Source organism: Diabrotica virgifera, chromosome 7, assembly GCF_917563875.1.
Source record: "Diabrotica virgifera virgifera chromosome 7, PGI_DIABVI_V3a".
Lineage (NCBI taxonomy): Eukaryota > Metazoa > Arthropoda > Insecta > Coleoptera > Chrysomelidae > Diabrotica > Diabrotica virgifera.
In genome coordinates, this window is record NC_065449.1 from 234295499 (window position 1) to 234367587 (window position 72089).

The following is a 72089-nucleotide window of genomic DNA, read 5'->3' on the forward strand; positions in this document are numbered from 1 at the left end:
CAATTATTGAATTGCCATTTTCTTTCTATAGTGCAATCACTGAAGGTAAAAATCAACTATGACCTTAGATTTAGGTAAATCTCCATACATTTTCACGAATTGACAATAACAACTTGCGGTTTTAGCCTGTGGTATATGTCACCCCTTCTTGGGGGTGAAAATTACTTTATTAAAAATAACCCCACAAATCGAGAGAGGGACAAATAGTAAGCAAAATTTGTTATATAATGTCATTAAAATAAATTAATACTTTTTGAAAAAAACTCATACAGAAGTAAAAAATTTCGAGATATATTCTGGTATAAAATCGTTTATTTAAAAACTATCTAAAATGTCATGGATTGCAAAACGTTTTCGGTCTAATACAGAACATCTTCAGTGCATTCTGCCGAGTAGTTTGAAACTAGCACACTGTATATAGTGGTAACCCCATAATATATGGTTTACATAATATAATTTGGTAAACTTTTATGACTACAAGTCGATGATGTTGATAGATATAATGGAACACATGCTAAAAGGGCACTATGTTTCCCTGTTCGAAGATGCTAGGTACTTGCCAATTCAATGGGCACAGACCAACACAAAAATTAAAATATTTGATCTTTAATAACTCAAATAGTATTGATTTATTTTAATAACATTATATAACAAATTTTCCTTAGAATTTGTGCCTCTCTTGATTTGTGGGGTTATTTATAATAAATTAATTTTCAGCCCCGAGAAGGGGTGACATATACCCCCGGCTAAGTTATTATTGTTAATTTTCTTTCTTGAAGTATCCTCTACCCGCTCACCAATTTTCGTGAAAATGAATGGAGATTTACCGAAATCGAAGGTCATAGTTGATTTTTACCTTCAGTGACTGCACTATAGAAAGAAAATGGCAATTTAATAATTAAGATGCGTATATTTTGCGAGCTCATAAATTATTAAACGATATCTAGTCGCCAAATAATTAATTTAAATTATTTTAAGTACAACTCTCACTTAAGCCGGAAATATGGGATGGTTTTCTTGCGAAGGGGTTGTAGCTCAATAATCTAAAGGCGCGTGATTTAAGAATTTATTCTTATAAAATAAGCTATACGAATTAAACTAGTATTTACTTTTTTGTAAAAACTTACAGTTTTTCAGTGATTTACGAAAAACCGCTTCAAAACATGCATTTTTTTCACGAATAATTAAAATTTTTGGTCTTTAATAACTTAAAAAGTATTGACTTATTTTAATAACTTTATATAATAAATTTTGCTTATAATTTATTCTTTTATAGATTTGTGCAGTTATTTTCTATAAAATAATTTTCACCCCTGAGAAGGGGCGGTATCCACCCTCAAGGTAAAGGCGCAAGGTGGTACCATGTCACCTTTGTTTCTTGAATTATCCTCTAACCACTGACCAATTTTCGTGAAAATCGATGAAGGTTCACCGAAATTGAAGGTAATCGTTGATTTTTACCTTCAGTGACTGCACTATACAAAATAATTTCAATTTACTGATCTAAATGCGCGTAATTTGGTAGCTTATAAATTATTAAATGATATGTAGTCGCCAAATAATTAATTTAATGCATTTTAAGTACAACTTTTTCTTAAGCTGGGAAGATAGGGTGGTTTTCTTGCGAAGGGGTTGTAGCTCAATAATCGAAATGCACGTGATTTAATAGTTTATTCTTAGAGTATATAAGCCATAGGAATTATATCCGCAATACGATATATTTTAAGTTTTCTCAGCATTTTTCTCTTAAGTTAAATCAATTAAAGGGTTGTTTGGGGGTGAAGGGGATGAGCTCAAAAATCGAAACTATATAATTTCAAGAGATCATAAATAGCTCGTAATTCTGCCGCAAAAACCGATTCAATATTCCTATTTTTAAGTAGTGGGGGGGCTGACTCAGCCCCCCCCCCCCACACTAAGGTATTAAATTCCTGCTCAGTGGAACGAGCTCAAAATTTTTAGTACGCCGAATATGAAAGCTCATAAATAGCTCATAAATCAGGGCTATTTGTTTTTTAATTTTTGGAAGTGGGGGGGGGGGCAGCTCAACACGGGTAATCTAAACAAAGCCACCAAATTTGTCCAATGTATATACACTCACCGGCACAAAATTCCGCCCCCAAATTTTTTGATTAAGTTTGACAATTTATAACTTTATTATTTATTGTGCTCCGATTTTCAAGATTCTTGCAGCAGTTTATAGGTAGGTATATGTATTGATATCGTTTGGTATGATTCCAGTAACAAAAAAGAATGTGTGTGTACTTTGTACGCACGTAAGAAGTTATACTTCTATTATATGATTTAAACGAAATTAATATACTTTTTATTTATATTTTGTTTAAATATTAAACTAATATATCCTTACTACTTACTACAACAGTGCCAAAAATTAAAATAATAAAAGAATGAAACACACACAAACACATTAAACAAACCACAAATGATGTCTGAACATTAATTGTCGAAAATTTTTTTAACTAAATACGTATTTTCTGAAAATACAATTATATAATAAATATACTTACAATCATAAAATGTATTAAAAAAAAACAAAAAAGAAACTTTCTATTGGGACTCGAACCAGCGCTGATAAGAGCGATTGGTATTGGAATTCATTCGCCTTCTCCGCTTAGCCACGGACACTATGTGTGATTATTTACGAAGATCGACTAACTAAACGGATTGAACTTGTGATATTTTGATATTTTGAAAATTGATCAAATTATTTTAATTTTGAATTGAAATGATTTAGAATTGAAAAATACAACAAAACATAGAGTGAAAAACAATATATTAGGTGAATATTGATAGAAATTTTGATGGTAATCAAATTATATAAATAAAAGTATTACATACTATGTATTTTGGCAGATCAAATTGGTAGGTTTATACCCATGATACATTAACAATTATTACGTACCTGTTGCTTTTAAAAACTATTTAAAAGTCACTACAATATTATAAACTTTTTTGTTTCTGTCCTCACAACAATAAACTAATATATTATACATTTGTTTACCTTTACCTTTACCTCCAAACCACAGCTGCCATATCGGATAATTTTTGACATGTCATTTGAACATCCAATCAGAACAAAGTTATAATGCGCATGCGCCGGGCTGATAGGTTTTAACATATAAAAAAATCACCCTCTATCGCCGGTAAAGAAGTATAACTTCAAAAAATTTTGATTGCATGGCATTATACAGGGGTGAATGGATGCATTGTACCTATGTTCTCCCAAATTTAAAGAATTCTGTGGAAAAATGGAAGAGCTGATTTTGTTTCATAGTCCTGTCATACTATCCCGGAGGCATCACGAAAATTTTGTTTTTTGAATTATCCGAATATGTCTTTTGTTGTAAGAGCTGCTTTTGTAAACAAAAACACTGATTGACTCATAAAATACAGGTTGGATTGATAAGATTAGAATGGCCCGCAAGCAGCCCAGATCTCAATCCTATTGAGCATTTATGGGATAAATTAAAAAAGATATTCGCCGACATCCTAGGCCTTCAGAAAATTTAATACAGTAATGGCTCTCGTAGAGGAATATCGGGCTATTCCCCAGGAAAGGATAACACATTTTTATTCCATGCCAAACAGATTGCGAGCAGTCGTTGCTGCAAGAGGTGGACATACCCGCTATTTAATTGTTTTGTTTTTTTGTTAATTTTGTATTGTTTTGTTAATTTGAGTGGGCTTGATAATTTTAATGAAATAAACCTTCAAAGCAAGTTTTTATTTACAGCTCTTACAATAAAAGAGATATTTGGATAATTCAAAAAACAAAACTTTAGTGATACCTCCAGGATAACACAAAAGGAGTATGAAACAAAATCAGCCCTCCAATTTTTCCACAGAATTTTTTAAATTTAGGAGAAATTACGACGCTTCCATTAAACCCCTATAATGTCATCTAAGCAAAAATTTGTTGTTACCGGAATAATAATGAACGACACCAATACACGTATCTACAAACTCATGTAAGAACCTTTAAAATCGAAGTACAAATTATAAAGTTATAGATTGTCAAACTTAATCAAAAATTTTGGGTGGCGGAATTTTGTGCCGGTGAGTGTATTTTTATTTTATTGAATGGGTATTGGTAATATATGTATATTCAAACAAAATTTATAGGTAGTTCAGTTTACTAATACAGTCTAAAATATATATGGTAAATTTTTCTTTAAACAAATTTGAATGGTTGAAGAGTAATTAAATTTTTAGTGATCTATATTCTGGATCTATATTCTGGCCTACAAAGGGTTAATACATAAGTACAGTGGGCCGTAATGTGTAAATAGGTATAGGTAACAAAACAAAGTAGGGAGACAAAAAAAAAACAAAATTTATAATAAATACTGTATTTAAGACAATGTAGTATAATACTACTTTTTATAAGATTTATCTATTTAAATCCAGTTATTTCTTGCAGAATATTCGACAATAAAGTGAATTTTGTCTTTGACTACCTGAGGCAATCTCTTTCTAGCATCCTCTACACTTAAACTGTCACTAAATTTAATATCCTGAAAACTAGGTACTGTAGAATCATCACCTTTTTTTCCAAAAACCACAAAAGGGATAAAAGTTAGAACCCAAATCAACGATATGTATGTATGTTCTTCAAATTCTTTTAAAAATCTATCATAACCAAATGGTTCCAGATCGCATCCCAGCTCTTTTAAATTTTGTAAAAGGCTGCTATGATAGAATTTTAGAAAATCATCAATATTTTCTTTCAGGACGTTATTTTGAACGCTCGTAAACATGAAATATAGAAAATCTGCTACTGGGGAGGCGTATTCATATACCTGGAAATCTACAAATTTTAATTCAGTTGCTACACCGTTTGCATACTTGACCATAATATTATTAACCCAAGGATCACCATGACTGAATGTAGCGAATGGTTCCTTTGCTTCGTTGTCTTCTTCTTCATAGTAAAACTTGTGCCAGAGTTTTTGGATCTAAAAAATTTGTTGTTTTTTAATAAGTTGAAAACAAATACTGAAAACACATTGTGGTATATAGGGAGAAGCAACAAGAGGATTGGTAATCGCTGACAGCGAAATAAAAAAAATAAGAAAATTTTACCAGTGATGGAAAGGAAAATCTAGTCAGATATATAAAGGTCAATAGACTCAGATGGAAAGGGCATGTGATACGCAGTAACTACTTGGAGATGGACCACGCTCTGGTGTCAGAGTAATCGGAGTAGAAACTACAAAAATCATGCGACATACGTATGTTAAAACACCTTAGTACAAAAAGAAGGGCTCAACGCATGTTAAACGACCAAGTGGCCGCAATTATAGACGACTCTGACAAAACACAAAAGATCAAACATATTACAGGAGTACATCAGGGGTCGTATTTTCGAATTCAATCGAATATTTTCGCATACGAGTTAACTCAAATGAAAAATTTCGTATACGAACGTGAATGTGTATTTTTGAACGTCCTTCGAAATGTTATACGTATACGAGCAAAATTTGCACCGGCAACACTGCAAATTCGAATAACATTGAACTTATATTTGTCATCTGAAGAGTCGCAATGTTGCCATACTTTTTTTGTATATTTCTTGTATAATTTCAATCAATGGTATAATCGCAGTATTAAAAACAAAATGTTATATTTGTTATATATACTGGGGTATAATGTACAAGAATAATATTGTATAAGAACGTTTAATGTATAAACATAACGACTTATAGTCTGAACAAATTATAAAAAAATGCCATTTTTGGGAAAAGTTGTTTAGCAGTTATTTTAAGTGTAATCGAATCTTAAGATTGCATAGGTATATTAGTAATATCGATTTGCAAAGTCCGCAGAAAGTGTGCTATTTTGTTTAATATTATTTTTGTATCTAGTATTTACACTGATATTTTACTATTTACTTTTCAAAACTTTACTTCAAAGCGATTTTTGAAATGCACCTTTATGTAATGTGATAGTATGAAAAAATTGAGGATATGGCAACGGTGTCATATGTCAAGTTTGGAGCTTAGATCCAATGCTAAAATGCGTACTTAAAGTTAGGTTAGGTTATATTTTCAAGGTATAATCGTACAACATGTCCTTCCTTTCTATTAAAGAATTATTTAAACCAGCCATTGAAAATAAATTTCAATGTAAAAATATTGTAGACAACAACACAATTAACACTATCAGCTAAAACTATCATGACAGCTGAAATGACCTTGAAATGACAACAATAATTCGTATACGAGCATCACGATTCGAATGGTTCATACCCATTCGAGTCGTCGTATACGAAAAAATTCGTACACGAAGTATTCGAAAATACAAGACACCGGATTTCAAGCGAAATTCTTCTAATTTCGTATGCGAAATATGCTCGAATGAATTCAAAAATAGGACCCCAGAATGTAAAGGAAAACGCTTACCTACTGGAAAGGAAGATAAAATATGAGAAGAAAAATCAGAGAAGTAAAAGCAAAATAAGCAAAGAAAATATGCGAATTTTAAGTATGATTGCTACAATCTACAAAGGAAAGTTAAAGAAGTCACAGTAGGACTAAGATGGAGGCAGAGAGGAAATCTAATTGATTCTGATAGAAACATCATCTTGGACACAGAAAAACAAGAATGTGGAAAGAAGGCCTAGAGAATCTGTTTGAAAACCAAAGAAATAGTACCTTTGAGCTAAATGATGGCCTCAGAATGTTGCCACAGGAAGTTTATTCTCCATAATTTGAGTTGTAAAATTTAGTATGAATTACTTACCTTTGGTACTAGAGGTGCACATTTTTGAGACTCATTAAGTATTGCCTCGATTATAGGAAGAGCCATTTCAAAACCACCACTCCCATGAAGACCGTTATTTAAATGTGGTCTTATTTCTTGCTTAAACAATTCAGGATTTCTGATCTTAATTGCTAATGGTACAGCATGAAGCTGGGCCAAATATTTTAACAGTAGTTGGGTCTCTTCAAAATTAAAGCCAGTAAGTCTGTCAATATTTCTGAAACCTAAAGATTATTTGCTATATCATTTATTTCTGATCCCGTTTTTGTTACCATTTATTATCAAGTCTTGCATCAAATATATTCCCGATACTTGCTGATATAGAGACATTCATGAAGACACTTGATAGAGCAGGCTGAACGTGAACAATGCTATTCAGCAACATTTTTACATTTCTAGTTTAAGGCAATATTATTATTTAAAACATACAACAATTAGGTATATTTTGTCGTGCTTCACATTAACCTAGTGTATACTTAAAAGTGTCACTTGAAGTTGTCATGTAATTAGCATCAAATCTAAGCCTGAGCACTGTCTAGGCCTGCAAAAGGATATGGATTGATTTTTGGTCTGGAGTGTGTTTAGTGGAATGCAGTTGAATACCAGGGAAATGCAATGTCATGCGATTTTACATAAAGTTCATTATAGACTTCAGGCCCATGTCTAAAATGGATGGGTCATAGGAACCACAAGGTGACGTATATAGGACGATATAAGGGCATAAAATAATAAGATTCAGCGCTATGCCGTCACTTGTAAGCAGTCTAACTGAGTGCTGGTGAGAATTCAAAAGTGCAGGTAGAGTGGGTACATTTTGGTCATATATTTTTTTACGGCATTTTTACCATAGATAGATCCAAGAAAAATAATAAGAAAGCGCGCAGTGCCGTACAAAAATGGCTAGCCACAAAGTTGGTAAATTTTTTTGATTTTCTAACAATTTCCAGGTTAAATTTGGTCATTTGATTCTGTACGGCATCAGTTTCATACTGTTTCAATACAACTTCTAATCCATTATTCCGTAACGCCGTACAAAAATCACGCGACAAGGGGAAAAGATCGAGGGTGGCAATCCCCTCTCTTTCCGTGGTCCTGGGGGTGATTTGAAACAACATGAAATTAATTTATTTTGAAAGTATTTTATGCATAGATAACATTATTTTACATGCCGTACATTTTCGTTGGTCCAAAGGTTTGTAGGAAAAAAAAGCTCAAGGAAAAATCTACAGAATGAAATGTACGAAAAATCCATATAATGAAATGTATGAAATTTATGACGATATTTGTTTATGCAGCATTTAGATAGTTCATTTGTACTTAATGCAATAATTTATAAAAAGTTAACGCCGTACAAATCTGAAATTTCATATTGATAAAAAAGTAATAAAAATATTAAATAAATATAATTTACATATATTTATATCGCTTAAGGAGCAACATTATGTTACGACGTTTAGCACTTGTAGGCATATTGTCTACACCTGCCTATAATACTGTACTGTGTGCTAAGTAGTCGTTTTCTAGTAGTAATTTTTCTAAAAAATAGTAGTTGTTTTATTTATTCACATCATTAAAATGAAACAAATCAATTATATACATGTAACAATAATGCTTGAAGTATATATTAAACCAAAAAGTATACAAAACTGTTGATACTGGGATTTACAGTTTCAATTCTTGGATATTATATACCACCACGCCCTTTCACTTCATTTATACGTCATAATGATTTTATCATTTATTATCAATAATAATTGTTCTCTTCAAAATATGTTAATACCGTACAGTATCAAATGACCATAAAATACTATGTACCTTTACAATGGTAGCGTCATTATCATCAACCTAAAAAATATGGTATGCATTACAATGTACGGCATCATTTTTTTCCTAATTTATTAATCTTAATACTATTTAAAACAAAGGATAAATGTATAAAATTGCTATATTTTATTAATCTATGAATATTTCAACTGTGGCAATATTTTAAAAAATTTCTGTTTTTGTATTTCTTTATAATTTTTTTTTAGAACAGTTTCTTTTGATCGGCAATACTATATATAACAATTATATTTTACAATATAATGTTAAAGAAAAAGTTGCCGTACAGAGTCAAATGATTTTTTTAGCTTTATAAATCAAGTATACCATGAAATTAATATAAGTATTAATATACATACAAATGAACAATAATTTTTTGACGGCATTATTTTTAATAGTACTTTTGAGTGCTAACTAATGTTTTGGAACCGAAGCCGTACTTTTTCAAATCACCCCCCGGAGCACGGAAAGAGAGGGGATTGCAACCCTCGATTTTTCCCCTTGTCGCATGATTTTTGTACGGCGTTGCGGAATAATGGATTAGAAGTTGTATTAAAATAGTATGAAACTGATGCCGTACAGAATCAAATGACCAAATTTACCCTGGAAATTGTCAGAAAATCAAAAAAAATTTACCAACTTTGTGGATCGCCATTTTTGTACAGCAATCGCTGTACAAAAGATCTTGTAAAGATTTTGTACAGGATCGCTTTCTTATTATTTTTCATGGATCTATCTATGGTAAAAATGCCGTACAAAAATATATGACCAAAATGTACCCACTCTACCTGCACTTTTGAATTCTCACCAGCACTCAGTTGGACGGCTTACAAGTGACGGCATAGTGCTGAATCTTATTATTTTATGCTCTTATATCGTCCTATATACGTCACCTGGTGGTTCATATGACCCATCCATTTTGGACATGGGCCTGTAGTCTATTAGAACTACAACTGCAATTAGTCTGTGAGTGAAGGAGAAACATTTTTGGACCCCATGGTAAATAAATCTGTACGATGCTAGATTTTAAAGAAAAATTTTCAAAATTTCAACAATATTTCTTGCTAGTAGCCTCCTTGCATATACATATATGTACTAAACTTCATCGGTATGGAACCCTCAGTATATTATTCATATTTTGAGAATCGAGCGTATGCCACAGCAATTTTTGGGTTCTATTAATAATTTAAACATTTTCTGATATTTCGTAGAGTGTCGAGTTACTTCAATGTAGAATATAAAGAAAAGGAGTTATTGTAAATTTATTAAAGCGCTTTATTTGGAAGTTCTCATATCAGAATCTAGCGGACTCCCCTTGGCAAGGTCCAGACCAGAACTTTAAAAGCACTTAGGTATTTCAAATTACATGAAGTGTAACCTTATTAATTGTATAATAAAATAAAATAAAGGTTTTTATTGACAATCTGCGAAAATTTTAACTCTATTTATTACTATTCATTATAAGCAAAATAGATTTTTCAAAACAAATTTCAATTTTAAAATAAAAAGAATTTGGCTTTTATTAGTCGCAGAAGGTTCAGATTTTCGTTAAAATGTATGTTTTAAGCAGATTTGTAGTCGATCTAATTAGAAAAATGTACCAACGAAAAATAATAAAAAAAATACAATACTATTATATTTATTTGTAACCACATATTAGGGTGTTCCTAAAAGATTGGTCATAAATTATACCACAGACTCTGGGGTCAAAAATAGGTTGATTGAATCTCATTTACCTATATACAATAGTGCATACAAAAATAGTTAGTTACAGCCCTTTGAAGTTACAAGAGAAAATCAATTTTTTTTCACATATCAAAAACTCTTAGAGATTTTTTATTGAAAATGGACATGTGGCATTCTTATGGCAGCAGCATCTTAGATAAAAATTAAAGTGAAATTTGTGTACCCCCTAAAAAAAATAAGGGGGTCTTGTTCCCTTAAATCCCCCCCCCCAAACTTTTGTGTACGTTCCAATTCTGGGGTCAAAAATAGGTTCATTGAACCTCACTTACCTATATACAATAGCGCACACAAAAAAGTTACAGCCCTTTGAAGTTACAAAATGAAAATCAACTTTTTTTCATATATGGAAAACTCTTAATTTTTCATTGAAAATGGACATGTGGCATTATTATGGCAGCAGCATCTTAAATAAAAATTAAAGTTAAATTTGTGTGCGCCATAAAAAAATTATGGGGGTTTTGTTCCCTTAAACCCCCACAAACTTTTGTGTACGTTCCAATTATATATTAGTGTGGCACCATTAGTTAAACACACTGTTTTCAAAACATTTTTGCCTCTTAGTACTTTTTCGACAAGCCAGTGTTTATCGAGATATTTTGAATACTTATCGAATCCACCACATATCTGTATATGTATGGTAACTACGATTATACTCGTAGAGACCTGTTAATACATAATCTAAAAATGTATTTGTAATTTACATTTTTAGGTAGGTATATTTTGTAAAAGAAGCCACATCTCGATAAAAGGTGACTTATCAAAAAAAGACTAAGAGGCAAAAAAGTTTTAAAAACACTGTGTTTAACTAATGGTACCACAATAATAGTTAAATTGGAACGTACACAAACATTTGGGGGTTTAAAGGAACAAAACTCCCATAAAATTTTTATGTAAATATATTAAAAAAGAAGCGGCATCTCGATAAAAACTCGCTTATCGAAAAAATAACACGAGCAAAAAGTTTTAAAAACGTTGTGTTCAACTAATGGTACCACAATAATGAATTAATTGAAACGTACACAAAAGTTTGGGGGGGTTTAATCGATCAAAACTCCCATAACATGTTGATGGGGTGGACAAATTTCACTATAATTTTGTTTTAAGATGTTCCAGCCATAAGAATGATACATGTCCATTTTCAATAAAAAATCTTTAATAGTTTTCGATATATTGAAAAAAATTGATTTTCATTTTGTAACTTCAAAGGGCTGTAACTTTTTATGAGCAAAATTTTACTAAGGTAAGTTATGTTCAACCGAACTATTTTTGACCCCAGACTGTGTAGTATAATTTATGACCAATCTTTTTGGGACACCCTGTATAACGGCTTATTTAGACATATTATTAATTTGCAAAAGTATCTAATTGTTTTTCTCACTCTTCTTTTACACTTTTAATGATTATGAATCTATTGCTGTTTGCTAAATTACTGTAGAAGCATACCGTGGTGGACAGCAATAAGTTTTTAATCTTCTGATAACACTGGTCAACATGGAAAAATGAACAGACACTCTGATGGGTGTTCTTAACTAATTTTGGGTCGCTGAACTCGAATATGACCTCCGTTTTTTTCCATCACCCTCCATTTTTCCGCTCCCCCCTATTCTTGCCAAAATAGTGGTGAAATAGGTAAATTTCGTTTAATTTGCTCATTTCGCCGCGATAAATGCCAACTTATAGATTAAAATTTCAGTAAAATAATGATTAAGATTATGCCCAACGATAAACATAACTGGGGATCCGAGGGGGCGAAAAAAGGGGAAGAAAGGGGTATTTTTCTGAAAAAAACGTAAAAAATCAGCATTTTTCAGTATTTTTTTTGGAAAAAAAGCGACATTACAGGCCTTTTGCCATTTTTTACACCTTCCCACTACCCCTTTGCACCATCCTATCTCTCTTTTTCACCCCCCCCCCTTCTCTCTTTTACACTACTTGAATTCGCAAGCAAGCACCTGTCAGTTGCAGTGAGCGTGTTGTTCGAGACAGACTGTCTCGAAGTTTTTAAAAGTGAGGTGTTTGCGTTTAGCACACGTGTTTTTTTTCTGTGCTTCAAGTACATTTCTTTGTAAAGTTTTTGGAGTTACAATGCCGCGTTTTTGTAAGAATGATGTGAATTCTTTCTGTTATATTTGTGGAGAAGTAACTTTTAAGAATCAAAGGAGACCTTTAAATAAGATGGTTCGAAAAGCTTATGAGCATTATTTCGGTTGCAAAGTCGGGGATCAAGACAAGCCATGGGCCCCAAAATTATGTTGCAATAGTTGTTACACTAATTTAAGTTCGTGGTTACGTGGGAAATCACGTCCGATGTCCTTCGCTGTATCAATGGTCTGGCGTGAGCCCACTTCTCATGCCGAGGACTGTTATTTTTGTATGACGAAAATATCTGGATTTTCGCGAAAATCGAAACGTACCATCACTTATCCGAATATCCCTTCGGCAATTAGACCCGTGGAACATAGTAATATGCTGCCTGTTCCCATACCACCCGTAAACTACACCCTAGATAATGAAGAATCAGCAACTGAACAGAATGCGTCACCACTGGAAGAGGAGACCTCACATGGGAGCCAAGATGGAGACTACACGCCTAACGGTTCGAACGAACCACAACTTTTTACTCAGCAGGAATTGAACGACTTAGTTCGCGATTTAGACCTGCCTAAAATAAAAGCTGAGCTTCTTGGTTCACGACTTCAGCAGAAAAATCTCCTGCAGAAAGATGTCAATATTACGTTTTTCAGAAAAAGAAATTCCGCCTTCATTTCCTTTTTCTCGCGAGATGATGATGATGAAGATTTAATTAGCTGTAACAACATTGCAGGACTAATGACTGAGCTAAAAATACCATACGTATCTGAAAACTGGAGACTTTTCATTGATTCCTCAAAAACTAGTTTAAAAGCGGTTTTACTTAATAATGGAAATGATCTACTATCGGTCCCTGTTGCCTATGCAACCAGTATGAAGGAAACATATGACAATCTAAGAAAAATTTTGGAAAAAATTAGTTACGATCATCATCAATGGAATGTTTGTGCTGACCTCAAAGTAGTGGCAATATTAACTGGATTGCAAGCTGGATACACTAAATTTTGTTGCTTTCTTTGTGAATGGGACAGCCGTGCTAAAGATCAACATTATGTGCGAAAAGACTGGCCCTTGCGCGTGAATGATATTCCCGGTTGTAAAAACATCGCTTTTGGTGCCTTAGTAGACAAAAAAAAATCATTATACCTCCACTTCACATTAAGCTGGGCCTTTTTAAACAATTCGTTAAGGCTCTAAATAGGGATGGTAAAGGATTCTTATACCTGAAGCAAAAATTTCCGCATATAAGTGATGCCAAAATCAAAGAAGGCGTATTTGTGGTACCCCAGATTAAACAGTTATTTGATGACGATGCTTTCTCCAACAGTTTGTCAAGAAAAGAGAAAAGAGCCTGGGAATCTTTTGTTTTTGTTTGTCGCAATTTTCTTGGAAACAAAAGGTCAGATGACTATCAACAACGAATTGATGAGCTACTTAAATCTTACAAGGCTTTAGGTTGCAATATGTCATTGAAAGTCCATTTTCTCCACTCCCACCTGAGTTTTTTCCCGGAAAATTGTGGAGCCGTTTCGGACGAGCATGGTGAAAGATTTCATCAGCAGATTGCCCAAATGGAGAAGAGATACGCTGGAAAATGGAACCCTACTATGTTGGCGGACTACTGTTGGACTCAAATTCGAGAAACACCGGAGGACGCTTACAAAAGGAGAAAAATTTCCAAGTAGATGCAGGTATGTTTTTTTTCAGACTTTTTGATTGCTTAGCCTTATGATTAATTTCAATACTTTTTCTCCCCCTCCACCTTGTCTAATCATATTTTTGTCATAATTCTCAGATACAATCAAAACCACATAAGAGTTTGTTTCAAATAAATAGGTAACTTCTTTTTTTTTTGTACATCCATATTTATGTTTTTTTTTTCTTGTTAAGAACGAGGGGGCTTTAAGGGGGGGAGGGTGAAAAAGAGAGATATGATGATGCAAGGCGGTTCAAGGGGGGTATTGGGAAGGTGTAAAAAATGGCAAAAGGCCTGTAATGTCGCTTTTTTTCCAAAAAAAAATACTGAAAAATGCTGATTTTTTACGTTTTTTTCAGAAGAATACCCCTTTCTTCCCCTTTTTTCGCCCCCTCGGATCCCCAATTATGTTTATCGTTGGGCATAATCTTAATCATTATTTTACTGTAATTTTAATCTATAAGTTGGCATTTATCGCGGCGAAATGAGCAAATTAAACGAAATTTACCTATTTCACCACTATTTTGGCAAGAATAGGGGGCAGCGGAAAAATGGAGGGTGATGGAAAAAAACGGAGGTCATATTCGAGTTCAGCGACCCAAAATTAGTAAAGAACACCCATCAGAGTGTCTGTTCATTTTTTTTCAATTTTTTTTGTTGGCCAGTGTAATGTTTAACATCGATGGCGCAAAATTTCTTGGCAATTATTTTTAAATTACCTACCTGGCAATTATTAGATTAATTAGAAAATTAACAGTAATTCTTAATTTCCAATATTTCATTGAGAAGAAACTTTTTGTTTATTCTAAAGTACTTTGGGCCTTCGGTAATAATATAATCTTCCATTCTGCATTTAAATTTTTCAAAACTATTAATTAGTTTTTTCATGATTTAAAAAAAAATAATGCATTTAAAAAACATTTACCCGAAATTTTGCACCTACTCTTTTAACAACAATAATTATTAACGAAATTCGATAATTAACAAACCGAGTGGAAATTTTGCACGCTTATACATTTACTTAAACACCTACTTAATTCATTTACTATCAAGGTTTTTTACATTTTACATTTTTTTAATATTGCCTCAGAGTAAATATTGAAGAGGAGTGTGAAAAGATTCACCACTTTTGAATACCTCTTTTGTTTTTCACACTTCACTTTTAATAAGCTTTTTGTCTTTTAGCTCTTGCTGTTTAACCATAGCATAGGTTTGCCATAATCCAGAGATCCTTGTCGTCAAGAATCGCCTTTCGCAGAATATCAATTAGGTTTCATGATCAACATTGTTAAATGCTTTCCCGTCCGATCCTTAAGTACGACTCTATAGGGTTTGATCCACAGATATCATGATCAAGTGACAATGACACGTGATCTCAATGTCAACAATGAAGTGAAATTATATACATAATTTGTTTCAATAACACTCTTTCAATCAATTTTGAATAACACTAGTCATAGAAACTACTTGTGCCGTTTATTAAAACAATACATCATTTATATTAATATCATGAAGAAATTGGTCATATTATGATTGTTTAGCATTTTACAACAATTATCTTACTAACCTGCAATACTCAAATTTTCAAAAACTATAGCAGCATCCAAATCAACTTCTTCTGATCCATTCAAATTCAATCTGCTGCCATAAAATTTTGCAAAACAATCCAAAACATCCTGTACATTATTTTCTCTCTGGAAATTTTGAAACAGCGGTACAAGTTTCTCGTAGAAATTAATCTCAGCTCTAAAAGTATGTTGGATATTAAATATTTCCTGATATATTTCCGAGGGAGGAATTTTTTTCACCACTACATGTATTTCTTCGCTCTGATTGCTGTTTTCGTCCTGGACCACCAGATTCAATTTTACCATTTCTCCCCCATAGTTTTCTCCTTCTGGTACTAAACTACTCGTATCAGTTTTAATAATCTTTTTATTGTATCCAACTCTTTGAGAACAAAGAGATTCAATGTTATTCACGGACATTGTACTATCTTTCACAAAATAAAAAAAAATTAATTTATTTACTACTAGTTTCGAAACATCTTTATTTTTAAAAGGATTTGTTATCGAAACCTTCAATTGGTACGCATTTGTTGTGTAATAAACTGATAACAACAAGAAGAGATACTTAATTCAAAGTGGCGAATTATCAGTAGACTAAATGCAAAAAGATAATTTTTTATGTATAATAGGAAATCTGTAAGTATGTTTTCCAGGGTCGGAGTTTGGAGAACGTGAGTAAGGGAGGGAATAAAATCTAATAAGTCTACATTTGTTGATCTCCAACAAAATGTTTGTCGCTCGATATCTAATTGATTTACATCACAAACTTTTTACATTAATAACTAGGGAGCGGATTTTATGCTAAATGCAAAATGCATATTGCATGCATATTTCCCATATTTGAGAACTTTACTAAATTTTGCATATTTTTTAAAAAACGTGCATATTTTGTGCCTATTTAAAAACATTTAATTAAAAAAAAATATTTTTTAATTCGGCACAAAATATTTACCCGCATAGGCTGTCCTATCTATTAATTCGAGAACTACCTGAAGAGAGACAGCTCATTCACTGCCTTTTCATTTTTTCTTAGAAAATACCCGATCTTTACACAAAGTAATAGTGCTTACAGTACGCCGTTATAAAATTATTGTAGGATGTTAAAATGATGAAGGATGGTTTACCGGGAAATCCGAATTTTATTTACTTTTATTATATTTTTTCTACGAGCATGCAAAAATGTCTACTTTCGCGCACGCATTTTACATATACCTACTATCGAAGACATGTGCCGGATGAAAGTACTCTGCGAAAAAATATGTTAATTGCATTTACAATAAAACCAGAAAAAAAGTAAAAACGCTAGTAGGAAACAATTACATCTGGTTTGCTGTGGACGAGACTACGTATATTTGTGGAAGATAAGTCGCTAATTTAGTCATAGGCGTACTTCACGAAGAAATCTTGACGAAGGGTTATTTAGTGTGCACAAAAGAACTAGAAGCAACAAATAACAACACAGTTCCAAGATTCGTAAATGACGCTTTTACAAATTTTTATCTTCCCGAGGCTGTGCCCACCAACAAAATAGTATTAAAGCTTTCCGACGCTGCACCATATATGATCAAAACAGCATCGAATCTTAAAGTGTTTTATCCAAATCTAATTCACTGTACGTGTCTAGCACACGGCCTGAATCGCGTTGCTGATTTGACGGCTGCAATTTCCACTTGTTAATAAGTTGATACAAACTGAGAAAAATTTTCATTAAAGCTCCTTTAAGGGTTCAACTGTTTAAAGAAAGATTCCTAACACTCCATTAACACCGGAACCAGTGTTAACTCGGTGGGGTAGATGGTTAGATGCAGTTTTATACTACGCCGAGTATAAAAGCTTCGTATTGGAATTTAAACAGACTGCTAGCAAATCGATAAAATATTTTGTTAGGATGTTTTAGGTGAAACAGAATTACAAAACAATCTTGCTTTTATCAAAAGCAACTTTTGTTCTGTGAGTGAAACAATAAAATATTTGTAGAAACAGCAAAAATATCGTAAGTCGAGTCGATCCAAAAAATAAACAGTTTAAAAAAAAGATCGAAGGTATTCCTGGAAAAATTGGTAAGATAGTGTTAACAACATTTTCAGTTTTAAATTGAGAACACCTTGAAGTAATAGTAATAGTACAAATCCGATCATTGCATCTGAAATTTTACACCTTCTTGAAATTTACATAAATCAAGACTATTTTGAATTCAATAATCAAATTTACACAAACAACAGTGCAGGACTTATTATGGGTAATCCTCTAAGCCCATTACTATCAGATATATTTATGAACCAACTTGAAACAACAATTTCTAAACACCCCTTATTTAAACAGTTCTTATATTGGTGGATATACGTGGATGACATACTAGTCTGCTTTACAGGAACTAACAGACAACTTGACCAATTTCTATCATACATTAATTCACTTCATAGTAATATTGAGTTCACAATAGAAACAGAACAGAATAATTCAATAAACTTTCTAGATGTAACGATTACCAGACTACACAACAAACATGAGTTCTCCGTATATCATAAACCTACCCATACTGACACAACTATACACAATTCATCATCCCATCCTACACAACACAAATTAGCAGCCTACCATAGCATGATACATAGGCTGACAGAAATTCCTATGACAAAAAATAACTTCGAGACAGAACTAAATATCATTAGACAAATAGTAAACAATGGCTATAACGAACAAACAGTTAACAACATTTTAAACCAAAAACTCCATAAGAAAGCCTTGAAATTATTGTATCCACCACCACAGAAAAAACCCAGTACCTTCTGCTCTCTCACATATACTGGCAAAATAACAACAAAAATAGCCAGATACATAAAAAAGAAAGGAATAACACCAGCTTTCAGAACTAACAACAACTTAAGCAAACATATTAAAAACAATAAAAGCCGAAAAAGAAAGCAACTACAGAGTGGTGTGTACAAACTAACTTGTGGTGACTGTCCGAAAACTTACATCGGTCAAACTGGCAGAACTTTTGACAAACGGATAGCAGAACACAAAAGGGCTTTCAACAATAGAAAAACAGACACTTCTACATACGCACTTCACCTTCTAGATCATAATCATTCTTTCAATGAAGAGTTTCAAATTCTACATATTCAAAATAAAGGCCTTAAGCTATCACTTTTAGAATCAATGGAAATTAATAAATTGAAAAATACAGATATAATTCTGAATGACCAACTCGAGACCAACAGCTCCCCACTCCTCAACCTCTTCAGTTAAAGACTTAAAAAGGCAAATACATTGTAAAATATATCACTTGAGAAAGGCACTTTGCCGAAACCGCTGTAGTAATAACATAGTTGTAATAAATTTTGTGGAAGTATAGAAAAACAAACGTTTTTCAGTGTTTATAATATTTATTTTCCGCAAATCGCCAGGAAATTTTGACATTCCTGTCAAAATTTCTTGAAGAAAAAGTCAGGACTTCCTTACTGTAAGGAAATGTCATTTCCTTACTGTAAGGAAATGATATTTCCGTACAGTTGTTAGTGTTCTACATAAATGATAGAAAATTATTAATAATCCATAAAACGTCTGTATGCATTTTCGTACTTTTCTCTTGATTTCTTTGGCAATAATTCTAATGAAGCAGTATTCACTGCCTCAACCAGCTCTGGAGGAGTCCCAGGAATGGAAATTTCATCATCACTTATCATTTTACTTTCGAGAACACCAGCAATTAAATTTATAAGCGTCAAGTTTGACAATTCAACCTCAATACGTTTCCATAGTAACCCAAGTAATTTTATTAGGAATTTCAAAGCACCATTTATTTGGGAATAAATTTATCGCGTTTTTTTTAAATCAATCAATAGCTGTCGAATTTTAAACGATTTGCGGAAAAATAGTATGTTTACCTCGTAGGAAAAGCCACATTCCTGGACTCTGTGTTGCTAAGTCTCGGCTTGCGCCTCGACTTAGCAATCTTCACAGTCGTCCAGGAATGTTAGGCTTTTCCTACCCGGTAAACAATGTACTATTACTAGTTCTTAAGTTAGGATAATTATATATTTTTTTAAAATAATGGTTTGTCACAATTTTTATGCTTATTCTCATGCTTTTTTGTATAATAAAATGCATTTTTTCGTAAAATTTTTATGCTTTTTAGCTCTTTTTTTGTGTCTCTTTATACTTTTAAATCCGAACGCTACTCATTAGAAAACCTGTTGACAAAGCTGATTGCGCTGATAGCAAACGTTGGTCGTTTGCACACTTAGCAAAATATATTTATTCGCTTTTTTTACTTACAACATACAAACATTTTTAGAAATAAAAGCAAACAGAATTAGTTGTATTATAACCACTTCTTCTTTATAAACTCTTCCACAATGTAAAAAAGCCTTTCTTTGGCCTCCGGCATCATGTTAGCTAAAAGCTTCTTCCTAAATACACGATCTTCAAAATCAAATGTTGGTGTATCTGTATAGCTCTCTCCTTTTCGGCCAAATACAATTACTGGTACAAATCCTACTGCCCATGTAAGTGCTGCATGAGCTTCCAGCTCTAATTCTTTAAGGAAGTTCGAGTAATTGAAAGGCTCAGGATCACATCCTAATTGTTTCAAGTTAGAAACAAACTCTGAATGGTAATGATGTAGTAAATAATCAAAGTGATTTTTAGTTGCATTTGTGTTGGCACTGGTCAATAAGAAATTTAGAACGTCTGTAGCTGGTGATCCGTAATCGTAAATTTGGAAGTCTATAAACTTGTTCTTTACTGCCTTATTATCGTCGAATTTCATCATGGCGTTGTTAACCCAAAGGTCCCGGTGACTGATAGTTGCGAATGGTTCTCGAACTGGATGCGATTCGGCGTCTGGCGAGAAGTTCTCGTACCATAAGTCACGAATCTACAATAAAAAACTGAGTGCAAGATAATGAGTTTTAAAAAGGAAATATATTATTTAAGAAAGGTACATAAATAACTAAATATAGATCATAGGATTTTAAGCAGATTGGATGTATCAGAGACGATAATAATAAAATATTAGGTAGTTCCTGTAATGAATGTTAAAAAGCGATGGAAAAATATTTGATAGTTTTTAAATAAAGGATCTGAAATTAAATTGCAAAACGTAGATAAGTGTGATTATTATTCACGTGAATATCAATGCTGAGTGAAGTCGGCCGTAAAAGTCACGAAATAATGCCCAACATCAAGTTCTTGATAAGTCATACTTATAATAAATTCTGTTTGTTGTCATTCCCTAGTCCATTATAGCATATATACGGGAAAGCTATGTTAAGGGAAAGATGTAATGATGTGCTTTATAGATTATGAGAAAGCCTTCGATCTAGTACAACATCATAAACTCGTACATATACTAAAACAACTCGACATAGATCAAAAATACATTCGCTGCATAGAAGCTCTTTACTGGAATCAAACAGCTGCCATCAAGGTGGATAATGAAACAACGCAAGCTCAAAAAATTCTCAGAGGTGTAAGACAGAGATGCATTCTCTCTTCACCACTGTTCAATCTATATGCAGAAAGTATCTTCCAGGAAGCTCTTGAGGAATGCGAAAGCGGCATCAAAGTAAATGGTACCTGGGTCAATAATATACGATATGCGGATGATTCGGTCTTAATAGCAGACAATATAGAAGACCCCCAAAACCTTAATAAAATTCGAGAACATAGCGAGAACATTGGACTTAGCATCAACATAAAAAAGACGAAGTTCCTTATAATCAGCCGTCAATTATGTCAACATCAAAATGCAAGACTAGCACATAACAACCAAGATGTAGAGCGCGTAAGAAAATTTAAGTACCTGGGAACCTGGCTATGTAAAGACTGGATGTCGGATATGGAAATTAAATGTCGGATAGAAAGGGTTAGAAGTGCATTCATGAAATTCAGAAACGTCTTTACGAACTCTGACTTTGACCTGAACCTAAGACTAAGATTCACGAAATGCTATATATGGTCGGTGCTCCCATATGGCATGGAAGGATGGACTTTAAAAATAAACAAAATAAATAAGCTAGGGTATTTGAGATGTGGATTTATCGACGAATCATTAAAGTTCCCTGGACTGCACGAATAACAAATGAAGAAATCCTGAGAAGAATTGGTACAGAACGACAACTGCTATGCACAATTAAACAGAGAAAAACGGCATACCTGGGGCACCTAATTAGAAACGAAAGATACCAGATTCTGCAAACCTTAATTGAAGGAAAGATCGAATGAAGATGCGGAGTGGGTAGGAAGAAAATATCATTGCTACGTAATGTCAAACAATTGACAGGACTAAGAAACATAGGAGACCTAATACATACTGCAAGGGATAGATAAAAATGGTCAAACGTGATCGCGAACATCCATTTGTGGATTGCATAAGAAGAAGAAGAATGTTAAATTTTCATGCGACCTTGCCGGATTTAACCCATCCGCTGCCTATGGAAGGGGATGGAACTCGGCTAGGAGCCGTTCTGTTGAACAACACCTGACTAAAGTAACCATATCACTCGCTGGCGTGTGAACAGCACCTGACTGAAGTAACCATATCACACGCTGGCGCGTGATCGGCAGCATATGGGTTGAACAGGAAAAGTTCCTTGTGTTGAAATAAGAATTTTAATTCACTGAGTAAATTTGAATACTGCCGATAGAGATAGAAATTAATCCTCTGAGGGGTTGACACGGTATTGGTGGCTTTCGCGGTGTGTATTTTGAATTATTAATGGTGATAGTAATAACGAGTGGCATAAAAGGCAAAGAAGTGGAAAGGAAGGTGAAGAGTTCCGAAAATGTACGAGAACGAGAAGATCACCAGCGATAAAAGAAAAAGATAAGGATGCAAAATTAGATAAATTGTTAGAACTAATGGAAGATATGTAGATAGAGATAAAAAATGAACTAAAATAGATGAGGCGACATATGACAGAAAAAGGGAAAAATCAAGTGCATCTTAGGTATAAGATCATAGAACAAATGAAGACAAAATTAACAGAAATGCAGAGTACAATTTGTTTTGTTAAAAAAAGAGAGACAAACATTGTAGTTAATGGCTTAAAAATTGACTTGGAGGAACCTACATAAGTAAAAAAGGAAATATTCGAGCCCCTCGGTTAACCGAGGCAAAAGTCATAACTGGTGAGTTACAACTTTCAACTTTGGCGCAACATCGTTGCCTGAAAAAAAGAGGCTTACGCAAAAATCAATCAAAGAATTTTAAACAGTAACAATGATAATGTAATGTTTTTATCTTTTATAGACAGTACAGTATTAGTGCTGTCATTAAAATATCCATATTTATGGTTATTTACGTGTTTTTCTATCAATATAACCAATCTCATTGTTAACCGAGTTTTTCCGTATCCGAGGTAGTCACAGTCCCAGTTACCTCGGATAATCTCGAGTCTACTGTAGCAGAATCCATAGACCGGCACCTGAGGATTGTAACAAAAGTTAAGACAGTCCGGAAACTAGCAGAGTATACATGTCTGAGAGAACCAGAGGATGTTTTTGAGATAGAAAAAATATCGCAGAATGAATAAAAAATAGAATAATAAGCTTGAAAGACTTACCAAGTTATATTATGTAGCACGATTTGAGTAAAATAGAAAGGAAAATGCAGAGCGTGATAATGAGAGGAAACGATCCAAGCAAGGAGGAAGGCAATGATTACTGGTTACAATTAATAGGAAAGTATGAATAAGAAAAATAATAGAAATGGGGAAAGAAGCTGATAAGAGAGCTTAAAAAAGAGAAAATGCACAAATAAAATTGTACTAGCGAGCTGGAGCATTCGAGAGTTCATTTATGAGGAAGCGTTTAAAGAGCTAACCGATGATCTAAAGAAATACAAAATAGATGCTGTGGCTTTCTAGGAAACTAAACACATAGGAAATGACATAACGAAAGTTGGGGGGATATCACTATTTAACTGTGCTAAGAAAGACAGGATGCTGGGAACTGGTTTTGCAGGTGCACAATATTTATAGAGAAAGTTATGTCCTTCAGGCTTGTCTCAGACAAAATATGGTAATATACGAATAAAGGAAGAAAAAATGAATATAAAAATATAATTAACATACACGATAAAAATATTAATCGGCGATTGAAATGCAAAAGTGGAGAAAGGAGCTATTATCCTATATGTATAAATAAAGTACCTGGAATACATAGCAAGCATGACGTGACACATGGTAATTAGTCCAAGTAATGAAGCTTAAAATAGGACAAAACCTCGCAATTTTTACAGAATGAATAGATTTGCTTGAAAATTTGGATCAAAATCTATATGATGCCGAAAGGCGCTTTTACCATGAGGGTGGTTGCCTCCCCATCTGGGGAGTGGAAATTTTCTATTATATTTTGACTACAAAAGTTGGTAAAAACATTTATTCTAAGCAAAAAATATTCTATGTATTTTTGTGATAAAATTAATAGTTTTCGATTTATTCGCTATCGAAAATGTTAGTTTTATATATCGTAAAATCAATGTTTTTGATAAGTTTTCTGCTAATAACTCCCAAAGTTTTTGTTTAATCAAAACAACTTTACCTAAAAAATGTAGTTTTTGAAAAAATAAACAAAACTGTTTTTTAATTATTTTTACGACCATTAGTAATCAAGCTATACTTTATTATATGTTAGCTCTCCTTCGTCAAATGCTAAATATTGTAGTTTCAAAGTCAAAAGACGGGAAAACTATGCAATTTTCGAGGATAACTTGTTAAAATTAATTTAACTTATTTAAAAACGTCTATCTGGAAAAATTGAATGAAAGTCTCTAGCTCAAAAATTAAGTGATTTATAATGAAAATAATGTCAGTCCCTATTTTTTTCGGCGAAAAAATGATCGGAAGCAACCGCCATAATCACCACCCTAATAAAAATTAGTCATTGACCTTATTTGTTCTTCTTTATTTATGTATTACTAATAGGTTCTAGAAGTTTGACCGGCCTAGAGTGATTGGTTTTTAAAAAATGGAGTTAAAAACGAATAACGAATTTTTGTAGTTTAGAAAAAAACGGCTTTTTCTTCAGAATAGAAAGATTAGCATCCGAGATACGAAAAAATGTTGAATAATTAAATTGTAGCCTATTTAATTCCCAAGAGCCTCGTTTGCAAAAAAATTTTCTACGGCAAAAATTCAGTGAACTACTGACAATTAAAATTTATAATAACATGCAAAGACTATCTTTACCAACCCTTTCAAAGTCACCTCTTTTTGCGACTGAGGATTTTTAAAAGACTTAATAATAATTTTCTTACAGATCTTGTAAAAACCAATAAAATTCCTATTGACCCAACTTTCAAAGATAAAAAACAAAAAAGTTCTTAAAAAATCAATATATTTTTTTTGAAAAAAAAAGGAGAAATCCAATTGAAAGCAAAATAATGTAAGATAGGGGTGTTTTTAGTCATTGGCCTTATTCATTCTTCTTTATTTATGTATTATTAATAGATTCTAGAAGTTTGAGTGGCTTAAAATGATCAGCTTTTAAAAAACTAGAGTTAAAAGCGAATAACAAATTTTTGTAGTTTGTTTAAAAATGCCATTTTCTTCACAATAGAAAGATTAGCATCAGAGATACGAAAAAATGTTTAAATATGAAATTGTAGGTTATTTAATTCCCAAGAAATTGGTTTGAAAAAATTTTTTCTGCGGCAAAAATTTAGTGAATCGTAAATGAGTACATTTGGTGAGACATTGATTTTTTTTATATAAAACTAACACTTTCGATAGCGAATAAATCGAAAACTTTGTCAAAAACATGTATAGAGCATTTTTTGCTTAGAATCAACATTTTCATTAAGTTTTGTGGCCAAAATATAATAAAAAATTTCCACCCTCGAGATGGGGTGGCAACAACCCCCATGGTAAAAGCGCCTTTCGGCATTATATAGATTTTGATCCTTGGACTATCCACTACTTATTCTCAAATTTTCAAGCTAATCGATTAATTGTGTAAAAATTGCGAGGTGAAAAGTTTCGGTTCCTGGACTAAATGGCCAAAGACTAATCGCAAAGACAATCACAATCGACTATCTTCGATAGTTGACTATGTATTTAGTAGAAGATAACCATTAATAAAACCAATGAATAGAAAGCCATTGATTTTTATAATATGATATTGACAATTGTATACTGTACACAGTAAAGTGATTTAAAGAGGGCCAAGGAGAGTAAGACCCCGGAAAGCCCTGATGAAGACTTCAGAGATGAAGGCGAAAGCTCGGAGTACTTAAATTGGATGAAGTTCAATCCGAAAAGGATATATTATGTACTTTATTACAAATACATACTTACCTTTGATATATATGGCTTGCATAAGTCTGATTTCTGCAAAAGGTCTTCTATAACTAAAATATAGTGGAAAAATCGTTGGTCACGGGGAGCTTTTATATCGTTCTGGCAAAAATGTCTCACTTCCCGTTTAAATACATCAGGATGCTTAAGTTTTAGTGCAACTACTGTTGATTGAAATTCTGCTAAATCTTTGAGTAAAATTTTGGCTTCTGCTAAATTATAACACACGTATCTATCTAGATTACGATAACCTAGAACAAACACAAGAAGTTAACCCATTAACCGCCAAGCAAAGAAATACTGCAATAATCTGTAATATATTTTATTAACTAGAGTAAAGTAAACTTCAACATTCGTAAAAAAAATTGTTTTGAATTTTGATAATGGCAGGTGTCACAACAACAAAATGGTTCGTTTTCGAACCTTTGGCGGGACTGAGATATAAAAATTGAAATACACAATTTTATTTTTTGTGAAAAGTCTCAAAACATTTAGAGTGTAAATGGACCTGGCATTTTTGATAAACAAAAATAGTATGGTTAGAACATTGCCTACACCTTCTTCAGCTTCTTTGTCAAAAACGAAGTTTCGAATGGTCTTTTTTAGAAATTATTTTAGATTTTTCCAGTTTACACTTTTCAATCCTGTATCTCGGACTATACCAGTTGCATAAATTCGACAAATCGACATAATAGTGTCTACAACCATACACAACCTCTCTTATGTAGTCCCCCACCCCCTCCAGCCCTAGATTATAACAAAACTGAATACCAGAATATCCGTCTTTCTAAAGGTACGTACCCACTATGTTCGTAATACTGGACCACCGAGGCGGAGTGCGCACTGTTGCACGGTCCGGGAGCGCCAACCATCCACTATGTTCATGAACCTCTTGCGCTCCGCGCTCCCTGCAACTGCTCCAATCAGTACGGTATGCGCTCCTCTACATATAAACCGACACCAATTGGAACACCGATGTGGAGTGAGCACTGTGGCACAGTCCGGGAGCACCAATTATTCGCTCTGTTTACAAACATCTTGAGCTCCGCGCTTCCTGCAACTTCTCCCATCGAGACGGCATCCGTTCCTCTACATATAAACCGCCAACTATTGGACCGTTGCATATAAATGCACTCCCTTACATATAAACCGCCACAGATTGGAGCGCCGAGGCAGAGTGCGCACAATTACACAGTCCGGGAGCGCCAAACGTATCAACTATGTGGAGCAGTTGCAAGAGCTCGGAGCGCAAGCATAGTGGATACGCAAGCATACGGATATTTACACATAAATAAGAAATATCCCAACAATTACTGCCTGTGCGTCACCTTGAAATTCCTGATCAGACAGGATTGTCGACTTCCGCCAATGGTTCGTTATTGAACCATTATTTTTAAACACGAGATTTGATGACTCAGAAATTTTTCAGTCAAATGATGACCCATTCCAGAGATAATGAATTTATTCGAACTCAAACGTCCTCACTTTATAACACATATTTACGGATATCGTTAAAAAAACAGATTAACTGTTAGAGCAACAGTAGGACAAGCAACTTTTTTTCCAATTATTTTTCACTTTTTATGAATTAATATAAATACACTAAAACAAAATTCCATGTAAATCCATTCAAATATAAAAAAGTTATTAGGTAATGAAAAATTCGTAAAAATTTCAATTGCGTTTTTCTCGAAACTACAATATTTGACATTATATCCTACTGTTGCTTTGAGGCGACGGTATAAGGGAGTAACGACTAGTCCTTATTTATTCTCATTAGTTTTGGACCAGACAACAGCGAAACTACAGGGTAGCATTCCATGGTGTCTAATGTATGCTGACGATGTAGTGTTAATAGGTAATAGTGAAAGAGACTTAGAACAAAAACTGGAACAGTGAAGAAAAGCTCTGGAGGAAAAAGGTTTAAAACTTAGTAGGACAAAAACAGAGTATTTGGAATGTTCATTTAAAGATGGAGTTACTACAAATAGAATGGTATCTTTGGAAGGGAAGGTGAAATTATTGTGAAAAGCAATAGTTTTAAGTATCTAGGATCGGTATTGCAGAGTAATGGAAAAATAGATGGAGATGCATGCAGTAGAATTAGGGCTGGATGGATGAAGTGGAAATAAGCGAGTGGTGTGTTGTATGACAGAAAAATTCCAATGAAGCTGAAGGGAAAATTCTATAAAACAGCCATAAGACCGGCTATGATGTACGGAACTGAATGTTGGGCAGTGAAAAAGAAAGAGGAACAACGAATGCACGTGGCGAAAATGAGAATGCTTAGATGGATGGGTGGAGTGACAAAGAAGGATAAAATTAGAAATGAGTATATTAGGGGAAGTCTAGGTGTGGCACCAATTGATGCCAAAATGAGAGAGCATAGGTTAAGATGGTTTGGTCATGTTCAGCGTCGAGACATTAATCACCCAATACGAAGAATAGCTGAAGTGCAGATTCCTAGAAGGAGTAGAAAAGAAAAACCAAGGAAGACCTGGGGGGAGACGATAAGGCAGGATATGTTGGTAAAGGGGATTAACATTGATATGACCCAAGATAGAATTGTATGGAGAAACGCAATTAGGGAAGCCGACCCCGCATAGGGATAAATCAAAGAGAATGATGATGATGATGATGAGTAAGAGGTCTTCATAATAGTCTACTGCGTTTGATTATGGTGGGCAAAACAAAAAATAAAAGAGATGTAGGAAGAAGACGAACTTCCTAATTACGAGACCTAAGTGACTGGTTTATGGCTCTAACCAATTATTTAGAGCTGCTGTAAGTAAAATATGAATTGCAATCTTGATATCCAACCTTCGATAGGAGATGGAACCTTAAAAAGAAGAAGAACAATATGGAATAAGTTAATAAAGCATTAAATAAACCGACAGTTAAATCTTAACTAAATGTTTATGTCGTGTTTGTGTTTTGTATTACTGGGATTCTCAGCAACCTTAAGATTAAAGAACTTTAAAATCTTGTGGGAATCCTGAGAGGCTCGACAGACTGGTATACAGTGTAATACCTAGATGACTGCTAGGTCATCAGGTAGTACGCGATTTGAAGAGAAGGTCAAAATATACCCATCTGCTTGACAGATGAAACATTTCTTTATTAAATTTCATACATAGACAAATATTGATAGCATGGGTTGCCTATCAAAATCGTGTCATAGCTATCAATAAGGGGGGGCCGAAGGGGTTGAAATCAATATTCCAAACTCATTTTTTTTTAAAGTATGATAGAATTATTTTATTTTTAAATTAAATAGGCATATCCAGTATAATTCATAGATTACTCAAGAAAACATTCAAGGAAAAATACTGTAAAATAAGCCAACGGAGGCAAATTTTTAAAGACACCTTAAAATATAATGAATCTTGCGGTGGACATCAGAACTCATCATCGAATCATGGTTAACAAAAAAGTAAAAAAGATTTTATTAGCTTATGAGTTTTTCGAGGTAACGCTATAAAGTTTTTTTAGTTTTATGTAATTTTGACTTTTTGATATCACTCAGAAATCTAAACAAAGAATTTTTTTTGCAAAAAGGGTGAAATCAACATATTTATTATTGTTAAACCGAAAATAAGCATAAAACAAAAATATCTTGACAGCGTTACCTCAAGGAATGCCTAAAGAAAATATATACAAAATTCCATTTGGGTCGTTCAAGTAGTTTTTGAGCTACAATATCTACAGCCTTTGAAAAAGGAGTTTTGAGGAAAGCGAGTTTAAATTATTGTCAACTTTTATTTTCAATTTCTTTTTTGTCTTTCCAATCGTAAAATGATGCACACCTGAATATCTTTTTGAATCGCGGAGTAATTTACCAAAGAAAATAAAAACAGCTGTTGGCCGTTGTTCACTATGTTAAAGAGTGCTGGCGCGAACCTGCTGCAAATCAAATCGAAGCTAGGGCTATTTAATACTATCTCCCTACCTTCCTACCTTCGACTCGTTTTATAGCAAGTTCGTGCCAACGCGCTTGAGCGTAGTGAGAAACGGTCAACAGATGTTCTTATTTTATTTTGTAAATTACTCCGCGATTTAAAAACATATTTCGGTATGCATCACTTTACCATTAGACAGACAAAAAAGAAATTGAAAATAAAACTCGACAATACTTTAAACGCGTTTTTCTCAAAACTTCTTTTTTCAGGCTGTAGACTTTGTAATTCAAAAACTGTTGACCAACTCACCTGGAATTTTGAATATATTTTCTTTAGACATTCCTTGAGTTAACTCTGTCAAAATATTTTTGTTTTATGCTTATTTTTTGTTTAACAATAATAAATATGTTGATTTTCACCCTTTATTGCAAAAAAATTCTTTGTTTAGATTTCTGAGTGATATTAAAAAGTCAAAATTAGATAAAACTAAAAAACTTTGCAGCATTACCTCGAGAAACTCATAAGATAATAAAATCCCAGATGTAAACAATAAACGTGAAAATTCTCGTGGAACCACTTAGACGTAAAATACTTAATCTCTGCCTTTTACAATTTATAAGGGAAGCAGACGACGAATAAAGGAGATGAAAGGGACTCCACAATATGCAGTAACATTACGTCTATTCGTCTAGGAAAACTTCCAACGAAAGTTGATTCCGTGTACTCAAAATATGAGTAAAATGCAAAATTAAAGACAACTTATGTCTCATTTTGGTTCAGACATCTCTAAAACTTCATCCGTAAAAGGCAGATAATAAGGATGCTACCAGAAAGTGGTTCCACGAGAATTTTCAGATTTATTGTTTACATCTGTGACTTCTCATTTCTTTAATAGATGTCCCTACAGCGTCCGATACGCAGAATTACTTTCATAATTCTGCTTAAATAGGCAACTTGGTTACGTTTCGATGCAGAGGTGTCCATGTAGTCTCACTGAAAAGGTCTGGAGAGACCGAAACGGAGATATAGGGATGGTGGATCATAAATGAAATATAAGTTGTCTCTACTGACCAGGGCGCATCTGTAAAAATATTAGTACATTTGGACGTTGAGAGGTGACTAAAATTGTTTTGCAGAAATTGCTTGAAAATAACTCAAATAATAATATTTGAGTTATCCTCTCTCTCAAAAAGGTCCGGAACATTGTTTAAATATTTCAAAATGTCAAAAAATGAAGGAAAAATTCGATTTTTTTCTTCGTTTTTTGATTATAACTTTAAAAGTATTGAATTCCGAGAAAAGTTGTACTAATATAAAAGTTGCATAATGAAATTTCCTACAATATAGAATTAGCTACAAATTTAAAAAATAGTCACCCTTGTTGCAAAATAGCAATAATTGCGAAAAAACCATACAAAAACAAGTATTCGCATTTTAGGTCTGTCAACCATTTATGCTACACATAGGACCTTCATATTATTATTTCACCCAGAAAAAATTATTTATGATACAGTAAAATAACACTGTTAATTTCATTAAGATCGGTTCAACAAATTTTGCAAAATAAATTTTGCAATCCGGCTTTCGCAAAAAAAAATTAACATTTTCAAAATGTTACAGGACTGGAAATAAAGTAGATAGCAACTTGATTTTTTTTTTCGTATATAAGTGTACTGTACCTTTTATTTGCAATTTGCAAAATTAAAATCGATTAATTACCACGGCGTCAGGAATTTTTTTAAATAAACTTTAATTATTGGTGCTACGCGCAGGACAGCGGATATTTTGCTCTGATTGGGCATTCCAATGACCTTTGATAATGATTGATACATTTTAATTTCTATTACATTTCGATATAAATAAATAAATTTGTTTATTGCAAAATAAAAACACATACTCTATCCTTTGAAATAACACTTTTTTAGCAAAAACTTCCTTTGATCATATATTTTAACTTAGAAAATAAAATTTATTATTTTTAAACATATGCAATTGTTAAAACAATATTTCACAAACAATAATAAAATTAGTTTTGATTTTTGAGGAATTAAAATATTATAATACAACAAAATATAGAGTAAGAAAATAATATATTAGATAAAGATTGAAAGAAATTTTGTTGGAAATCAACTTGTGTGAATCGAACATCGCTGTCCTGCGCGTAGCACCAAAAATTAATGTTTATTTAAAAAATTTCCTGACGCCGTGGTAATTAATCGATTTTAATTTTGAAAATTGCAAATGAAAGGTACAGTACACTTCTACAAGCAAAAAAAATTCAACTTGCTGTCTGCTTTATTTTAAGTCCTGCAACATTTAAAAAAATTAATTTTTTTTGCGAAAGCTGGATTGCAAAATTTATTTTGCAAAATTTGTTAGACCGATCTTAATGAAATTTACAGTGCTGTTTTACTGTATCATAAAGTTTTTCTGGGTAAAATATGAAGGTTCTAAGTGTAGAGTAAATGGATGAGAAACGTAAAATGTGAATACTTTTTTTTGTATGGTTTTTTCGCAATTATTGATATTTTGCAACAAGATCGACCATTTTTTAAATTTATAACAAATTCTATATTATGGGAAATTTAATTACGCAACTTTTATGTCAGTACAATTTTTCTCAAAAATGAAAAGTTTTAAAGTTATAATTAAAAAATCCAATAAAAAATTGAATTGTTCCTTGATATTTTGACATTTTGATGATTTAAACAATGTTCCGGACCATTTTGAGTAGGAGGATTATTTGAGTTATTTTCAAGCAATTTCTGCAAAAAAATTTTAAGTCACCTCTCAACGTCCATCTCAAAACAGATGAGCCCTGGACTACTAATTTACTTTAGTTTATTTATTTTTTGTTATCACTTCCTTACCGGAGATTTTTAAATTCTCCAGGAGTATTACACCATCTCTATCGATAACACTGCTTCCATTTAAGTTTAATCTACTTCCATAATACTTCGGAAAACAATCAATGACTTCCTTTACATCATTTTCCTTTTGAAACTTTCGCAATGCAGGTACAATCCTATCGTAAAATGCTATTTCTGACTTAAAAGTGGTTTGCACCTTGAATACTTGTTGGGATTCTTCATGTTTAGGGATAGTTTTACCTAAAAATTATATGAAATAGTAATTTTTTATTACTAAATTAGTAAAAGTATCAACAACAGTTTTGGAAAAAAAAAACCAGGTCAATTTTTAGACCAAGAGGCAGCGCTGAAAAATCTCTTTGAATTTACTAAAGCTAGATTTTTCACAGTTGGTTACTGTGATTACTGTGTAGATAAACATACTGCGGTCGGTAAAGCGAAACGTAGAACAGGGGTTACTGAGGGGGTATCAAAGTTGCTTTCCTACGAAGGTAATTAAATCCATGTACTAAGACTGAAAATCAGTACACACATTCTTAATTACATATAAATAAAATTTATTATAGTCGGTCAGTTTCACAGAAGGTAGGGAATAGTCCAAGGATCATTTTCTATATCATGCCGCTGTCATACGCTAAAACCTTGGGGGTGGTTGCCACCCCATCTCGGGGGTGGGAATTTTTTTATTACATTTTAACCATGTAATTAGATGGAAAATGTGATTCTAAGACAAAAATGTTTATACATTTTCTTCGTAAAACTAATATTTTTCGAGTTATTCGCGCTTGAAAATACAGTCGAACCCGCTTATTAAAATAGCCTTCACGTCAAGCAAAAATATTCTTATAAGCATGATATTCTAATAACCGATTATTGGTGGCTAGCTGAAATAAGTGTACCGAATATACTTTATAATAGTACATACTATGTCAATATGTAAATGCATATGATGGTTTTTGGTCTTTTTATGTCAATAAAAATTTATAATCTATTTAAAAAAATAATTACGAAACGATTGGACAATAAATTGGAATTGGGTTTTAGAAAAGACTTCCGAACAAACGATCAACTATTGATAATAAATAATCTTATAGAAAAATGCTGTCTATAAAAACAGCCAAGTTTGTGGCAATGTACCTACCTATAGAAATTTGTAGACAAATGAAATTATGATATGACCTTGTCGGCATACGATTGAATTTTCTGTGGGAAAGGAGCGTTTACTCATAACACAGTAATGAAGTGTTTATTAGGTACCTGACAATCCGTAATAATATACAAAACAGCAGGCTTTCGAAGCTAGTACCGACAAACCATTATATCAGGCAAATTTAAAATTATTGGGAAATTGTACGTTTTTATTTGTTGACCTGAAAAAATTATTCTACAAAGCGATATTAGGTTACTAAACCATATTTCAATAAACGGATAAATTTATTAAAGGGTAAATGGAAACGTTTAGGGACCTCGAATTTATATTCCATAAACTGGGATATTCCTATAACCGGTACCCTAATAAGCGGGTTCGACTGTAACAGTTTTTCGACGAAAACATCGACTTTTTTAGAGGGTTTTTTGAGAATACCTCGAAAAATATTCTATATATTATTTTTGGCGATAAACAGTTTCTACAGAAATGATTTTGTAGGATTTTTTAAGAGCTAAAAGACTGTAAATTAAATTCCGTAAGATCCCTTAGTTTTTAATTGGGGCGGGTTTAAAGGGCTCGAATAATGGGGTGTTTGCTGGTAAATATAGGTTTAAACAGCTAACTGTTCACTGTAATGAAAATCTATGCACAAAATCAATTTTTCCTTTAAACTCCAATTTTTCCAAAATTATGCATTTTAAATAGGTCAAACTCCTTGCGTGTATTGATAATATAAATATAAAAGGAACTACAGAAAGGTGAAGACCAATTTTGAATTAGGAAGGTAGTTAGAGAGTTGTTTTCACTGATTTTTTCGTAGAGAAAAGCAGGTACCGACAATTTTTTGATTTTGAATTCGCTTAATTTTCATGCTAGAAACTTTTTATTATTTTTTCTTGAAAGGTCTAATTGTATAATTGAAAAAACCTTCTTTAAGTTTTCCTCAAAAAATGCAAATTTTTCCCATTATTTGCTCATTCATTTCCTCAATTGACTATTGGGGCCGACCGACCGGCTCTGTCCCGTCATACAGCTGACCGATTATAATAACTTTTATTTATATTTAATTAAGAATGTGTGTACCGATTTTCAGCCTTAGTAAATAGATTTAATTACCTTCGTAGGAAAGCAACTTTGATCAACCCTCTCAGTAACCCCTGTTCTACGTTTCGCTTGACCGACCGCAGTATGTTTCTCTACACAATCACAGTAATCAAATGTGAAAAATCTGGCTTTAGTATATTCCAAAAAAATTTTTCAGCGCTACCTCTCTGTCTATTTGAGCAATGTCTTTTAGAATTCGGTGGGCTAGATATGGAGAACTTTTTGGTCAAATGATACTAAAGTTATAGTTCAATGCAAGAGAATTTGTCTTGGATGTTTCTTTTCACAAAATGTTTTGGAGAAAGGAAAAGGGGGGTTCATTTTCACCTTCAGATACTTTTTTGGGTTTCAGCACTAAATGCAAATTTATATGTGCGGAATTTTGAAAGAATGTCCAACAGTTCGGGCTGAAATTTTGGAACAAGGACAGTTATATCATCGTTTAGCAAAAGAGCTAAAGGGATCCTGGCTGAAAAGTCGAAAACTACTCTCAAGTTTTCTTTTTTTTTTGTGGAAAACCCTTTTATTTTGTGGGACAAAATATGTATTTTCAAGTGTGGACTTACAAACGATCATAGGAACTTCCCTTCCATGCCCTAGCCCAATATACTCCATCAGAAAATTGATGAAATGTTTAATGAGGGGGAGGTTGATCTGGTAGCAACTATCCTTCAAAATTTTGATTGTTGCAATAAAGAACGATTTAGCAAGCTCCTGCTGTTCAGAACTGTTAGAAACCTCGTGGTCTTGGTACTGTTGGAAAAGTGATCTAGTGTTTCATTCATTGATTCCTTGGTCTTCTGAAAGCAAGGGGTCGAGTGAAATATGTAAGATCTAGGTTAACATCGAGAGTGAGGTTTAAGATAGCTGGTCGGTTCCAGTTATAGCCACCAATCATGGTCAGCCAGACACAATATATCCTAGCTGTAGCTGAATAAGAGAAAATCATGCTTTCCTCAGCCTTTCAAGATTCAGTTCAAGTTTCAAGATCAACTTCAAGGTTAGGTTTACTTTCAATTATGGTGGTAATACCAAGGTTGTCATTGTTATTTCTCTTCATGAAATATTATCAGTCTAATTGCTGTGCCATTAACACACATTTTGGTTTTTTGATCAATTGTATTTACGAAAAAATCATTGCTCCCACTGCTAGTTTTTTTTTATTTTAGTTTTATTTCCCCGGCTTACGGTCTACGGTCCCTTCCAGGTATTTGAAATCATATTTATATTAATACTTGGTTTTTAGGTATGGCTCTAAGTAAATCTCGTTAATGTACCGGGTGTCCCAATAAGAATTGCTCTCGACCATATCTCAGGAACCGTTTATAATACAGCTTTGAGAAAAAAATATTTGTAACAAAATTTGCCTTGGGAAAAGCCTTGAAATTATTTTCATAATTGGAGGTCCACCGCTAGAGGGCGTAATTGAATATCAAAATATAAAAAATCAAAATTTTACAAAATTTACTTAATGAAAGGGCACTGGAAATCCAATCATCGTATTCTTCATAAAATTCTGCGTATACTATTTTTGACAAGTTTAAGTCTATCGTTGCAAATAAGAGGTGGGGGTGAGTGGGAACCTTCTTATAAAAAAATGGCTGGTTCTGCTAAGTCGAATTTTGCATACTGAGTCTTGTTAAAAATAGCTCTTTTTCGTCAATATAAGAGTCTTATTTTTGAAATAGCCTAATAAGTAATATGCTAGCTAGTAGGCGTTATTTAATTATTTTCTAAAATCTAGTTTTCTTTGGAGAATATTAAATAGAAGTATGCATTTTTAATCCACTATTACAAAACTAGACCAAATTAGCAACATAATACTGAAAACCGCATGTCGACACCTTTTTTTATCTCGAGATATCTTAAAAAACGTGTAAATTTTAAACAACTGTTAATGTTACTGTAAGCGAACTGCTGTAAACGAAGTTACGGAAAAGTAGTGTGCTATGGAAAAAACAAAGAAACATTTTCCAGATGTAAACTTATATAATTAATTATAACAACAATAAGACAAACAACACTATAAAATATAACAAAGAAATAAAAGCAACTACTTAATTAGTGACGACCTAAATGTTCAAATTGTTGCCCATCATTTTCGATGCAAGCATTTACTCTTTCAAGAGTAGATTGAACAGCAGTCTTAATTTCTGCTTTCGCAATGCTTTGAATGGCGTTTCGTATTCGCTGTCTAGATTCTAGATCATGTTTTGTCGAATAGTGGGCCTAGCGGCAAAAACAAGGTCTTTAATCCGCCCCCATAAATAAAAGTCTAAAATAGTTAAAACTGTTGCTATTCAATCTACTCTTGAAATAGTAAATGCTTGCATCGAAAATGATGGGCAACAATAATTTGAACATTTAGGCAGTCAGTCACTAAAGACTAAGTATGTAGTTGCTTTTATTTCTTTGTTATATTTTATAGTGTTGTTTGTCTTATTGTTGTTTTAATTAATTATATACGTTTACATCTGGAAAATGTTTATTTGTTTTTTCCATAGCACACTACTTTTCCTTAACCTCGTTTGCAGGTAACAGTAACAGTTATGTTTAAAATTTACACATTTCTTAAGATATTTCGAGATAGAAAATAGGTATCTACATGCGGTTTTCGGTAATATGTTGCTAATTTGCATAGTAATTATTAGGCTATTTCGAAAATAAGACACTTACATTGACGAAAAAGAGCTGTTTTCAACAAGACCAAGGATGCAAAATTCGATTTAGCAGAAACGGACTTACAGCCATTTTTTCATAAGAAGGTTCCCACTCACCCTCACCTATTATTTGCAGAGGTAGACTTAAACTTGTGAAATCAAATATGCGCAGAATTTTATGAAGAATACGATGATTGGATTTCCACTGCCTTTTCTTTAGGAAATTTTGAAAAATTTTTAATTTTTTAATTTTTGATATTCAATTACGCCCTCTAGCGGTGGACCTACAATTATGAAAATAATTTCCAAGCTTTTCCCGAAGCAACTTTTGTTATAAATATTTTTTTCTCAAAGCTGTACTAAAAACGGTTCCTGAGATATGGCCGAGATACATTCTTATTGGAAGACCCGGTACAACTATACTAATAGAAAGCTAGAACAACATGAATGGCCCTTTTGACCGAAACAATCAAAACCAAACAAATTACAACCCCCACATATAACGTGATACTTGATAAAAATGGACACAATGTCATCCTAAAGTACACAAAATATACATACATAAATATGTTTTCCTAATCGATATAATGATATAAGTGTATACTACTCACTATATACGATGAAAACCTATTGATTTTACTAATAACCTTTTTTAAAGTCATTATAGTCATTAGTAGGGGAGGAAAGTATGCTAAATGTACAGTCACTCGAGAGTTTTGGGGACCTATTGGGTTGTGAAGAATAGGTTCTAAAACCAAAAAAAAGAATGTGTGTGTACTTTGTACGCACGTAAGAAGTTATACTTCTATTATATGATTTAAACGAAATTAATATACTTTTTATTTCTATTTTGTTTAAATATTAAACTAATTTATACTTACTACTTCTCAAACACTTTTATTAGAACAGTGCCAAAAATTAAAATAATAAAAGAATAAAACACACACAAACACATTAAACAAGCCACAAATGATGTCTGAACATTAATTGTCGAAAATTTTTTTAACTAAATACGTATTTTCTGAAAATACAATTATATAATAAATATACTTACAATCATAAAATGTAATAAAAAAAAACAAAAAAGAAAGTTTCTATTGGGACTCGAACCAGCGCTGATAAGAGCGGTTGGTATTGGAATTCATTCGCCTTCTCCGCTTAGCCACGGACACTATGTCTCATTATTTACGAAGATCGACTAACTAAACGGATTAAACTTGTGATATTTTGATATTTTGAAAATTGATCAAATTATTTTAATTTTGAATTGAAATGATTTAGAATTGAAAAAATACAACAAAACGTAGAGTAAAAAAACAATATATTAGGTGAATATTGATAGAACTTTTGATGGTAATCAAATTATATAAATACAAGTATTACATACTATGTATTTTGGCAGATCAAATAGGTAGCTTTATACCCATGATACATTAACAATTATTAGGTACCTGTTGCTTTTAAAAACTATTTATAAGTCACTACAATATTATAAACTTTTTTGTTTCTGTCCTCACAACAATAAAACTAATATATTATACATTTGTTTACCTTTACCTTTACCTCCAAACCACAGCTGCCATATCGGATAATTTTTGACATGTCATTTGAACATCCAATCAGAACAAAGTTATAATGCGCATGCGCCGGGCTGATAAGTTTTAACATATAAAAAAAATCACCCTCTATCGCCGGTAAAGAAGTATAACTTCAAAAAGTTAGGTAAAGTTTTCCATTTTAGTGGGGACTTTCCATTTTTAATTTAATTTTCCATTTCCAACAATCGTTTATCCGATTATAGCGCCATTTATCCATAATTCGAAAAAATGTTTCAAATAAAAGTTGCTTATTTACGTAAGAAATCCGAATCTGCAATAAAAAATGGGGGCTCCTATTTAAAATTTTAAAGTAACCCCCCCCCCCCCACCTCTGTAGGTGGTCGTATTTGGTGCAATTCGATAGATTTTTTAAACATATGGAATAAGTCTATTTTTCAGTTTTTCGATCTGATGTTTATTTCGCGAAATATCGCTGGATTCCTATTTAAAATTTTAAATTTACCCCTCCCCCCCCCCCCCACAACACTCCGTGGGGAGTCATGTTTGGTACCATTCGATAGATTTTTAACAAATATTGTGCACGTATTTTTTATTTTTTAGTTCTCTCGTTTATTTTGCGAAATATTCGCTTTTTTCTTGTGATACTTTGTGACTCACCCATTTCCTTATTCGTCGTATTTGGTGCAATTCGATAGATTTTTTAAACATATGGAATAAGTCTATTTTTCAGTTTTTCGATCTGATGTTTATTTCGCGAAATATCGCTGGATTCCTATTTAAAATTTTAAATTTACCCCTCCCCCCCCCCCCACAACACTCCGTGGGAGTCATGTTTGGTATCATTCGATAGATTTTTAACAAATATTGTGCACGTATTTTTTTATTTTTTAGTTCTCTCGTTTATTTTGCGAAATATTCGCTTTTTTCTTGTGATACTTTGTGACTCACCCATTTCCTTACGCCCAAATCGTCAGATTTTTGAAATATACACTGTTTTGCATGTACTTAACTTACCTTATCTTAATCTGACGATTTGATAAGGATAGAATTTTTCGGTTACCCCTTAACGAACTCCCCTGTGTTTAGAGCCAATATATGGTAGAGGTACATCTACAGGGTATCAGGTTTCTCCCCATATGCTAATCTGACGCGCTCGAGTAACTGCAAAAATCCCCGCTTGGGATCCCCTACCATTATTAAGTTTCATAAATGAAAAATTATTATACCTAATATAAAACTAAATACAGTTTTGTAGAATAAAATTTATTTGGTTATAATATTTGGTTCTACTATTTAAAAAATAGTATTTGGTTATATTTAATAATAATCATGTGCACAATTCTTATAAGTAATATTTAATAAGTCGATAGGTATTACATCACCTTGTTGTTTCTAACTAAATAAAGTTTCTAACTTACCTACTAGATGTATTTGATATTTTTCTTTAGACTTACTATCTTCTATATTAACATCTATTTTAAATAATTCTCCACCATAGTTTTCTCCCGGTCCAACAAGGCTGGTGACATTTGTATCAACAATGTTTTGGTTCTCTCCAATGTGTGCCGCTATGAGAGATTCTAAATTTGGCAGTGTCATGTCTGAAATTAAATTAATACTGCTGTGAAAATTAGAGATCAGCGGTTATGTTTATATTTTTATTACATTGGAAATTACAATCACTTTGATTCATATAGAATGATTTGCTTTAATATTTGTATAATCCCAGAATATCTATCCTGCGTAGTCATTTATCGCGTCATTTATTTAGTGTCGATGACATTAAACGGCAGCGTCTAAAAATAATCCAGTCAAAATCGACCACAAAAGTAACCACCTAAAAATTCTAATACTCATATACTGCATAACTACTTAAATAGTGTCATATCGCTAAAAAATGGAAAATCTGTTTTTTGACCAAACACGTTCCTTTAGGCGTTGCCATCATTGTGGAATAATGTCATATAATTTAGTTATCTTAAGCGCGTGATACACACGCAATCTTTAAGTACGCGGGGTTAAAGATCGCGGACTTACTCGGCTCGCCGTCGGTGATACAAGGCAGACTTAAAATACGCGGTTTTAAGAATCGCGGTCGCCGTCGGTAGCAGAAAATTTAGAAAACTGTCCTCGTGGTTAAATTTTTTATTTTCTGTGTACCTAATTTTGCTGAAATCTTATGTTTTTTAGTAGAGTTTGACTATTTTTTGATCAGGTTTTGTTAAATAGAAGAATAATTTGATTTTTTATAAGTGTGGTAAGCTGTCAAAATCATGATGTGAAGTATAGCACTTGTTTTTGATCTATTTTAATTTAATACAAGGTAGGCATAAACAAACAAAATATCATAGATAAGATGGTAATATTTTCATCAGGAGGATAAAACAGCCTATAAACAATTAGGTTTACTCAAAAACAAATAATCAAAATAATTTAGTATAGCTTAAAATAGTGTTTTACGGTTTTCTCAAAACTTGTAAATATATTATTACATAAAATGTAACTTGTCTCCTTTCAACAATAGACGATTGAATTATTTCTAGGCAATTTGCTTAATTAGTGAAAATATAAGTGTAACTTTAAACGCAATAACATGATGGCTCGAGGCTCGTATCTCGTGGCAGTGATACACGTACGGGTTACGAGTAAGATTTCACACTTGTTGGATCGACGGCGTACTTACTCGGCGGACTTAAAGTACGCGTACTTGCGGTGATACACGCGCGAAAAAGGTCGCGAGCCATAAGTTCGCGTACTTATTCGCGTGTGTATCAACCCTTTTAGGATCTGCATAGTACACTTGTGTCGTTATTACCATTTCCGGTTTTGGCTCACTCAGTATTAGCCAGTGGCCTACTGAGCATGGTTCCACGGGTTCCGCGGAAACAGGGCCCGGGCCCCGAGGGGCCCGCTCTAACGCGCTTTTTGCTTCTTTTGTAACTGCTTAATAAATTTTAATTTCTGTGTAGGTATTTATAAATAAAAAAATACCTATTCATCAAAAAATTTGAAAACCAAATTTATTAAGAAACGCGGAGAACGCTATTGTAAGCTTCTTTCGTTTTACCTGCTAAACAAAGCCGTTGTCTCAACACTTCTTTAAAGAATAACCGCCGGTGCCTGCCTAAACACGTGCTAACACAAATTCTTTTGTAAGTATTTTTTATAGTAGCATGATCCATGAGTAAAGTTGCAAACTGCAAAGTTGCAGTAACAGTAATTCGGAAACAGATATTCAATGCAATTTTTGTACGGTGGATTATAAAAATAATCCCAAGATGCTCGATGCTCCTTTTGTAAGTATCTATAGCACCCTCATAACACTGCATAAATATAGACAATTATAGTGCTAAGTATAATAAGGATAAAATATATACACTAATTTATTTTTAAGAAAATCTCTTCGTTTGATTGATGTATTTAACCTCACCGATCCAAGGTTTTTTTTGATATTTTTATATTTAAGAGTTTTATCTCCCTAGAGATTTGTATGTAATTATTTAACTTATTAATAAATGTATCATATGCAATTTGAAAATCTAGTTTGTTGACATAAATTTCATTCCAATGTTCATTTTTAAAAGCTGTAGTAGTTTTCCGACATTGGTTGTTAATTTATTATGACTGGAGATCAAGATGAAGAAAATTTTCGAGTTTTATTATTTATAAAAACGACACGGTTGGCGTAAAATGATCAGTCATGTCAGTATGAAAACCGATATTAATATTAAATCAATATTAATGTACTGCTTTAATAGTCCATTCACCCACGGTAAAATATTGCAAAACCTTCAAACCAAAAAAAAATTAAAAAACGGCTTGGATAGATATGAAAATAAGTCCTCAATTGGATGAATCAACTAATTCTAAGCATCTGTTTTTTCACTAAGTCAATACTTTTAGAGTTATTTGCGAGCGAAAATGTTTATTTTTCTACAAAAAAACAAACACATTTTCAACATTTTTTTGCAAATAACTCAAAAAGTAAGTATTTTATTAAAAAATACTATTATATTAGCAGAAATTAAGCTTATAAAAAAGTAAAAAAATGGAGTATATGTAAAGTCTGTAGACCCGTATATAGAAGCAGAGTTTGTAGCTAATAAAAAGTAAGTTTTTACTCGTCAAATTCCAAATCGAATATTTCAACGAGAGATAACCAAAAAATCAAGCAATTTTTGCGAGAAGACTGATTTTAACTTTTTTTTTTCTTGCCGCTTCACAAATTAGTTTATTTATTATGTATTTTTTATAAGATCTGTAAGATTCATTGGTTCATAGTGCTTATTTTTGAAAATGCTGTAGTTAAATGGGCGAAACGAGTCACTAATCACGAGTGTATACAAATTTTGAATAGCCATAACTTAACCAATTTTTGTCTTCAGGAAAACAAAAATTCCAAATTATTTACAATAGCAAAACCTATATTTTCTTACTACTTGAAATCTTTAGTAGGTATCACCAATGATTTTTAAGTTATTTAAAAAAAATTTGTTCATAATTAAAAAAAAAACAATTGTTACTCAACCAATTTTTTTCAAAAATGAGATCTTTGAACCGATAAAACTCACAGATCATATAAACAATACATAGGTAAGTCAAGTAATTTGTGAAGCGGTAACGATTAGTTTCATTTGAGATGCTAATTAGGTGGTGATTTTTACGATTTTTTTTTTACCAAGAAAATGGACCAACTTTATTTTGAGCGTACCTTGTTTACTTATGATGCTAGAAACTAAAAAAAAAGAAATTCAGCTTTTGTAAACACTTAAAAAAGGGGTGATAAGTTAAAATATTCGATTTGCAATTTGACGAATAAGAACCTACCTTTCATAACCTACGACTCTGCTCCTACTGGCTCTACAGAGGACTTTTTGAGTTATTTCCGAAAAACCGCCTAGAAACGTAGTTTCTTTTTGTTGAAAAATGGATATATTCACTCGCAAATAACTCAAAAATATTGACTAGTGTAAACAATCTATGGAACTAAAGTTGTTTAGAATTAGTTATTTTATTTAATTCCGGACATATCTTGTACGTGTGTTTTTTCACCCCTGAGATGCGGTGAAACTCACCCCCCGGACAAAATCACACATCGGCACACTATAACTTTTTTTCTTTGACATTTTAGCTATGTTTATGCCAAATTTCATGTCAATCCAAACGGTTCTTTAAAATTTTGAGCAAAAACCATGAGTAAAATGAACTATAAATTAGCTTGAGTTTTTATAAAAAATGTATGATACATTTTATGATATGTGATAATTTATATTCAATGTTTATTAAAAACTTTTGATATACAATGTGTAGTTTTATTGGGCAGGTCTGCCCGCATCCCAAATGGAACCAGCGCCCGCTGATCTATCAGTACGCCGCTGGTATTAGCAAGCACTCCACAAGGCCGTTTGCGTTACACTGTGGTCGAGAATGGATGGGTGATTACCGTTAATGGATGGATGGGTGGCAGTACCGTTAATTTTTAAATATTGCCCTAACATGTGATGTAATGCATTCGCATGTCTTGAAAGAAAAACCATAATTAAGTGTGTTTGAAAATGTTGTCTTACGGAGCAGAACCGTTGACCATGACAAGGAGAACAGTGTGAAAAATCCGTGTGTCTCAAAGGGTAATGGAGCGTAGGTACTATGTTTCACTGCGAGACAAGATCCCAAACCGCCAGTTACGACAAATATCAGGAGTGGCTGATGTAGTGGAGAGAGTGGCAAGGCTGAAATGGAACCGGGCATGTCACGTGGTTCGAATGACAGATTACATATGGACAAAGTGGATACTGGAGTAGAGAAAAAAAGATGATGCCTACCGAAGTGGAGGTCGTCTACCAGCACGTGGGCTGATGATCTAAAACGTTGTCATAAGAGGAACAAGATCTAAAAGATGGAAAGTTATAAGGGATATCTATGTCCAGCGGTGGACAAGGGAAGATTTAATGATGTACATAAAGAAACACACATAATATACATAAATTTATGGCTATAAATGTAAACACAAAAATGTATGCTACTATCTGCAAGATTGGTTGTATACTTTTAGGTAGGTACACTACTTACCTTACTACAAGCCTTTCTAGCTACACTGTGAAAAATTACCAATTTATTAATTTTACAAACGTAGCCTAACCACTTCAATATTGAGGACTACAACAGCAACAGCACATCACACCTGTTCAGACGCGATGACCTGAATTTGCACATCACCACGAGCTCTTCAAAGTGGGAAAGTATGTAAACATGTAAACATGTAATTTAGTCTCACAATTGAAGTGGGATTATTGATTATTAGGTACACTAGTTTAAACACGTCAAGTGCCTAGTTTAAAAACTAATAAAAAGTAACTTAATTCTTTCAAACATGTAAAGACTGAAACAGTTTTTGTACACATTTATGACTACTGAAAGACAGCGAGGAGCGTACTTTTGAAGTGTGTAAAATATGTAAATCCTAACTAAGCGCTTTCGGCTTATAAAGCCATCTTCAGAGTACCAAAATACCACTATGAAGAGAGAGGGATCCCATGTAAGATTTAAAAAACTTCCAGTTCTTATTCATTTTTTTGTTGGTAGAAAAAACCTTGTCTGACTTTTGGAAAACATTGTCTTTTTCTAAATTGGTGTTGTCGGTTGTTGGTTGGAACATTAAAAAACACCAAATACGGGCACAAAGGACTCTCACACAAAAAAATCATTACATATTAGAGAGATTTGATCATGGTATGGTAAGGTCAAATATCTGTAATCTGTAAGGTTTTTTTTTGTGTGAGAGTCCTTTGTGCCCGTTTGCATAATATTCTGCATGCTACCAACGTACGCTTCAGATGGTAAGGTTTTTTTCACTTTACCATGATCAAATATTTGTAATATGTAATGTATTTTTTGTGTGAGGGTCCTTTGTGCACGTATTTGATATTTTTTAATGTGCCAACCAACAACTGACAACACCAGTAGACAATTTTTTCCAATAGTCAGACAAGGTTTTTTCTACTAATAAAAAACTGCATAAGAAGTAGATGTTTTTTAAATCTTACATGGGATCCCTCTCTCTCTCTCTCTCTTCATAGTGGTATTTTGAAATTATTGACCCTAGCTCTGAAGATGGCTTTATAAGCCGAAAGCGTTCAGCTAGGAATTATATATGTTATACACTTCAAAAGTACGCTTCTCCCTGTCTCTCATTAATTCTTTTAAACTCAATAAATAAGAAAGCAAAATATAACATAATAAAACACTTATTTTTCCTTTATTTTTATTCTGAAGCTGAATCTATTCTATTGAAGCTGACTGGTCATATCAGTAACTGTAGTTTCTCTGATATTGTCTAGATATTCATCTGTTTCTGGCTCCTTTTTTATTTCTCCCAATATTAATCGAATTTTTCAGTGATGTTATTGCTCTTTTCCAATTATTCTTTGGTCTTTACCTCTGTCATTATTGTAGTTATTAATCAATGCCTCTGTCTTTGGCTCTCAGGCAGATATCTCAAGTGTTTTTTTCGCTACACTATTTTGTTCTATTATCAATGTGTTGCCAATCCATCTTCAATCGTTCTTCTCCATTTTCTGTTTTTTTGGTTTCTCAATTGATCCTGTAAAAATTGGTTATATCAAGCCTTTTTATCTTTAGAATAGTTCTTAGTTATTCAGGAAAGTTTTTAGTCCTTCAGTTGATATTGCCTTATGTTTTCCTGATAATTTCCTGGAAATGTCTGCGTAATTATGATTTTGTGTGTTCCATTAAAATTTTAAACAATAGTTTTGAAAGTCAACCAAGCACTATTTTCAATTCAGGACAAGATTTTACAGTTACCCCCCGCCCCACTTCCGTGGGGGTAGTGTTTGGTGCCATTCGGTAGATTATTTAAAAGTATTGAATAAGTGTATTTTTCAGTTTTTCGATCTGATGTCCATTTCGCGAAATATTCGCTTTTTCCTTGTGAAACTTTGGAACTCACACATTTCCTTACTCAAATCGTCAGATTTTTGAAATATACGCTGTTTTGCATGTGCTTAACTTTATTATTATTATTATTAACATTCAATAAGAGTAGATGATTAGAATCCTTTTATAATCTAAAAGCTAAACAAATTTTGGTACTTAGCTGTTATACACTTAAGCTCTATTACATTATTAAACTAAAAATACAATTAATTATTATCGAGTCTATTGCCCTGCATGAAATGAATCTAATTCCAAGCATGAAAAACCCTATTTGATAAAAAGTTTAACCTGATGTTGGTTCTGCAGAGTTCTCTTCTTAGCTTTCTGGGATGGCGTCTTAACCGCTCACCTGTATTTATTGTAAAGAAATTTCTGAGTGAAGAAGTTTCATAATGAAATAAATTGAATGTTGTAATTAAGTCGCCTCTAAGTCTGCGGAGGGATAACGGAAACGTCTATTACGCCAGATCATCCATTTCATAAGTCCATATTTGGAATAGTTTCATATTTTTTTGCTAATTTTTTGCTAATTTATTACCACAAAAACAAATTTTTTGCTCCACCCCTAACCGAGAAACAATGGTTGATGTAGCGTAATATTACGTCACATCAACGATAGCCATATCTCGCGAACCTAAAGAGCTAGAAAATCGTACGACGCGGCATATTTTTTTGCTAATTTATTGCTGTCGATCTGAATATGCAACATACCCCAAAACCATCCCTGCTTCCCTTACAGCTAAACAACACCCCCAAAAAACAACGAAAAATCTTGAAAAATGATTTTTGTGATATAGTTGACGATTGATATTTAATTGCTTATTTTTTGCTGTCATTAGCCGTAAAAAACAATTTTTTTGCTCCACCCCTAACTGAGAAACAATGGTTGATGTAGCTTAATATTATGTCACATCATCGATAGTCATATCTCGCGAACCTAAATAGCTAGAAAATCGTACGACACGGCATATTTTTTTGCTAATTTATTGCTATCTGAATATGCAACATACCCCAAAACCACCCCTGCTTCCCTTACAGCTAAACAACACCCCCAAAAAACAACGAAAAATCTTGAAAAATGATTTTTGTGATATAGTTGACGGTTGAGATTTAATTGCTAATTTTTTACTGTCATTAGCCGTAAAAAACAATTTTTTTGCTCCACCCCTAACTGACAAACAATGGTTGATGTAGCTTAATATTATGTCACATCATCGATAGCCATATCTCGCGAACCTAAAGAGCTAGAAAATCGTACGACGCGGCATATTTTTTTGCTAATTTATTGCTGTCGATCTGAATATGCAACATACACCAAAACCACCCCTGCTTCCCTTACAGCTAAACAACACCCCCAAAAAACAACGAAAAATCTTGAAAAATGATTTTTGTGATATAGTTGACGGTTGAGATTTAATTGCTAATTTTTTGCTGTCATTAGCCGTAAAAAACAATTTTTTTGCTCCACCCCTAACTGACAAACAATGGTTGATGTAGCTTAATATTATGTCACCTCATCGATAGCCATATCTCGCGAACCTAAAGAGCTAGAAAATCGTACGACGCGGCATATTTTTTTGCTAATTTATTGCTGTCGATCTGCATATGCAACATACCCCAAAACCACCCCTGCTTCCCTTACAGCTAAACAACACCCCAAAAAACAACGAAAAATCTTGAAAAATGATTTTTGTGATAAAGTTGACGGATGATATTTAATTGCTAATTTTTTGCTGTCATTAGCCGCAAAAAACAATTTTTTTGCTCCAAATTTATTGCTGTATGTTAAATGTAAAAAATAAATTTTATAGTTATTTAAAACCTTTAATTAAAAATATATGTACTAGGATGAACGTTATTTCCCAAATTTAAAAATTTGGTCTTCCTAACCCCTACATCGATAGGTTACCTCGAAAAAATGAGATTATATCTGTGACAACTTTCAATTTTCGATTTTTCGAGATTATTTTTTAGGGGACGTTACAGTGCACCAAAAAATCTGAAAAAATTCATGAAGGTGCCTCCATTGACTATAAATTACCATGAATTTTTCCAGATTTTTTTATCGTAAAGATTTTTGTATAGAAAATAATATTGGATTTGCAAAATTTATATCGATTGATCAAATGGTTTCGAGATAAAAAAACAGAGACGAAAATATTGTTTAAACGAAAATTTTTTGCTCAATTAGAAATCCAATGAAATCAATTAATTTGTGGTCATCTGATTGAATACAACCAATAAAACCAACATTATACTGAAAACAGATCCCATGGGCTGTTTTCACTCAATCATGTAGCTATGGATACCTACATTTCGTTTCATTTCGATTTTGACATTTCAAATATTCAATATTTCAAAATGTCACGGTTTGGTTGTAATACTGATGAGAATATTAATGAAATTATCGAATCAAAAATACACCAAAGAATACTGCTTACAGTAAAAAATTTGTATGGAAAGCGTTTATGGACTTTTGCAATGATAGAAAATATGAATTAGATGGAAATCGGACGGTGGAAGAATTGGCGTCGATTTTAATTTTTTTTTCATAACCAGCAAAAAATTTTCTATCCGAATAACCCTCGAACATTGATAAATGCTCAAAAATTTTTTAACAACTTTCTCAAGTTTGTTGCTTACAGGCAACAGACCTCCGCCTACAGCGTCGGTCTGTTTCCAAGCAACAAGCTTTCGAAATCTGTTATAAAATTTTTTCGAACAATAGGGAACTTGCACAATTTTTTTTTATTACATAATAATGTTCAGTTTTGTTTAAAAATGAGATTTCCAAAATTTCACGCTTCAAAAACTCGTAATAACTTAGAAATACATATTTAAAGTCTTCTTCGATATAAAATAGTTCAAACGACCCGTGACGTCACATAGTTTTACATTAGTTATTATTATGGTTATATTTCGCTGTGTCTAGGTACACGCTAACGTGTACGCCAATAAAAAAAGTTAGGTATGAAAAAAATACACGCGAATTAAACTTCATCAAGCCAGTGACGTCATTATTTAGCGTGCGCAGTGACTGTATATTTTGGTACAAGATATTTTGATATGTTTAGTGTTTGTTTGATAGAAAAATATTTGTTAAAGGAAGGGAAGCAGAACTATTCAGATAGCCAGTGACGTCATTATTTAGCGTGCGCAGTGACTGTATATTTTGGTACAAGATATTTTGATATGTTTAGTGTTTGTTTGATATAAAAATATTTGTTAAAGGAAGGGAAGCAGAACTATTCAGATGTTTTAAACTTAATTGTAATAAATCAATGTATATATAAAAGTATATATTTAGGTTAGCAAAATAAATATATGTATTCAGTTGACATAACACGTACAAAATATTGTTAAAATAATTTTTATACGTAAGTTAATTATTATAATCAACTATTCTAAATGGGAAATACGTTTTGGGGTATGTTGCATATTCAGATCGACAGCAATAAATTAGCAAAAAAATATGCCGCGTCGTACGATTTTCTAGCTCTTTAGGTTCGCGAGATATGGCTATCGATGATGTGACATAATATTAAGCTACATCAACCATTGTTTCTCAGTTAGGGGTGAAGCAAAAAATTTGTTTTTTACGGCTAATGACAGCAAAAAATTAGCAATTAAATATCAACCGTCAACTATATCACAAAAATCATTTTTCAAGATTTTTCGTTGTTTTTTGGGGGTGTTGTTTAGCTGTAAGGGAAGCAGGGGTGGTTTTGGGGTATGTTGCATATGCATATCGACAGCAATAAATTAGCAAAAAAATATGCCGCGTAGTACGATTTTCTAGCTCTTTAGGTTCGCGAGATATGGCTATCGTTGATGTGACGTAATATTAAGTTACATCAACCATTGTTTCTCAGTTAGGGGTGGAGCAAAAAAATTGTTTTTTGCGGCTAATGACAGCAAAAAATTAGCAATTAAATATCAACCGTCAACTATATCACAAAAATCATTTTTCAAGATTTTTCGTTGTTTTTTGGGTGTTGTTTAGCTGTAAGGGAAGCAGGGGTGGTTTTGGGGTATGTTGCGTATGCAGATCGACAGCAATAAATTAGCAAAAAAATACGCCGCGTAGTACGATTTTCTAGCTCTTTAGGTTCGCGAGATATGGCTATCGTTGATGTGACGTAATATTACGCTACATCAACCATTGTTTCTCGGTTAGGGGTGGAGCAAAAAAATTGTTTTTTGCGGCTAATGGCAGCAAAAAATTAGCAATTAAATATCAACCGTCAACTATATCACAAAAATCATTTTTCAAGATTTTTCTTTGTTTTTTGGGGGTGTTGTTTAGCTGTAAGGGAAGCAGGGGTGGTGTTGGGGTATGTTGCATATGCAGATCGACAGCAATAAATTAGCAAAAAAATATGCCGCGTAGTACGATTTTCTAGCTCTTTAGGTTCGCGAGATATGGCTATCGTTGATGTGACGTAATATTACGCTACATCAACCATTGTTTCTCGGTTAGGGGTGGAGCAAAAAATTTGTTTTTGTGGTAATAAATTAGCAAAAAATTAGCAAAAAAATATGAAACTATTCCAAATATGGACTTATGAAATGGATGATCTGGCGTAATAGACGTATAACGGAACTAAATCGATGATCCTTAAACGATCTTCATATGAGGGACGCACCAATGAATACGGAATCCGTGTTACTCGTCTCTGTACATTTTCCAGCATATTTACGTCATGCTGAAGAACCGGGCACCACACTGAATTAGCAAATTCTAATATAGGTCTCACATAAGTTTTATACAATTTTGCCAAGGTTTGACTGTCACAGGACGAAAACACTTTACTAATAATGTATACCATGCGATTGGCTTTATTACACTGTTGCAATGTTTGAGGAGTCCAGGACAAATGAGAGTCTATTAACACGCCGAAATCAGAGTGACAATCGGTCTTTTTTAAAACGGTGCCAATAATAAAATAATTTAACCGAGGCTTGTTTTTGCCGACATGAAGAACGACACATTTATCTATATTAGGCGGTAGCAACCAGTCAGTACACCATTGAGAAATGCTGTTCAAGTCTTTTTGCAAACACTGAAAGTTTATTTTAGGATTGTTGTACAGTTTTGTGTCATCCGCATAAACCGAGACTGATAGAATGATGTATTTTAGCTCCGATGTAAATATGTTAAACAGTAGTGGCCCTAAAACGGATCCTTGGGGAACTTACCTTGTCTTAATCTGACGATTTCGAGTTTTTCTAAGGATAGATTTTTTTTTCGGCCCCCTCCTTAACGAACTCCCCTGCATTAGGAGCCAGTATATGGTAGAGGTACATTTTCAGGATACAAGGTTTCTCCTCATGTAATAATCTGACGCGCTCGAGCAACTGCAAAAAATTCCCGCTTGGACTCCCCTACCAGTGAAACTTGCTGGAGATTGCTGCTGAATGAAGCAGTAGGCAAATTGGGATACTCTGTTTTACATTTGTTTTTCTTGTTGAATCCTGACGTTTTCACTGTACAAAAGTAACAAGAATTTTATCACATATTCAGTCAACGCACAGCTTAGAGGTTTAGTAGGAGCCCATGATTTATTTTAATCATTAATAACCAATTTTTATTTTAAAATGGGCAATATAGGTTTGCCTGACAAATTTACTGCTTCTTGTTCTTTGACTGGGAATGGTAAAATGGTCACAGTATGTAACAAACCTAATCGACGCCGTATCAGCACTTACGACGTGAAATACCAGAGGTAGACACAAGAATAAGTTTCAGTGCCTGTTAAAATGATTAAAGTGTTGATTGTTCGAAAAAAGCATGAGAGTCATGACAACTTTACTAAGGTATTCTATAAAAATAATACGACTTTAGGTTTTCTATGTTATATTAAACATAACAATTCTGTGGAATAATCGCCAATTCCACAAATAAATACCGTAACTAAGATTCAACCAAAACTTCATCATTGGTCTTGTCATTTATATCCAGTTACATCTATGGCACTGACGTAAAATGAAAAAGAGTCTTTCTAAGGCTTCTGGCATTAATCCATCCCTCACCTTTTGCCTATACTTAGGATCTTGAAAATCTGGAAGGGGATCGTCCATGAAACTTTTATTCTTTTTACCAAATATCACCAGTGTAACGAAACCAATAGTCCATCCCAAAATTATTTCTGATTCCATTTTTAACTCTCTCAGAAAATTTGGATAATTGAACGGTTCGGTATCACATTTAAACCGTTTTAGGTTGTTTACAAATTCTGTATGGTAATGCTCTACCAAATCATCAAAATATAGTCTAGAAACCTCCGTCTTGACACTGGTGAATATGAAGTTAAGAACGTCCGAAGCTGGGGAACCGTAGTCGTAGAGTTGGAAGTCAATAAACTTGTTCTTTGCTGGTTTTCCTTTTTCGTATTTTATCATTACGTTGTTAACCCATAGGTCACGATGGACGATCGTTGCAAATGGTTCTCTTACTTCAGTTTTCATTTCCTGTTTGTCCCATGCTACATTCACCTAAAAACAGAAATAACAAGCTGAAAATGCGAGATTTATCATAACGAAAACTTTGTTTATTTACGTATTTTAATTCATAATATGGAAAATTGCTACTATGAAAAGTAGTTTAGAATTAATAACTATGTTTTAATGTGCAATTATATCATTCTAATTTAAATGTTATGAATTATAAAGGCAGTTCACTCTTGATCGAAATTAATATTTTTTATATACCTCGTATAAAATTAATAAAATTTTACATATGATGGTTGCATTATAAATCTTAGAACATGAAGAGCTTTTTATGAAGAATAACTTTTCGTCGTCAAATTAAAAATAAAAGAGTTATAAATGAAAATGTTGCTGGTATCCATAATTTGAGAAAAATCTTCAAATTATTTTTTTCCATTAGAAAGATGTAATTGCACATATCAGACCATAATATCCTTTCATATACTGTCGGTTCGCTTAACTCAGACACAACTGGTTAGTGATTTTAGTCAATAATTTTGCCAATTTGGCAAAAAAATAATTACTAATTAGTTAATAATTACTAAATAATTAGTAATTGTGTCAATTTTGGCAAAATTCGCAAAAACAAAAAAATTATCTACTAAAATCACTAGCCAGTTGTGTCGAGTTTAGCGCACCGACTATATTTTAATTTCATAGCAAATGGAACAGTCCATTTATCATAAAGGGGAGGCCGCATACTCGTATAAACCTTTTTGAAGCTGTTTATTGGTTTTAAAATATACTCAAATTGTATTTTTGAACATCTTATTTATTTTATATAATAATTAAATTCACTATCAAATGTCATTAATGTTTTATTAATACTTAATTTAAAATTTAGTTTGACATTCACGAAGTGTCAAACTCAAATGTAAATAACCTATTATGCTTTGCTTTTAAAATCGAGATTAAAAAACTAGCCTACTTAATAGCAACGATTTCAGCTGGACGTGTAGTGTGTCGGAATAAAATAACCCGATTGTGACGTCACATTTTACATTTTGGTGTCGATTATTTTGAAGACGGTTAGAAATATCGAAATGCCGTTTTCACATTTGGATTCAGAAGACAAAACTACATAAGAATCCATCGATACATCTGCTCTAAGTATTGCAGGAGCGGCAACGCAATAACACATAGACTTTTGCAAATTTATAAACGAAAAGTTTTCGTTGAAAATATTACTCATTAACAACTATTTTCAAAAATTTGTGAAAATTTAAAATTTGTTAAAAATCTACCTGATACTATATCGAAACTTCAGGCTTTTGAGCAATGGTTGTACAGAAGGATTCTGAAGATACCGTGGACAGACAAAGTCACCAATGAAGAAGTACTACGGAGGATGAACACAACCGCAAATTTAGCCAATATCGTGAAGGACCGTAAGCTGCATATAATGGGAAATCAAGGCATATCCGAGCTACTCCAATGCATTTTACAAGGTAAAATTGAAGGAAAAAGGGCCCCAGGACGAAGAAGAATATCCTGGCTTGCTAACCTGAGATCATGGTATATAAAGACTTCAACACAACAACTATTCCGTATATTCGTATATAGCAACCAACAAAGTCATCCTAGCCAAAATAATCGCCATCGTTCGGAACGGACAGGTACCCTAAGAAAAAGAAGATTTAGCAAAAGATTTTATCCCAAGAAATTGGCCCACAAAATAGCCCTATTGCAAATTGGTGCTGGCACCCAATAATATGTAGCCCGAACATTTAATGTTTCTCAGATTATGTTGCGTCTGATTTAAAAATAACATAGAATTTGTAGTGATCAACATGGTTAAAATGTTTATAAATAACTTTATATTTGAGTAGTATTATTAAGGTGGTATGCTGATGCTGCTGGTGACAGGTGCATCCCTGTCGAACTACTTTTCCGACTGTGAAGATCTCGAGCAGTTCAATTTCGAATAGTAAGTACTGTGAAATGAACTATGTGATATTCATATGTGAGAGATGAATAAGAAAGAGTAAAAGTTTTTGCTTATATCACTGTTTTATTTGAAAAATTTTAATTATTCAATTTAGAACACACGCAGTGTACTTAAAAGGTATTTGTATCTTGATCCATCTCATATTTGCAAATTATTTTTTATCTATTTTGTTTTCGTATGTTATCGCATCATAAAATTTACGTCGTAGTATTTACATACATTTTTATAGTTACAGTGGTTTTGGATTTGTGTTACCTTTTAACGGCAAATTAATGCTACAGCATGTGTTTTCTTCCCGACATTGAAACACTGTTTATTTTATTGTACTTCTTACTACTTAAACACTGATAAATTTTTGTTTTATTGAATATTGCTCGCCAATAAGACAAAGTACGGCAGGCCCGTCGCGTCACGTCGTAGCTATGAAACATTAGTTTCATTTTCACTAGTTATAATTTTCTGAGGCAAATCTTTTTACCGATCTAGATTATGTTCTTATCCTTGCTGCAGTTGGCAGATTCATCTATTTTAGCTCATAATTATTGTCATTCAATTGCTTTATTTCTTTTAAACTTTTACTTTTTGGTATCCCAGTTCTTCTAGATATTACATTTTCCAACTTTTCCTTGTTCTGTCCGTTCTTAATTTGCCCGTTCTTTTAGCGTTGCTAACTTTATTTTTCTCAGTGTATTCAGCAATAATTTAGTTCTAACCACTCGGACGATATGTTCAAACCGTAACATTCTTTAATAAATATATCGCAAAATAAAGGTCTTTATTTCTATACCTTCTTATTCAGTTATTCTTCTAATACATTCATATTCCCATATTGTTTTCCATGTAATATTTCTTAGAAATTTTACCTCTGCTGCTTTTATTTGATTTTGTGTTTTTGTATTCGATTATTTAAAATAATTATTTCGATTTTTACTTTCATTTTTATTTTCATTTATATCTTCGTTATTTTGCCTGGTCCATAATATAACTTTCTCTCTTCACCATCATGCGAGCAGTTCAAGAAGGAATCATTCAGAGCATCATTTTATCAGCGATAGTATAATATAATATTTTTGTTTTAGATATGCACATTGATGCTGGAACAAACATAATCATTTATATCGTCGCCTCAAAGCAACAGTAGGATATGTAAAATAATGTAGTTTCGAGAAAAACGCAATTGAAAACTTTACGAAACCTCAGTAATTAATAACGTTTTTATATTTGAATGCATTTACATGGAATTTTGTTTGAGTACCTAACGTTATATGCGTCACATAACAATTTATGTTAATTCATAAAAGAGTGAAAAATAATAATTGAAAAAAAAGTTAGTTGTCCTACTGTTGCCCTCAAAGATAATCTGTTTTTTAACCATATCCGTAAATTTCTGTTATATAAACTTATATTGCACTAAAGTTTTATTTAAAATTTTACACATTTCAATACAAAAAACAAAACAATTTTGTTGCTCAAACATGTTATTACATAAATTATAGCATGAACAAACTTGTTTTCTAAAAATTAAAAAAAAAATGACAAGATAATAAACACAATAAAATGAAAAAATCATCAGAATCTGTTTTGGTAATAGCGGATGCTGAAAGTTGTGAAAGTAAACACTTATTGCATTTTCTTAAATCAGCTCGAAATTTCTAAAGGGGAATTTATCACGAATTTAACTTACCTTTTTCCTGTGCTTGAGAAATTCCAGATAACAACGCAGAATCAGTATTATTTTTGTTCGCTAAATACACTAAATATTGACTTCTTTTAGATACCCATAATTTTTACAATTTAAATTGGCTGAATTATTCATTTTTACTCTTAACATACACCTTTTAACATAAATATAATAGAACTATTGTTTAAGATTACTGAAGATAAAATGGTGACCGCAAGCTGGATAATATAAACAAAGACATAATCGCAACTCAGCAATAACTACATGGCAACAGTAGGATATGTGCGTAAGATAACTTAGTGTTGCATTAATATTGATGACCAAAATGGGTAAAATGATATGTATGTTGTCTTAGTGTTGCATTATAGAATTTGGGCTAAAAGGAATTAAGCTACACAAGGATATATTATAATATTATGAAAAAAGTATTCCACTGTTTATTTATCTTAGTGTTACACTCAACAGAAGGGTTTATTTCGAATCATTTGACATGGATATCATAAAAGTCATTTTTTTACATATCTTACTTTTGCTTTCAGGCGACGATATGCCGACGACACAGCAATCTATACCACAGTTAAAGACAACAGAATGGTCGTCGAGAGACTTAAAAACTACCTAGAGAAACCATACCAACCACAGATGTAAGGAAATAGAATCCACTCAGAAGTGGTCGTCAAACAGCTAGAACTCCATATCGACAAAAGATTAAACTTCACAAAACAGACCCAGGAAGTCAAGAAAAAGGCATTTATTACTGGCGAAGAGATTGATTAAACTTTAGTTATACAGGACCAGTCTTCTACCGCAGACCAAGAAAATATCAATATACCAGGCCTACGTTACGTCTATGATGTTACACCAAGTGCTAGTATGGAGTTCAACAGCGAAGACCAACTGGAAGAAGCTTGTAAGAACAGAAACGGCATGCTACAGATTAATAGATGGATTGTCATTGCAAGACCAAGACAGAGTTTCAAACGTAACTATTTAAGGAAGGCTATAGTACATATTATTATATTAAAAACAATACGGGGATAATATGTTGAATTAGTTGTGTACATGACTTTCCCCAAAGGGCGGAAACCAGAGTGGGAGACGAGGATAGTTATAAGGGGTCAAAGTCGCGGATTTTATTATTTTTTTTTGTTACTGTCATGGTCGAGATATTGCACCAAAATTTGGGAATAAGTAGGTCATGACGTAAATAGGGACAGAACGCTGCTTGAGGCAAAAATTGTTGGGGGCAGAGGTGAATGTAAAAATTATAAGGTGTTTTTTGTGACCTTAGTGATCGAGATAGTGCACCAAAATCTGAGAATAAGTAGTATTTCCAAGAGAGTTGTATCGGAACTAATCCAAGCGGAAGATTACGCAGGAATTTCAAAATTTAATTTCGGCACGAAAATTTAAATATAGCTTAAACTATTTAAATACAATGCTGTACAGCTGGATTTTTTTAAATTGGTACATTTTTTAAGAAAAAGAATCCCCACCGCTGTGCGCCCTTTTGGATTTTGATTATAGGCATTCATATGAGTCAACTGTGCAAGTTGCAGATATATTCTCGACGAGAAGCATCACCCAAAAGTTTTGCATATCGACCCCTGCCTACCACCCCATCGTCCCCCCACACAGCATTACGCCCCTGGAGATTTTGCTTCGTTACGTCATGATCTACCTATTCCCAAATTTTGGAGATCTCAATCACGAACGTCACAAGAAACCTCTTATAATTTTTATATTCTCCCCTGCCCCTACACCTTTGTCCCCCACACAGCATTCTGCCCCTGAAGATTGTGCTTAGTTGCGTCATGATCTACTTATTCCCAAATTTTGGTGCACTATATCGATCACTAAGGTCACAAAAAACATCTTATAATTTTCACATTCACCCCTACCCCAACCCTTTATCCCCAACGCAGCGTTCCATCCCTGGATATTTTATTAAGTTATGTCATGACCTACTTATTCCAAAATTTTGGTGCACTATCTCGATCATGTGGGTCACAAAAAAAATAAATTGGAAATTGGAAAAGACTGCAAGACTTGTACACACTTATAAATAGGTCAAAACGGCAAACAGGTGTATGTTTTCAAAAAACTTTTGATGGTGTGTAAAAAATATATTTTATATCAGCTAAGTACTTTCAACACATAACGTGCCATCATCAGAGCTTCGTCCTCTTAAAATACCTTCATAGAAGAGCAATTGCTTAACAACACAACAAAAAACATGAATACTGGGCAAAAGCCACAGAGCTGTTCACGTGGGCTCAAAATGGTCTGACACAGCCATGATGTCTTTATAAATTAATAAAAGAATTTAGATGTGATTCTATTCACTGTAAAGGGTTATTACCCTATATCTGTGGCTTTTGCCCAGTATTCATGTTTTTTGTTGTGTTGTTAAGCAATTGCTCTTCTATGAAGGTATTTTAAGAGGACGAAGCTCTGATGATGGCACGTTATGTGTTGAAAGTACTTACCTGATATAAAATATATTTTTTACACGCGATCAAAAGTTTTTTTGAAAACATACACCTGTTTGCCGTTTTGACAAAAAAAAAATAGTAAAAACCGCGATTTTGACCCCTTATAATTACCCTCGTCTCCCACTCTGGTTTCCGCCTGTTGGGAAAGTCATGTACACAACAAATTCAACATGTCCCCGTATAGTTTGTCCATATTACTTATCACGAGCAAAATCCACTTCTATCTGTCCGACTACAGGGATATCCTCTCAAAAAACAGAATGCAAAAGATACATCGTAAAACCCATAAACTGATTTATAATCTTTTCTGCTTTTCTCCACATTTCTGCAGTAAAACTAAGAGCACAAACAAAGCCCTTGTATTTCCCAATTCTTGAAAAACGTAACAAGATCTTGAAAAGTCTTAATTCATTCTGGTAGAATAAAATATCTCAAACATGGACTTAAAAATGAGTGGTTAGAGCTATCGTGGAATCAGTTTTTAGCAATGAGTCCACAGATCTACGGACTCTTAATATACAAACCTTTGGAATGAACGGTCTAAATTCTTCGGAGTCTTCAAGAATTTCATCGATAACTAATATCATATTTCTAAATGGATCATCCTCAGGAGTTGCCAAATTATTGTTACAAAAAGGTTTAATTTCTTTGTTGAATACATCGGGCTGCTTAATTTTTAATGCAACGACTGTTGATTGGAATACAGCAAGATCTCGAAGAAGGATTTTGGCATCTTCCAAGTTATATCCAATATACCGATCTAAATTGTCATATCCTGTAAAATTAAAAATAAAAATAAAATAACTAAACTAAACTATTTGTAACCATAATCATCATTAGAGCTCGGAAAAAATGCACTTAAAAACCTAAAATATGCATGCAAATATGCACCAAAAACATGCTTTTATGAATTTAATGAATATAAAAACGCAGTAATCCCTGTAGGTATTTAATTTATTGTACAGTAAAGTCACAAAAGAAATTTATTGAAATTTCTATTACCTACTTCCTACATCATTATATTCATTTATTCTTTATATTCATCATCATCACCATTCTTTATTATATTATTATTACAGTTAAAACTGTTATATTATTAAATGTTTTTCTAAATTTGCTAGAGAATAACTGTGCCGTCTTGCAAATAATAATTGTTTAATATGCAAAAAACCTTTTTTCTACTTCAAATCACGTTAAAGGAGCAAACATAAAATATTATAAAATTGGGGGTTCTGCATGTAAAATTATCTTCACAATTCTCCGTCTTAAGGACATAGGCGCAAAATGTCGCCTGTCAAAATGTTCAATGTGTTTTAAATGTATTAATTTTTTTCGAATCCTTAGAAAACCAATAAATATTTTTGAAAATTTTAAACGCAGAATGAAAGACTACATTATTACTGAAGGCAGAAAGTCCCTAAAAACTTCTATAATGTTTATTTTAATTAGTTATAGGAGCGAAAATAAAAGAGGAAATTTAGTGTGATTTTTAATTGCAAATATTTCCTTCAAAAGAATCTTTTTACTTATTCTAAGTGACTGTTGGCCCTCGGCAATAACGAAATCTTTCATTCTGCGTTTAAATTTTCCAAAAATACTTATTAGTTTTCTCAGGATTCGACAAAAATGAATACATTTAAAACATATTGAAAATTTTGACTGGCGATATTTTACGCCACTTAATAATATTTTTATTTGAATAATTTTTTGATATCACTCATTTTTTTTAACACCGTGCAGAATTTTTGATAGGTACACTTTGTTGGTTTCCCCAAGGTATTTAATTTGTTCATCTAATGAATTGGTAATTTGAATACTTTGGTCTAATGAAATCTTTCGCTTTTCTAATTTAGTAATTGATTCAGCAATATTTACAAAATTAGTTTGGATATGTGCCAAAATACCTTTTAATGACGGTTTTTTTTTAAATATCCACACATTTTTTTAGAGCACTTAAGCCCGGTTGCACCAACAGATCTTAAGCTTAAGTCGAGAATATCATAAGAATTAATATAATATAATTATAATATATTACGATAAGAATACCATAATATAATAATAGATATAATTGATAAGTAAGGTAAGAATCTAAAATTATGGTGCAACGTAAGTGATACTCAAGGAGGCCCTACCTATAAGTAGAGCTTAGCTAAGCTGGAGGTTAAGATCTGTTGGTGCAACCAGGCATAAATCCTCTCAAAATTATCGGTTATGAAATTTACAGAATTTAACCATGTTCCCCATCTAGTTTTCACAGATACCTCGCTACATTGCATTACTCAGATGTTTGTCCATATAATATAATATTTGAAAATATGCACTTTTAATAAATGCATGTGCATTTATACAATTTATCCAAAATATGCAAATATGCACTTAATATACATTTTGCATATTTCCCGAGCTATAATCATCATCATCTTCATCTCATCCAGATTTAGCCATACGGTTCACACTCCCTCTAAGGGGAAAAACCTACGGTATCAAAAGGATTCAGCTCTGGTGGGACTCTTTCCGTATTATCGAGCCTTAGGTGATTTGGTATGCAGGTGTATCTCCCAAAAATGTTCGTATATATCTGGCCGTTGCGAGTAGTAGAGCTTTCTCTATGATCTTGTAAAGATGTTCATTTAGACCCAGCTTTTTATGCTTTTGAGCAGGTTCTTCGGAATGACTCCAGTAGTAGACATAACAATAGGTATCGTCTGGGTACTTTGCATTCTCCATTGTCTTCGTATTTGAATTTCCAGATCTCTGTACTTGGCGATCTTTTCAGTAAATTTACTACGTAGATTATTGTTGTTAGGTATCGCCACGTCAATTGTCTGTCTGGTTAATTTATTAACTAGTATGAGATCTGGTCTATTATGTGCCACTCTTTGATCTGTGAGCAGAGTGCGGTCCCAGTATAGCTTGTAGTTGCCATCCTCAAGCATACTCTCAGGAACGTATTGATAATATGGGAGATGGTCCGTTTGGAGAAGTCCCAGCTTGATAGCTATCTCTTGGTGAAGGATCATTATTATCATTATTATTACCATTATCATCATCATCATTATCAACACCAACTTATACGCGTCCACTGCTGGGCACAGGTCTCCCTCAACTCCTTCCACATGTCTCTGTCATGAGTTACTGATAACACGCTTCAGGTTCACCAGGCTTAGTCAATCTGGATGCTGGACGTTCTCTGCTTAGTAACGATACTTCTGAATAAAAACTATAATTATGGCCAATCTGCTGAACATTTGATTAATTTATTAATCTTATTCTGGTTTATGGTTAGCTCTCGACAGATATTTGGGTTGTCTAATTGCTTTTTAGTCTTTTTAATGTTATTGTTATATTAGATATTTTGCGATCTACTTATTTTGCGACTTTATTCAGCATGAATCTGTTATAACCATGTAAAACTGAACACTCACATGTAAATTTATCAGTCACTCCTATATTATATTCTAAGATAACTTTTTGTCTATCATACACATATTTCACAACTTTCAATTGAGCCTGATGTCTTAGACAAAAACCTTTAAATCAGTGTTTTGCCAATATTGACTTACGGGGCAGGGAAAACGTTAACCATAACAAGGGGAACAGTGTAAAAGATTCGTGTGACTCAAAGGATGATAGAGCGTGATATGTTGGGCATTTCACTGCAAAACAAGATCCCACACAGCCAGCTACGACGAAGATTAGGAGCGATTGATGCTGGAGAGAGAATAGAAACACTGTAAACTGAGCAATTGGATCTGGACAGGTCACGTGGCTCAAATAACAAATAACTTACCGACAAATCGGACACTGGAATTGAGATCTAAAGATGATGCGTATGGAAACAGAGGCCGTTCTCCAACGCGTTGGACTGATGACTTAAAACGTTGCCATAAGAATTAGATTGAAGAGGCACAAGATCGACTTATCTATCTAATTAGCCTTCTTCGGTCCATCTTTGGACATATGCCTTCCCAATCCTTTTCCATTCTTCTCTGTCTGTCGCTACTTTTATCCACCTAGAGCCCACGTGCTTCTTAACATCATCTACCCCTCTCATTTGTGGCCTTCCTCTGCTTCGTTTATATTCCCACGGTCTCCAATTTATGAGAATTTTGTTCCATCGGTCTTCTTTTTGTCTTATATTGTGTCCGGCAAATATCCATTTCAATTTTGCAACTTCCTGTCTAACATCCCTAACTTTTGTTTTCTCTCTTATCCACTCGTTTCTCTTTTTATCATATTGTAACGGTCCACCCGTTATAATATCATTTGTAGTACTTTAATTATGTTTATAATTATTTTCTCTTGTTCTCTTAATTAATTTCTCCAATTTTCGCGTAAATAACTATCTCTAATTATTATCTTTTATATTTAAAATTTCGTGCAACGATGCCACACTTAATTATGTTAATATCACTGGTTGACTTGTATTATACGCACCTATCGGAGAATTTGACTTCGTGTTCCGAGTCGGAATTTTGGGGAACAGCGAAATTCTGTGCCACTTGTGGCTGGAGATCCGACTAGTATGGGTGGCGTGTGAAGATCAAATTTAGAGGTTAGACCTCGGTTAAGTTAAAATGTGTGAATTTCGAAGGATGGATCACCAAACTTCTTCAGAAGTCTTTGGAAGGAATCAATAATGGGATTTCTGCATAAAATCATCGTATCACACGGTAACTAGCCAGTGGTGTCATGGCAAAATTAGCAGTGCGGGAACGCAGTGCCGGAACGCATTGCTAATTTTTGTTTACAAAACCTAAATTCTCTATTATTTTTTTTCTTTTCTTAACCAGTGTGGGAACGGCGTTCCCACGCGTTCCCACACCATGACACCACTGTAACTAGCGATATCTGTTTTTATATTATTTTTTTATAACTGTCAGAAGCCATTTCATGGTGACATATAATTTTTCCAATTAAATCATGTGTAAATTTATTCAGTGAATTTAGTAGATATCTTTTAAATAATTCAAAATCTTTAAGTAATATTCCTTCACAGAAATCATAATCTTAATTTTTAGCTATTTATCTGTATCTTTGATATCTGTATATTTTACTCTTACATCTAATAAGAAGCCTATAATTATTTTAAAGGAATCAATATCTATTCTGTAGTTAAATCCCAAATCCACGTGGCTGTAATTAGAAATTCTCACATAAAGTTGTCAAGGTTGAGTATCCAGTAATTTCTTGCGCCTAACTAATGAGTTTTTTTTTTCATTACTATCTATCCAAAAAGCGCTTTCCTAGTTTTTCTTCCTTTTCTTTGATTTGTTGTACACTTGGGAAATTGAAATAAACGGGAATTATATTTTTTGTAGCCACCCATGTGAAGACTTAAAAAAAACACCTCGAAACACCGAGAGGCCAATCTCCAGCCATAAGTCACTGGCAGTAGTCACTTGGGGAAACAAGTTTTTTTTGGGGCATTCCGGCTCCTTTTCGTCTTGGCACCTGGACCTACAGGAGTCATGGCGGCTCACCATGCTGGTGCTCATTTTCTAGGATGCAACCGCAACATCTTTAGGAAATCGTTCGATAAATGGATTTGTTTGGGAACATTTAGTGATGTATTTTAGTAACTATGGGTTTTTTTATATTTCGAACTTTTGGTAATGCACTATGTTTATTAATATTTTTTCAGATTAAGCTGTCTGTATTTTCTTTATATAACATATTTGTTTATTAATGTATTAGGTTCCCAAACTTATTTACGATCATATGGTACGTTACATTGTGCACAAGGTAGTGCAATAAGCCTAGAAAATTAGGTTTTTATATTTTATTATTGGTTTGATATTTATTTTTGTAATATTACTTGCTTGTTTCCCAAATATTTTATTGCTATTTGCTTTATTTCATTTGTTCGGTTAATTCATCGATACTTTATTTCATTGCATTTGCTCGGTTAATTTAGGTCATCGGTTCGGTATTTATCTTAACTTCATTACTATAACTTTTATTCATTTTTATATTTAACTTTGCTTATTCATTATTGTATTTTCTCTTAGTGAGGCTTGGGCCTATTTACTTGTATTATTTTCATCTTCGTCGGTTTCAATTTAGTGGTAGGTAGCAGGCGTACTATAACCATTTGGTAGAAGACGCATGTCAGTTGTACCCTATATGTTAATAAGAGGTACTTCTGCCTGTAATTTTGTAACAGATATCATTATTGTTGTTATTTTAACTATAACTTTTGTATAACGAATGTCATTTTAGAGTCACAGTATATGCTTTGTCTAGCTCGGATATTGTTAAAAATCTGGTAGTTAATTTTAATATATGTTTATTTATTTTGTACATCCTTTATTCTTATTCCCTTTGTCTTTACATTTACTTATATATTTAATTTATTTAATATTTAACAGCTGTGTAAGGTACCTGGGAGAATGATCGAAGATCATTTTCATGGCGCCCATGATTAGTTAGTTCTATTTATTTTGTTCGTCTTTAGCAATTATTCATCTTCCTTCATTTTCAGTACATTATTCTTATTTTATTATTTCACCTTTTAGTCATCATTACTTCTACTTAGAGCTACTGTTCTTCGACAGGCATGAAAACGAGCCGTATCCATCCTTGAGTGTCAAGTTGTTCTCTTGCATCTCTTGCTAGCCAATTCTATTCAGTTTGCCTCTATCTCTTCATACTTCTACTTCTATCTCTTATTATTCCCTTTCTTCAGTACTACTGCAAAGTAGTATTTTTTCCTACTGCGGCTTCTCAACGTAGAAGCCACTACACTCATTTCTTTACAACACCCCAATTCTCTCTTATTTTCTGTCACACGTTTTTCCTCTTTCCTTACTTCTGTTGGAGTATATCTTTCCTTTTACTTTCACTCCAACAGAAGTTCGCTTTCATTTTGTTACAATGTGTAACATTTGTCTTTACATTACTCTGCGTGTTTTTTTATTTTGTCTATGTTGGCCTTTGTAAACGTCCACGTTTGGGAACCATAAAAATTGAAAAGAGTGAGTACTTATTGATTATATACCTTGGTCTTCAGATGTTGTGAATATTTTTTATTTTTAAAGATATAGCTTAGTTTGCCAAGTGACCCCCATGCCCAGTTTGATAAGATCGATAAAGATGGAAAACTATGAAGGAGATATATAGCTGTGGACAAGCGAACATTGAATGATGAATTATCTCCAATCTTCTTATATATTATATATAGCTGTGGACAAGCGAACATTGAATGATGAATTATCTCCAATCTTCTTCTTCCTTAATTTATTGTACAACTAAATATTCTCGATTAATACATTACAATAAAACACTTGATTAAAAACGGAGGAGAGGAGGAATAGCACAGAAACGGAGGAGGTTAAGACAAAGAGAAGGATGATGATGATGAGAAGAGGAACAGCACTATAATCAACGTTCAATTACTTAAAAAAATATGTTCAAGATTGATGCTTATAACTAAAAAATTAAGAAATAAGGAAAACCTAGTAATTAGTAAAAACATCTTACCTTCTATTTTTAAATTCTCTAGCAATAACACACCGTCTCTATCAACTTTGTCACTTCCATCTAAGTTAATTCGGCTTCCATAAAATTTGGGAAAAATATCAAGTATTTCTTCGATTTTATGCTTTCTTTGGAAGTTTTGAAGTGCCGGTACAATTTTTTCATAGAATCCTATTTCTGATTTAAAGGTATTTTGAACGTTAAATATTTCCTGTGAATTATCATCTGCTGGAATGATTTTGCCTAAAAAGTATTTAAGTTAAAGCTTCAGGGCCCAAGAAATATGTTATCAGAGAGTCAGAACCAATTATTTTACGAGCAGAAGTAGAGAAGGCTCTGAACCAACTCACAAACAAAAAACCCAGTGATCGATGGCATACTAGGGGATATTCTAAAAGCAATGGGCGATATTGGCGTAGATGTAATACTGGGTTTGTGGAACATGATATGAATCATATGTGAATATTAAGCTCAGGTTGGTTAATGCTGTAACATGGTACGTTAACCCTTAGCATTGAACAGAACTTCTAAGAAATAAAATATAATATAGTTTATATTAATGTAAGTATGATTGGCATTGACCGCTATTGAACTTATCTATGTTATTATTTAGTGTTGTATATGTTAGGGTTGATGTGGCAAATCCGGTCTGTGTTAATAATTACCAGTAAATATTAATAATAACCGTAGCAGCTGGTCAATGTGATTAATAATGTATTTATAATCAGATTTACCGGTTATTATTAATACTTCCCTAACAATTCTGGTTAATGTAATAAAAACGCATTTTGGGCTTCACTATTGTTTATTTATGAAATTTGATAATAAATTTAAACACTTAAACAGAATTTATCAATAAACAAATCTCAACTAGACACCTTATAAGTAAAAACAAACTCATATACACGCATTAGGCTTTAAGTTACTAGACTATAATTACTTGTTTTTATAGGAAAGGCTGTTGTGGTACTTAGAATTACAAAAACACGCTTAATTTTTTGCGTTTGCAGCATTTTTAATTGCATTGCCACTACAAGTGCAGTGGCGGAATCCTTGACTGCCTAAATTCGAATCTTTACGAACGCATTCACTGTAGTGCGGCCGATATGTGAAACAACTGCACATTTAATGATACAAGCATATAATTTAGACCACGTATACTACACATATAAAGGTTCAAATTAAGATATGAGGCCATCTCAGATTTTGCCTTTTACAAAAATGGCGGGCATTCAAAGTGGGCCCTATACATATGTGTTTAATAGTACCATAACTTTTGAACGAAAAGTCCGATTTTAACCAAATTTGGTATATAGGTTCTCTTTTGATTTACAAGATGGATATGGTGAACCAGAAGAATCGGTTTACCAGAAGTTGTGTTTTTACTGGTTGTTTATGTAGAAATATGTTTTTTTTTCAATTTTTTCCCTCTGTATATATTAATTTTTCAAAATGGTAATACCGCAATTGAAAAGAGCGTAAAAGTATTTTGTAAAAAATATTTTGAACTTTTTAGTTATGTTAATTACCATTTAATAAATGCATAACGTATCTTCACATGTACCTATGTGTGGCAGATTCGTGCAAATATTATAAGAATTATTGTGCATTTAATGGTAGAAGCACATAATTTGCACCACGTATACTACACCCATCAGGGTTCAAATTTAGGTATAACTCCATCTCAGATTTTACCTTTTACAAAAATGGCGGGCATTCAAAATGGCGACTGTACATATGTGACTAATAGCACGATATCTTTTGAACGAAAAGTCCGACGTCAACCAAATTTGGTATATAGGTTCTTTTTTTATGTATAAGATCGAGGTCTTGAACTGGAAGAATCGGTTTACCAGAAGTTGTGTTTTTCCTGATTTTTATGTAAAACATGTTGTTTTTTTACTAATTCTTTCATGTATTAATTTTTCAAAAAGTTAATATCGGCGTTGAAAAGAGTGTAAAAGTATTTTTTAGGAAATATTTTGAACTCTTTAGTTATGTTAATTACCAATTAATAAATGCATAACCTATCTTCATATGTACCTATTAACCTATGTGCGACAGATTCGTGCAAATAATATAAGAATTATTGTGCACTTAATGGTAAAAGCATATAATATGGACCACACACACTACACATACAAAGATTCAAATTTAGATATGAGGCCATCTCAGATTTTGTCTTTTACAAAAATGACGGGCATTTAGAATGAATTTGCCGCACATAGGTACATGTGAAGATACGATATGCATTTATTAAATGGTAACTAACATAACTAAAATTTCAAAATCTTTCCTAAAACATATTTTTACACTCTCTTCAATGGCGGTATTACCTTTTTGAAAACTTAATATATACAGGGTGAAAGAATTGAAAAAAAAACAACATATTTTTACATAAAAAACAGTGACAACACAGCTTCTGGTAAACCGATTCTTCCGGTTCAAGACCTCGATCTTATTCATTAAAAAAAACTTTTGATGCCAAATTTGGCTTAAATCGGACTCTTCGTTCAAAAGTTATCGTGCTATTATTCACATATGTGTAGCCGCCATTTTGAATGCTCGCCATTTTTGTAAAAGGCAAAATCTGAGATGGCCTCATATCTAAATTTGAACTTTTGTATGTGTAGTATATGTTGTCCAAATTACATGCTTCTACCAATAAATGCACAATAATTCTTATAATATTTGCACGAATCTGCCACAAATAGGTACGTGTGAAGATACGTTATGTATTTATTATTTAAGGGGCCTCAGCAATGTTTTAAACTTATAAACAATTTTTTGGCGTATAAACAAATAGCTTTGTTTAATAATAAAAAAAATTATTTTTAGCAATGCAAATAATTAAAACCAGTATAATTTGACTTAAACTTTCAAATGCTGTCAGCAGAATTGTTATTTTATTTTTTAATCAAAATTTATTTGCGTTCAAAAATTTCAATTTTTCGATTTCTTGAAAGTTCCATTGCGTTTATTTCAAAAACTATGCATCCTACGAAAAAACTTGTAAGAACATTTTTTCTTAGAATTACCCAAGAAATACAAAAAAATGTTTTATTTTGCGAAAAATCAATGTTATGTAATTCCTCAAGTTCTTTGTTTATAACAATCTTATTGACATCCGGATCAACTGTTACCCAAAAAAATCGTGTTCTACGGGTCAAAAAATACATAAAAATCTTGGGTAAGTCCATCTAAATAAAGGAGCGCGTAGCACCCCCTCCTGGCCAGAGCACTAATTTGTTTATAAGCCAAAAAATTGTTTATAACTTTAAAACATTGCTGAGGCTACTTAAATAATCCGATTTCAATTCTGTAAGGTGAATTAGATAGGTGGAGTATTTCTTTATATGCAAAAAAATTGACAAATCTTTGTATGTTCTAGTTTTTGTTGTGGCAAGATTTAAAAAAATTTTAATTTTTTTAAAAAAGTTTAGATTGCAAAATTATTATTCAAAATCTAGTAAGTCCATTTTAATGAAATTTGGTGTACGGTTTTAGCACATTACAAAAATTTTCTAAGCGAATTAGGAAGATTCCAAGTGTAAGCTAAGTGATGGAAAATCATTGAATAAAACAGGCTTGTTTTGCCCCCTTATTTTATATTTATTTCTATTTTGCAGCAAGGGTGATAAATTAAGACATTTTTAACCAATCGCATCTGATAGAAAATTTAATTATCTTTGTTTTATTCCTATACGACTTTGTTCCAAAATGAATCGTTTTAAAGTTAAAAACAAAAAATTAGAAAAAAATCGATGTTATTCGAAATTTTTATATATTTGAATTTTTTTATTAATGTTCTGGGCATATTTGGGAAGGAGCATAAATCAATTATTATTAACGAAGTTATCACCTAACTTCATCCGCAAAAATCTGAATGCCATCTCTCACATCCACCTAAAAACAGATCCTTACTGGTCTATTCTACGCATTTAACGATATTGCAATTTATCACATTTACCATTCTAATCCGGGATTTATTAATAATTACCGGTCGATGTGATTAGTTCTGGCATATTTATTACTTTTACCTAGCTATTTGGTTTGTATTAATAGTAACCGGTAATTATTAATAATTTCCAATTAATCATACTTACCGTAACATATATACATAAACGAACCAGAGAAGTGACGAGACATTCAGATCAGTAGATTAGTCACGATGAAGCAATAATCCCTTAGTTATTGTTTACATATAGACCGTTGTTTAATTGTTTAAACGAACATTGTGAAGTTCAAATATAATTATATAACGAGAATGGTATTTTATTATACATCCAGCACTGCCGATGCCGCACTGCAGGATGCTAGATGGTGGCTTGGAGGGTGGATTTTAAAGGTGGATGGTGGAGGGTCGCTGCATCCTGGACGCAGTGAAAGAGTGAAATGAAGTCAGAAGTCAGTATCCAACTGACTGCTGAGGAGTCGTTTGTTTCATTTGTTACGTTACATTTGGTTTGTTCTTTTAGCATATCGTCGTATTAGAGGTAAAACCCACTCACTAAACTTTTCAGAAAGTGGAGAGAAATCGACTTGAAGGCAAAAATTGTTTTTTAAATTCACCTGACTTGAATATTGCATTTTTTTAATGCAACTGCAAAGAATAAATAAAACAGATATTTTAAGCCATGTTTCGTCACATAGTGGGTCTGCTGGGTCCCAAATTGCCCTTATTTTATACACAGCACTTATTACGCTTTCACCATAGCGAGGCTACCCGGATGGATTATCAAACACGACTGATATGGGTGGATAGACGCCTGGCGGACCACCGGGTGGGTAGA

General features: G+C 32.9%; 3 protein-coding genes across 5 annotated transcripts in view; all 3 read right to left on the reverse strand.

The window, feature by feature from the left end:
- Window positions 1-4354: 4354 nt before the first annotated feature.
- On the reverse strand, window positions 4355-16264 carry LOC114348095 (uncharacterized). The gene is made up of 3 exons (XM_028298726.2): window positions 15705-16264; window positions 6763-7007; window positions 4355-4976 (listed from the first exon to the last, which is right to left on the reverse strand). Exons 1-3 carry the CDS (start codon window positions 16123-16125, stop codon window positions 4419-4421), a joined length of 1224 nt encoding a protein of 407 aa, XP_028154527.2. The 5' UTR covers window positions 16126-16264; the 3' UTR covers window positions 4355-4418.
- A 3640-nt stretch (window positions 16265-19904) lies between these two features.
- LOC126887685 (uncharacterized) lies at window positions 19905-41062 on the reverse strand. 2 transcript variants are annotated; one of them, XM_050655332.1, is made up of 5 exons: window positions 40917-41057; window positions 40670-40852; window positions 32779-33018; window positions 26010-26260; window positions 19905-20587 (listed from the first exon to the last, which is right to left on the reverse strand). In XM_050655332.1, exons 1-5 carry the CDS (start codon window positions 40942-40944, stop codon window positions 20033-20035), a joined length of 1257 nt encoding a protein of 418 aa, XP_050511289.1. In that variant the 5' UTR covers window positions 40945-41057; the 3' UTR covers window positions 19905-20032. The 2 variants fall into 2 exon arrangements, with proteins under 2 accessions (XP_050511289.1, XP_050511290.1); XM_050655333.1 differs by lacking the exon at window positions 32779-33018 and having other exon boundaries at window positions 40917-41062.
- Window positions 41063-53044: 11982 nt separating this feature from the next.
- The window catches only part of LOC114348105 (uncharacterized), a 300717-nt gene continuing 281672 nt past the window's right edge, over window positions 53045-72089 (reverse strand). For both annotated transcript variants that reach the window (XM_050655336.1, XM_050655335.1), the window contains exons 3-5: window positions 67300-67539; window positions 60342-60592; window positions 53045-53699 (exon numbers count right to left, since the gene is read on the reverse strand). In XM_050655336.1, coding sequence (XP_050511293.1) covers window positions 53157-53699; window positions 60342-60592; window positions 67300-67539 — 1034 coding nt within the window. In that variant the 3' untranslated portion in view covers window positions 53045-53156. The remainder of the gene's footprint in view (window positions 53700-60341; window positions 60593-67299; window positions 67540-72089) is intronic.

Coding starts and splice junctions, on each gene's coding strand:
- LOC126887685 (XM_050655332.1), bottom strand. CDS start 40,944: ATGAATCAAAGTGATTGTAATTTCCAAT. Junction 33,019..40,669: donor ATATCAAATACATCTAGTAG/GTAAGTTAGAAA, acceptor TATAATTTTTAG/GTAAAACTATCCCTAAACAT. Junction 20,588..26,009: donor GCAAGCCATATATATCAAAG/GTAAGTATGTAT, acceptor TTTTTATTGTAG/ATTCGTGACTTATGGTACGA.
- LOC114348095 (XM_028298726.2), bottom strand. CDS start 16,125: ATGTCCGTGAATAACATTGAATCTCTTTGTTCTCAAAGAGTTGGATAC. Junction 7,008..15,704: donor TGAAAATTTGAGTATTGCAG/GTTAGTAAGATA, acceptor AATAATCTTTAG/GTTTCAGAAATATTGACAGA. Junction 4,977..6,762: donor GTGCACCTCTAGTACCAAAG/GTAAGTAATTCA, acceptor CAAATTTTTTAG/ATCCAAAAACTCTGGCACAA.